The sequence below is a fragment of the Vidua chalybeata genome, chromosome 3, assembly GCF_026979565.1.
Source record: "Vidua chalybeata isolate OUT-0048 chromosome 3, bVidCha1 merged haplotype, whole genome shotgun sequence".
Taxonomy (NCBI): domain Eukaryota; kingdom Metazoa; phylum Chordata; class Aves; order Passeriformes; family Viduidae; genus Vidua; species Vidua chalybeata.
The window spans coordinates 104,513,337-104,585,425 of NC_071532.1; the positions used below are offsets into that span (position 1 = coordinate 104,513,337).

General features: G+C 37.8%; 1 protein-coding gene and 1 long non-coding RNA gene across 3 annotated transcripts; one reads left to right on the forward strand and one right to left on the reverse strand.

The window, feature by feature from the left end:
• Positions 1-22,372: 22,372 nt before the first annotated feature.
• Positions 22,373-24,697, reverse strand: LOC128786090 (uncharacterized). Its single transcript, XR_008430173.1, has 3 exons — positions 24,645-24,697; positions 24,411-24,558; positions 22,373-22,846 (listed from the first exon to the last, which is right to left on the reverse strand). It is a non-coding gene; the product is annotated as an uncharacterized LOC128786090 (long non-coding RNA).
• Positions 24,698-24,902: 205 nt separating this feature from the next.
• Positions 24,903-33,990, forward strand: TDRD15 (tudor domain containing 15). Of its 2 annotated transcripts, XM_053939673.1 has the most exons (4): positions 24,915-24,987; positions 25,350-25,422; positions 26,161-26,230; positions 27,911-33,990. In XM_053939673.1, exon 4 carries the CDS (start codon positions 27,916-27,918, stop codon positions 33,793-33,795), a length of 5,880 nt encoding a protein of 1,959 aa, XP_053795648.1. In that variant the 5' UTR covers positions 24,915-24,987; positions 25,350-25,422; positions 26,161-26,230; positions 27,911-27,915; the 3' UTR covers positions 33,796-33,990. The 2 variants fall into 2 exon arrangements, with proteins under 2 accessions (XP_053795647.1, XP_053795648.1); XM_053939672.1 differs by lacking the exon at positions 25,350-25,422 and having other exon boundaries at positions 24,903-24,987.
• The last annotated feature ends 38,099 nt before the right edge of the window (positions 33,991-72,089 follow it).

Below are 72,089 nucleotides of genomic sequence, written 5' to 3' on the forward strand. Positions count from 1 at the left end.
GGAAGAGTAGGAAGAAAGTAGTTGACAGAAAGCTACTGTTAAGCTTGATCTGAAAATTAAATTGCATTAAACTCAATTCTCTATCAAAGCTTGGGGCACACACAGTGGCAGAACTGTGTGATGCTTTCTATTGATAAAGAGAAGTACTTCACAATGACATTGCCATCAGAGATGGGGAGCAACCCAGCACAAAGAACAAACATAAAACTGAGACTGAATCCTATCACATCTCTCTGTGGGTCTAGGCTATAGTCAACATGGAAGAGATCAGAAAGTGGCCTGGGAAGGAACTCAGTTACTTAGGAATTCGAATATTAGGAATCAGTTTCTGTAGTAAAAAGGGAAAGGTCATTCATTCAGGAGCAGATAGAAGGAAATGAAAGTATTGTACTGGTGGTATATTATGCACTAGAATATAACAGTAATTGCTGTTTATTTTCCTTGGTACTTCTGGGACTTCATGTAAAACACTCTAAGCACTTCTTGTTCTTTGTATTCAGCAAACATGAATTCAAACTAGATGAGAATGGAAGGAATATGCAAATCAATATGGAAGCAAAAAGTCTTTTTTCAAGAAGAGAGAAAGCAGCCTGACACTTCTACCCTGGAAATGACTAAGAGGACAATTACTGATCCCTGTAAATCCACAGAATAAGAGAAAAGCCATATAAGCTTAAGGATGGTGTTGCTACAGGCACAAAATAAAGCAGACAATGGTACATCAAGGCTGAAGACTGGAAATTATGCATTAGTCCATAAGCCTCTGCAGAAACACAGTGGCATTTAAGGAACCAAACCTAAATATTTTTAGAGCCTAGTTTAATACATTTATGACCAGCATAAGAAAACACAGTTGCTTATGACAGGAAGTAGTACTTTGATCCTAAGGATTTTGATAGTCCTTTCCAATTTTTTTTTCTTCAGAAATGCTGCAGAACTTAGCTAAGCGGAAATAATTAAGCTATTGATGAAAATACACATTCTCTGTTTCTTAGACTAAAACTACAGAGTTCTTACAGAAAAGCTTTTCTGTTTGCGCACATTTACACCTTCGGTTAAACATTACCCTGAAAGGTGAAGCCACTCATTGCAACATCAGATGGTATTTTTCCTTGAACACTGATGGGTTTTTAGAAAAACAAAAAGACAAAAGAATCCTACTAACAACCTACACCAAAGATTTCAAGAATGCTTCTAAAATAAAACCTGTGGATGTCTATGGTTGACAACTATGTAGAAAAACACACATTATTAGAGTCTTATGACACTGAAATACTCAAGTCAGTATTGGACTTTTTATGTTTCATTATTAGATGCATGATTATATCAGGGAATGCACAACCACAGGGGAAGACAAAAAAACTTTTTTCAAAGCCACCAAGAACTCCTTATTAATGGAAATCAGGTGCCTAAGGGTTATTACACCTTTGCATACAAATTCCATAACTTCTGTAATTGGTGATGTACATAGGGCTACCAGTTATATACAAAAAATGCACACAATCATAGCAATAAATCTAGGACTTCTGTCAGACCAACTGCTCTACAATTGGATATGTCTTTTCCTTTCCCTTAAATTCTTTAGCCAAATTTTGCCTTGAAGAAAGAAACTGTTTTCATTGCACCTCCAACAAAAAGAAATGCTTTTATAATGCAAAACATTATTAAAACAGACCTGTTCTCCTACAATGACCGAAACTGGTAGAAAACAGCAGTTTTCAATAAGGTATCTAGTTTAATGTGACAATGTTATTCTTCTAAACTATCTAATAAACCAAGTCAGTCTGCCTGCTCCCAAGAACACTGCCTGCATGAAACACTGTGCTTATTAAACATTTCATATTATTAATTAATGCAGAGGAATAATGTTTAAAATAATTTCCTTTGAAATATTTAATAAGGTCTGGAGCAAGGATTTCAAGAGAATCATTCCCATGGATTATCCCAGCTCCCTTCAGCAGGAAGGTTTAGCCACCTCTGCTGACAGTCACCCCTTGCCAGGTCCCATTTTGCCCTTTGCTGTCTTTTCTTCCAAAATGCTCATAATTTTTTTTCCCTTCAGTGGTGATTTTTATAAAGAAATTTTATTAAGAAAAACAACTTTCTGGATCACTGCTTATTAGAATACACTTGACAATCCATACCACTTTGTGGCAAGAAAAGATTTATAAGGAATAGAAAGCATTTCAATGAACTGTTCAATGACAGCAGAATTCACAAAACTCTCACAAAACTTTAATTTATCTTTCTGGTTATAATTTGGGAAACATGATGGCAATGCAAAAAGCTTAATAAAGTACTAAATGTTGTAAATGAATGTTGACACTACTGTAGAAAGTAGTGGCTATTCTCACATTTGCAGGGTTGTGTGTGTGTTACTCTATTATGCTGCCATTACTTATGATAATTCCTATTATTATTTTAAGGATTTATTTTCTATTGGCATCAGCTGGGTACTTACGTCAATCAAGAAATGATAATCAGATGACGTGGGGGGAAAACATACATTGTGCTTCATTAGCGCAGGCATAAATTCAACTGTGAAAAAATCATTATGTCATGAATGCAGTTAAAAGACAGACATTCTTAATTAAAAAGTTAATTGAATGAAAATCAGTTTCCAATACTAATTACAGACTTAGAAGCTTAACTTTTAAAAAAGAAATAATTTTTTTTTAAAATCAACCTTTTTAAAAATGTCTGGCCTTCTTTGGCCAAAAGCTTAATAACTTATGGATGTTCGGTGATACATTTCATTCTTTTTTTTGGGTGCATTTTAAAAGGCACTAGTGAGATGCTTTTTGTTCACTAATGTATTTGAAAAACTGTGGAATAAATTAGTTTTCAGAGTTCTTAGCCACAATGGTGAAAATTTTCTCAAGTATATGAAATTGCTTAGATACAAACTCCTGACGTACAATTTCACTCTACATGTGAAATGTGTGTCTGGTGTTGACTGGGAATTCATGTGAAACCCTGAAAAGAGAGGCACAGGCTTAGAACAATTGTTTCTTGGCCAGAGCAGCTGCTGCTTCCATGGAATATCTCTGAGAAAGCAAGCAGTGTCATCCAAAACACTTTGAATCTGCATTCAATTCAGCTCAACATATTTCTGCAGTTACAGACATTAAAGAAATACACAACATCAATTATTGCAGCATCAGTAAATATGCTAAGATTTTAATTTCCTAGTGTCTTGCTACCATCCAAGTATCAATTGTGGCTTTTAACAGTAAAATAGAAGGAAGGGCAATCTTAGATTTTGGTCAGTCATGACAGCAAAGCAGCAAAGCCCACCTTAGAAGCTGTGTGATTGACTGGCAGCAAAGGTGCTCTGAGCTCTGCCCTGGGCTGGCTCTGCCTGAGAACAGAACCACGATTACTGAGTTCAAGATCACCTCCATGCTCTGCAGCCCTTGCCACACACATATATGCCAAGCTGAGCTCAGTCTGAGGAAGGGCTCAAGGAGCAAAGTACATGGGATAAAATGAAGAAAGATCAAAGTAAAGACAGCATAAACTTGTTAACCTAACAGAAAATGAAGGCATTAAAAAAGAAGAAACTAAATATAGAAGTCACTGTAAAAAACTACGGAGTTCATGTGTGACACTCCCCATGCAACATAAATTACAACTGAGAGGAAGTCAGCATTTGCTTGTGTTTGAGATCTGCAGTATAAAAATGAGCACTGCTTGAAGGCCTGTGTCACAAGAACATGTAAGAATTTCAAGTGCAGTCCTAGTATGATACATTTCATATGACTATACAAGCTGGTAAAAATAGTTTTCCTAAACTAAAAATCATGTAGCAATGAGTGCAAAGAAAATTTTTTTACTGAGTAGCTGCCTGCCTTGCAAATGCTTTCATTACAGGATGGCGGTGGAAATGATTAGACAAAGGGTGATTACTTCACAGGCTTATCAGACCACTGTTAAAGGTTGTTGCTGCAGCCCCCGGTTAGGGTCACCAGTCTCCAAAGATAGGATTGAAAAAAACAGAAAAAACAGCTTATGTAAAAGACTTCTCCCTCTTGCTCCCCCCGCCCTCTCTCTAAGGCATGAAATATCTTTTCTGTGGCCCTTACAGGCAGGAAGAACGATTTCAAGACTCCTCTTTGATAAGAGACTTTGAAAATTAACATGCAAATTCAACTATTGTATAAGACAATTTTCTTATTTGCATCAAGTTAATTAGCAGATGTGCTCCTTTGAAGCAGAGAGAAAATGAACAGACCACTGCCCTCAGCCTCAGTTAACTCCATAAAGGAAAGATGTCCCCGTATGATTGGGTTTTTTTTGTATAAAGCAGTTAACAGTGGGATACTCATCTCTAACTCAAACATAGACATAAATGTCAGCTATTTTGTAGAGATAGCTATACAATGGAAAACATATTAATTAAAATCCTCGTATTCTCTTATATTTTTCAACTGCAATTTTAAAACTTTCTGACATTTTTATATGCACTCTGTTAACTCCAGTTGCTATTTTTCACTTTCTCTTGGAAAATGGTAGAGTAAGGACTGTAGAAAAAGAATCCGGTTCTCACTTACTTAAACATTAGAAAAAAGCTCATAATCACTATAAAGTCCTGTGCCATTAGATATATAGCACCACTCTGCCACTTTTTCTTTATTAATTATTTCCTTTTGAATAGCAATCAGTGAATCCAGATGTTTGAACGTGAGAGATCTTAGCTGTGGCATCTGGATCCTTCACAGATTCCAAAAGTAAGTCTGTTATTGGCATTTATACTGAATCACACTCCGTGTAAGTATTTATACTGCCTTTGGCTTGCTGTGTTATTGTGCATTTATTAATAAGCCAGTGTGCTTACATTTTGTCTTGGGAATTCTCCGTGCACTTTGGAAGAAATCCTATCCCTATTGAAGTCAATGGGAGTTTTGCCATCAACTACAAGAGAGCCAGGATTTCATCCTTTGAGTTTTTGTTCACAGAGAGCAATAGAGCTCGCCTTAGGGAGGGCCTTCAAGAACCTTTCAGGCCTGTAAGATTTCATTACTTATCCATTAAAAAAAAGGGAAGAGATAAGGCCAAAAAATCACAGTTTCTCCGTTTTTGTATTACCAGCACACTCATAGATCTCGGACTTGGACAAGGGTTTGCACAGAACATGCTCAGATTGAGACTCTCAAACCAAAGAGGTGACAGCAGGTAAAGGCTACTGAAATAGAGTTTTTGGCCTAAAGTTACACTCAGGGTCTATTGGGATTACAGCTCTCCTAGAATCCTCTGGCTAAAAGCAGTTATGTGCCATGTTGTCATGGTCCCTTCCCAGTGTTGTTCTGCTTCTTATGCAGAAGCCACAAAAAATGAAACCAAAATAAAAAAACCCACCCAAAAACCCAAAGCAAAACACTGAACTCATATCTTTTAAACTGAAATTCACCATGTTTTTGACGAGTTTTTAAATACTTTCTAAAGACAGAAAACTTTTCCTAGAAAACACTCTACAGATATAAGAAGAATTTCTCATGAAAACATACTAACAGAAAGCAATGTGTTTTGAGACTGGAGCTCCTTTTCTTGAATTTTAAACTATTGTTTTCCATGAAAAGGGAATGAAATGTGCTGGGAAAACTTCTGTGTGTTTTTCAGTGTCCTGGTTATTTTGCCAAAGAAATCTAGGGCAAATTTATTTTAGTTAAACATTTATTTGGTGACCACTGTTTCTACAAAGCTTATTTTGCTATCCTCACCATTAACCATTTGTTTCTATGAGTGCCAGTGAGTACCACTCTACAAAGAGGTGTAAAGGAAGTATCGTCTACTGAGGATAAATTGCAGAACTAGTTTTCATTACTCAAAATCTTGGGGTTTGCAGCTTAATATAGTTTAGGTCATGAACCATTCCTACTGCTCTATAGTGAACCATAAAGCATATAAATCCCTATTACCTTAAAGAAAAGAAATAATATGCAAGGTACGTGACTGTATGTTTTTTTCTCATATGACTGAATGCTTATCCACTAGGAATAGAATGAAGGTTTAGTTGAAAAGCCAAGTTACCAGAGTAATTCTCCATGTGCTCAATCCCAGCTTGCAGCAAACACAACTCAGTATCAGGTTAAATTCACATCTCCATAGGGTTAAGCATATGTCTGTCAACAGTAATAACTTCTAAAGCCAGAATATATTGAGTCTTTATTGGAGCTAAAAGCTGAACACTAATATTTAGTATTTTTATTTTAATAAATACAGTACTTTGGTCAGGGATTTCTTAAGTGGACCACAATTTGATTACAATCCTTATGCTCTATTTGCACTTTACATCTAGTACTCCTAAAAACTGCATAACTGGTAAAAAATTGTCAACACATTCCTACCAGGAAAGGAAATTATGTGAGGGCACAACAAATGCTAAGGATACAAAGAACTTCACATTAATCTTGCAAAATGTTATTTTTTTGGAACTGAACCTTGGCTTTGCCACACATTGACAATAAGGAGGCACAGGCTTATGTGGTGCCTAACACAAAAGTAGAAAAAACTCCTGAGATTAACTGATCCAATTCAGCCTTCTGTTCTTGGACACTGATCTGGCAAATCTTTTGAGATTCAATTATAAACATTAGAAAGATTTACTTTCTTCATGGGCATTTCTCATTCTACTTCTTCACCTTCAAGTGCTGCATACCCAAAGGAGTGACCATGCAGACCAGAACTGCCCATGCTGAGGATTCAGTAGCCATAGCAGGCATGTTTTGCAGACTTTAGACCAGTTTTGATTAGGTCCCACAGACAATGCAAGGACTGGAGTTCTTAAGGTGCACTCCTGCTTTAATCTCATTTCAAAGGAATCCAGTTTGTGCAATCCAAGATAGCTCCAAAATGAATCAAAGCAGAGTAAGGGGGAGGTCTTCTTTAGGAGCACATGCTGCTCCAGATTAAGAAGTGAATGTAGTTGCATCTTCAGATCATCTGAAGTTATTTATTCCCTTTTAGAGTACCTACCTGCACCACAACCCACTTCACATTCTCCTGTCTCTTCCTCATAATAGAGACAGCCAGAATAATAGTCAAAATAAGTGTCTTGTCCTTTTACCCCTGAAACACTGGCAGCTTTCACTGGGGAAGTTTAGCTATTCATGGTTTGGCTATTTTGTTTCCTCTTATTTTCTTTTGTGGTTTTTTTTTTTTTGTTTGTTTGTTTGTTTCCTTTTGTTTAGTTTTGGTTGGTTGGTTGTTTTTTTCTTTCCTTTTTATTTTGGTTGCTTCTTTTTAGTTTCTTTCCTTTTGTTTTGTTCACTTAGGAAAGTAAAAGGGCTACAGTGTCTTCTCCACTAAAGAACAAGTAAGATTAAGTATGAAGTGGTATTTTAAGCTAAGGTTAATTGAAAGAATCAGTATGCTATCACTGTTATTACCACTTCCTTAGAAATGGAAAAGATGGTGTTAGCCTTCTTTTGTCAATGCTACCTACCTTTGTAAGAAACAAAGCTTAGCCTGGTATTCTTTGCTTGCCCAACTGCTTATCTAGGTAAGAATTTTGACACAGAATGCAATGCTGGGCTATGCTACACAGGCCTAATATCTGAATAAAAATAAAAAATAAAATTGTCTTCAGATTCATTTTCTAAATTATTGAGTAAGAGGAGTGGTGACTGTTTTGCATTACATGTTTTCCTAACAGCTAAGGGGCTGAGCAGTCACCTGAAAGCTGAGAAAAGTCAGATAGAACATGTATGGACTGAGGAGAGTCTGGAAATCCTAGCTCCCTTTTCCTGGACAGTTGATTTAACTCTCTAGACTGTTATACACAAGTCTGATGCTTCCTCCAGCTGTACTCTTGGATGAAACTGTCTGTGACTGCTGTACTTTGTGTTGAAATGAATGCTGTCCATGTGTGTTAGAGGTGCCGGGAGACCGCTGGTTGAACTGACCTCCCAGAGAAGCTGAGGTTGAAATGCCTTGTTTGCAAATCATAAACAGCCTGAATGGAGAAGCCAGGACAGTGATGCTTCAGGGAACATAAAGCATTTTGGCACCAAATTAAGTTTTCACTAAAATAATAAGCACTCACAAAACTATAGGTGCCCAGACAAGATTTATATAAACAACTCTAATGAGCTCAGTTGCTTAAAATCCTAACTGCATTCAATATCATGCACACAAAGGTATTTTTTTCCTTGCCCTTTGAGAGCAAATGGATGAAATTCAGGCTTTGGGCTAATCCAATGCACTTCCATAAAAGGTATTCTACACAATCTCCCTGTAAAACATGAATGTTAAAAATAACCAGAGAAGTTTGAACACTGGGAATTAACAATGTGAATATTTCTGAAATTTACACCTGTTTTTTTCTTTTGTTTTGTTTTGTTTTAAAGAATAATGTTTTGCTAATAGCTTGCACTGTTTTTTCTAATCTAAAATAATGAAACCCACAGAAAAGAGAACAATGGCTACAGCCAGTTTACAAAAGCATTTAAGAATCTTGTGATATATAAAGGCACCTAATGGAAACACTAGTTTATGTTTTCCATTTATGCCACTACTTCAAGCAATCCCACTTATGTCACTTATACTATGCTGCCTGGATGCCTTAAGGAATTGTCTTCCCAGGACAGCTCTCTTTAAAATTCCAACTCTTAAAACTATAAAATTAGGTCTGTTTACTTGACTGAAAAATGCCAAGATGACATTTATTGAAATATCATATAAATTTTCTTCGCTCTTCCTGAGGGGGAAGGGGGAGAAAACAGGTGAAAACAAATAAAATACAATTTGAATTACTTATCTGGTTTTAGTTTTCCAAAAAGCGTATCAGTCCAGCATTAGAGTTGGCACATATTAAGTGTTTTTTCTAGGCAAAAGGTTATTTTTTTTTGTTTATTTCCATCTGACTTTCGTGTCTGAGTAAAATTCAAACTTTGCTATAAAGCTGCTATTAATTAACAGTACTGAAAGACACAGACTTTTTTCCTCTATTAATTTCTTTATTCAACAAATTAGACCATACATTTTCTGTAGAGCAGGGCTTCCTTCTGCATTTAAGTGTAATTTTACATTACTAAATTCAAGTAATTTCTTTGTTTTTCTGTTACTAACTCCATGAGCTCAGTGCCACGCAGCAGACATATTTATTGTGCCGTGCAAAGGTTGCAGCCAACAGAGATTTGTTATGTGCAAAGTTCAGGTATCTGGCATCTTAGCAATTAAAGCTAAGCGGTATTTCTTGCTGCTTCTTTATAATCCGAATGAGTTCAGGTAGAACAGCTTCTTTATAACCTCTCTGATAAGGGCTGGGGTAAACAGGAGGTACAGGCAGTCTCTGGTTTCAGGCTCGAGCTCGTACACTCACAGACACCAGTTTTAACCTACATGCGCAATACTGATAAACAGCCCTGGAGTCAGAGTCAGCACTGCTGATAAGGCTCCTGCTCCCTGTACAAATACTTCACAGGCTTTGCAGCTGAGAAAAACCACTAGGCTATTCGTCAAAGTTATTTTCAGCTAAAAGCCTACTACGCTGCACTTGCATCTACAGTGTCAACTCTGCCTGGGCACCTCCACATCCACATAACTGAGAGGAAATACCAGGAGATAGTGCTGGAAATGTTTTCACTAAAACTGAATCTGGACCATTGTATCTAGGGTAATTCAATTGTCTACTATGAACTAGACATCACAAGTACTCATCTCACCTCATTCTCCACTGGATGATAAAACTAAGAAGAGGGTAAAAAAAAAAAAAAACAATCACAGAGGGAATTATAAACTCCAACCAGAAAAGAGAAATAAACATGTGAGCAAGTATACACTCATCAACAGGAGTTTAAATGCACTCCTGACTAAGTACAGAAATCACTTACATTCCACTCCCAGATATTGGTCATAATGTTACCAGGAACCAGTACCAATTTATCCAAATCTCATTATTATCATGCCCATTTTTCAGTTGTCAGAGCTGCCACTGTAAATGTTGCTAATTAACTGCAAGATCATCATACTCTATAAATAACTGAAATCTTTCTACGTCTGAAGAATAGTTTCCCTTTAATTTCTTGTGATGGCTGGTGACACAGTGGTGGCTCTGCCCAGTACAGTTTCATGGCTCAGATATGTGCTGATGTATAAAACCATGACAGACTTAACTGGATTTCAGTTTTGTTTCTTCCCCACTGCCAGTTTCTTAGCATTACACATGGACAGGTTCAGTGCATGTTCATTCCCTTCATCTCAGGTGGGAAGGAAATAAACAGAAAAAAGAGAGTAACAACACCTTGGCTCCCCCCTTCCAAAAGGACAGGCAACTGGAAAGGGCCAAAAGCAAATTATCTCCTCTTCCAGAATCCCTTCCTATGGCAGGCAGTTATTTAACATGACTACATAGAGCTGTCAGTTAAGAACATTTAATCCCTGAAGGATTTAGGATTTTAATAGGTACACTAAAAATACACTACACTAGATATTTTGGTTAAAAATCACTGACATGAATGATAATGCTGTTAGGAATATTGGAGTTATTGCTGTTTAAGGTTAGAAGGTATTTCCATGTCATACCCCTGTGTTCTGAAATGTTTTAAAAATTGTTTCAGAATACAGAGGTATTTCTGTCACATTACAGGGATTGAAAAGCATCCAATTGAGACAGCCAAATAATGTTTTCAAAAGCTGCATCTTTTGAATCTGGACCAGCCAAAATACATTTCTTTCTCATATTTGATATCAACTTAGATGAAATATTATGTAAATTTGTAGCATAAACTTTACTTTTCCTTTATATTTTTTGAGGAATTCTGTGCTATTTATGTAGTTGAATTTTAGTTTTCCTATTTTCTTACACAGAAAGTAAATTAGTTTAACAATTACGGATACATTATGTATATTTTGTCATGATTTGTGGTAGGAACAATTCTATAATCCAAAATTTTTACAGGAAAGGTCAGAAATTATGGGGGGGTAAGCATTGAAAGTTTTAATGGTTTGATCATAGAATTGCACAAGAAATTAGGCTGGCAGAGAAATCAGGTTACTATCTGGTACAACCATTTCTCAAAACACAGCTGAATTCGAAGTCTCATCAGGCTCCTTAGGGCCACATCCAGATGACTTTTGAATAATCTCTAAGGCTGGAGATTTCACAGTCTCTCTGGGAAACTTGGGCTACCATTTGATCATACTGAACTTTCTTTTCTGCATGTAACTGGAATTTCCCTTGTTGCACTTCATCTCCCTCAGTCTTTCACTGTTCACCCCTGGGAAGTGTGCAGCTCCATTTCCCCAAAGATGCATCCATAAGGTGGTCAGAGGCAGCAACAAGAGCACTATGTAATTCTCTTTTCCTAAGGCTGGACAAAACCTGTGTCCCACACCACACATCACATGCTCCACAGTCCCAACCCTGCTATCAGTTTTCCTCCAGACTCTTTTCAGTTTTTCAGTTCCTCTCTTCTACTTCTGAGCCTCAGGACAATGTATCTCAGGTGTACTTTTAAGAATACTACATGAAAAGGAATATAACTCCCCTAGACTTGGTATCATGATTAAATGCAGCTCTCTTCATTCGTCTGACTCCTGGAATAAATATAGTATTTGTAGAATAAACTGCATGAACAAAGAGTGCCCACATAGATAATGTCAGGGTCACGATATCAATGTGCACATTTTTTAGGGCAACATATATGTTTTTAGCTCCATAATATTTAATTGTGACAAACCAGAATTATTGTACTGCAATTAACAGAAATTCTTTAGTAGATATGGACCAATGCTCTGTGTAAGCAAAGAGAATAAAATATCATCAAATCAAAGTAAGATAAAAGATGATACCTCTATGTCTGACTCATAAATAAAGAAAAATGTAAGTTATTGGTTAAAAAGGCCCAGGAAGGTAATGAATGCAATTAACAGCATTGCGTGGTAATAATTTACAATCATTAGCAATATAGCAATCTTCAACACAAATACAGGATTTTAAATTTCTAAATTTCTAGATATGCATTTTAAATTTCTATTTCTATATTTTAAAATTTTAAATTTCTAGATATGTAAAATCTGTTGTGCAGATTGAGCTATCTTCATTTGTTGCTTTATGATTGGATCAATTATATTGTCTATCTTCAGTGATTTACTTCCTGAAAGTACCATAACTGTGACTTATTTTATTGATTCCAAGGAAAGGTTTTGTGAGAAGTCACATGTATTAGCATAATTTCTCTTTAGTGTATTTTCTGTAGTCCTGTTGGTGAAGTTTGTCTGCAAAGGTTTGGGGTTTTTTCCCTTGAAAATTACCAATATATCTTTACCATTCATTTGTTTGCAAGGACCCTTTTCTCAAGTCACTGTTTTATTAGTTTTTAGAAGAGAACTTCTTCTGAAAGAATTCCCTTAAGAGAACTTCTCTTAAGAGAATCATCACAGTGCTGCCCTACCCCTTATTTAGCAAGTCAGATTTCCAATTCAACTCCAAGTACAATTTGAGTTTTTGGCTATGTATTAGAACTGTAAATGAAAATAAATTTTTCAGTACTAGGCTGTCTCCAGCTCTGATTTCAATGGCATAGATGTGAATGTTCTTATTTTAAGGCAAATAACGTGATAAATGTTAAGTTCGATGTGCCTCTGTTAAAGAAATCAAACATTAGTCTGCTTAATAAAAAATGAAAAAAGATATCATAAAGACAAGTGGGCATTTAAGGTGCAAAATAGGCAGGATTAATTTGCTTAAGGGAGAAATATGGAAAGTCTGTGCAACCTCAAAACCCATTAAGTTGCAAAATTTTATGTAATTTCAAAACATGTGTCAGTGTATTACGTACATTATCGTCATTTAGGACCAAAAATTTCTGTGTCTCACTCTAAACATCAAAGCCAAGGAGAAAGGCAGAGCAGGACAGAGTTCTGAAAGAGTGTCAGAACTCCAGAGCTATTAATTATTATTCACTGAAAATTTAAAGCTGGAAAAAAAATCCTAATAATGATAATTTTATTTTATTTAGGAGAAAATACCCCCGGTCTGTTGAGGATCATAGAAAGTTCTAGATTTTAAAGAAAAATTATGTTTATACTTGTGCCTGATTTTCAGCTTTAATAAATGAATTAATTTAATAAATTAATTGCTACCAAATTGCTCCAATTAATGTTTTGTTTTGCGTTTTTTTTTTTTTTTTGAGGGGGGGAGGAGGGGGAAGCCCCCAAAATGTCAAGACTGTTAAGAAAAACATAAATCTTCAAAACAATATTTCTCACTGAAACAATCTGGTTCCAATTTTTTACTTCCATTTTTTTTTTTTTTGTCTTCACACATTTTTTGACTAAAAGGACCTGGTACATAGCTTGACTTTCAGTCTTGCTATTTTTGAGAATTCACAACATCTTTTCTCTGTGTCTGTTGACACTGCAACTGAATGTGCCACTACATGGGAGAATGGTCCAAGGAAGCATGAAATACACTATTTGAAGATGATGTCAGAGTAAGAGAGGAACCAAAGCATGTGCCTCAGGTCCCCCATGCAGTTGCAAAATCCATGGTGAAGTCTGTGCAATCACCTCTTTCCTGTTTACCCATGGTAGCCAGTTCAAAGCTACTGTGCTTATAAACTTGCTTATATTCAATACATATTTATATTCTGATTTCTATTTTGCTGGATATGTGCTCCCAGAGGCATATCCTTATTTGATAGTGCTATATTTTGTCAATTACTAATTTTTCTGCCTTTTGGGATTTGACTATTCTCATTACAAAAAGATACCTGATAAGACCGTTTGGAGGTATTGCACATTGTGCAATTCTTTAAGTGGAGGAGGGTGGAGATGGACAGACATGGAGAATGATAAGAATTAGGCAAAGCAAACACTTCAGGACTCAGATCAACAGATAATGCTCAATTTCAGACCATACTGACCTGTTCATCTGAAAGATCACCCTGACACAGAGCACATGAAAGAAAATGATTCACTTCCATGAACTAGCTATGACCATTTGAATAAATGTGACCCTCAAGCTCCTCCTACTTTTTCCAGTTCTATCATCCCCCTGAACAAAGAAAATTGCAAGGAGAAGGAGTAATTTCCATTTTCAATAACCCTCTTTTTACATTGGAGAAGTGACAATGTAGTTTGTCCAATGAAAAACCACTCTGTGCCATTTCTAGACAAAATGAAGGCAGATTCTTAGAGTTTCACAATAGCATAATTTGAGAAATAAAATATTCGGGATTACTGTTCTGATTAAGATATATGTATGAATAAGATTCTCATTAAATATAAAGTATTTGTAATCTGTGGTCTTAAAAGTATCCATAACAGCTTTGCAGTATTCCATTCATTCTCAAAACCAGAAACGTTTTGACACACAGGCATCAACAATAATTTGATGTAGTGAGATCTGAAAACCTCCACTTGTTATAAATACAGATCTGCTTTTCCTACACAGATTAAGTATCATTAATTTGTGCTAATTTACTAATGCATTGACTAAGAGAACAATAGCTTCTATTAACTGTAAGCTCTTAATAAAGCAGAAAATATATTGCAATCAAACATAGGAAAGGAAAACTTTTCACAAATCTCACCTAAAATCCAGACAGAAAAGGTGTACTAAAATTATAAATATTATTATATTTTGTCTCTGATGGAGGTAGGTTTTGTAATGGTGCTATAAAAGTGTGAATTTCCTTTAATTGATAAGTAATTGAAATTAATTTGGCTTAATTTGCTGTGTTTTAAACAAAATTAAATTTAATTGTTCCATTAATCCAAATATCAAGTAGGGTAAAAATATTTTATCTCACACCAAAAAAAACATTTGTATCTGAACATTTCAAGAAAACCAGCAGAAGGAAAAAAAACCCTTCAAACCAAATAAATTTCATATGATGCCTGTCAAGAAAGAACTGAGTCATGTGTAAGACAGCTAGTGAAAGCAATGGACTGGATTTGATTCATCAGGAGGTCCCTTTCCATGCCAAGCCCTTATTCTCAGAAGCATTCATTATCAGTACTATATTTTCTTCATTCCTGAAGACTGAAAAAACCTCAATAGAGTATAAATGCAGTTTGTAGATGAGGTTTTTTTTTTTGTTTTGTTTCGTTTTTTTGGTTTTTTTTGTTGAGCTCATATTTACCTCCATATGCCATGGATACAGCAATAGCAATCTTAGCAGATCATCACCATTTACTACTTAAGACCACACTGGCTATCTTAAATGCCGGTCTCAGCACACAAAGGATTTCAAACTGATATATTCAGCAGTATGTGGGAATTTAATTTTGTGCACACAGGGGTTGTACATGAGCTGTGGATAACTGCACCTTGGAATTGCACTCATTTTGAAGATGAGCGGCTGCCTCAATACTTGGAATCTGTTTCTTAACCTACAAGTGAAACGCTTTGTTAACAACACCCAGTAATTCCTTAGGACTTCTTAGTTTAGAACATTCCCTGTTACCATAAAAAGAAATTTGTACAGAAAAAAAAGTATTGTTATAAGAATTAACATGGAAATCCATGGGGTTATATTTGGAACCAGGTTTGTTCAGCCTATTTTAGGTAACCCTCACAGCACATCTATGTAGAGCATAAGGGGACTCGGTTTTGCACTGAGGCAGTTGAGCTGGTACCAGAAACTTACTGTGTACAAGGTCTGAATGTGTTCTACATGGCTTAGACTGCAAGGAAAAGTAACGTATTTGAAGCAGAAATCTCCACCTGCCCAGAAATACCACTTGACATGACAGAGAAGGGAAAACTTAAGAGTAGACTGAATGCCGGGAAAAGAGCTTAGCACAAAACCTGGACTGGGAGGTGCAACTTACATAATCTTCTGGATGTGGCCAAGCCCTGGGTCAAACAGAAGTGAGTTTCCAAAGAAAAATTATGCTACTGAATACATTCTGTCTTTCAGCTCTGGCACTATCATCTTTGGGGTGTTGATCCTACAAACAAATTCACAGCTGAAAATTTCAATGAGATGCTGACAGGCACATGCATGCGTTTGTGTAAGTCTGCCTGTGCAAGCAGACACCCAAAGTGAAAACTTTCTTGCTCTGCAGACTTGAGAATCAAAATCAATCTGCAGCACAAACAATGAAGAGACAGACAGACACTGGAAATCTGTCTGCTTTTACTATCCATGCAGTATTAGTAACACATGTAATACTTTTCTCGTTGCTTAAATACATGGAGCGAAATCCTTGCCCCAGTGAATTTAGTGGGAGTTTTGCCATGGACTTCAATAAGGACAAAAATTTCTCCCAGGGCTGGTGTGATTTTCAGCCAGTCTTTTTCCCTTTAATACATGTGATGACAAAATCCTGTACTTCCATTCCAAGGATGGATCAGCACCCTGCAGTAATTAAAATAGCTGTAGTATATCATACTTACCCAGTATATTGTCTGAAAGACCATAATGAAGATATATTTTTTACTTTATGTGCTATAAATAACTAAAATTTACCAGAAAAAATACCCAAACCCAAACAGTTTTAAGATATTTTAACTTAAAATCTACTTCTAAAGGAATCTCTAAATGGATGAAAATATGTATGCAGGTATTTCAGTATGCAGCATGCTTCCTCTGTCTATCTGAAGGTAGGATTTGATCATTAAAAAGAGAACTAGTGCTCAAGTCCAGACATACACAAATATGAACATCTTGCATGCTAATATGAAAGAAGAGGTTGTGCTGGAAGCATGAAAAGCAAGTGTATGTTGTCATGAACATTGCTGAGATTTGCTGGGAAAGGGGAACCTCAATCCATTCCATTCTTATCAGTCAATTACAGTGCCAACAAGAGATGCCAAGAGGCTGGAGAGCAATCACAGGTCAGCAGAAGAGCAGCTGAAGATCAGCACAAAGGAATTCCTGCAACTCCAGCCAGTAAATCTGCTTCACCAGGGTCTCATTTTTAAAGGCCTCTATGAAAATGCACATAAGGATAGGAGGAGTAAGTAAAGAGAAGGAGTTAGAGATGTACATACAACTGCAGGCTGTGACCTCACTGGCATCATGGAGACTTGGTGGGATGGGTCCTGGGACTGGAGTGGTGGAATGGAAAGATACAGGCTCTTCAGGAAGGACAGGCAGGGGACATGAGGAGGGACTGTCACCCTCTACGCCAATGACCAGCTGGAGAGCACAGAGCTCAGCCATGAGCTTCAGATGAGGAGCCACCCAATACTTCAGGGGTCAGGATCAAAGGGAAGGAAGGGACAGGTAACATTATAGTGGGGTTTTGCTACAGGCCACCTGGCCAGGAAGAGTGAGTGGATAAGGTACTCTACAGACAGGAGCAGCTTCACATTCACAAACCTTGGTCCTTGTGGAGGACTTCAACCACCCCATTATCTGTTGGAAGGACAGCCAGCGGGGCTTAAGCAATCCAGGGGGTTCCTGAAATTCATTGATGACAAATTCCTTCTCCATGTGACAGAGGAGCTAACAAGGAGAGGTGCTGTTCTGGACTTCATTCTCACCAGCAAGGAGAGACTGGTGAGAAATGTGAAGCTCAAGGACAACTGGACTGCAGTGATGAAGAAATGGTGGAATTTGAGCCTCTTAGGGCAGTGAAGAGAGCGCTCAGCAAACTCAGTACCCTGGATTTCAGGAAAGCAGACTTTTTCAGGGAAGCAATCAACTCTCATGAAACCCAGCCTGGAGTCCTGCATTCAGTGTTGAGGCCCTCAGCATAAGAAGGACATGGAATTGTTGAGTGAGTATAGAGATGATCACAGGGGTGGAGCACCTCTGCTATGGAGACAGGCTGGGAGAGCTGAGGTTATTCAGTTTGGAGAAGAAAGCATTGGGGAAACCTTATTGTGGCCTTCCTTATTGTATACTTGAACAGGGCCTATGAGAATGAGGAGGACAAACTTCTCAGCAGGGCTTGTTGTGACAGAACAAGGGTTAACAGCTTTGAACTGAAAGACAGAAGGTTTAGATTAGATATAAGGAAGGAACTCATTACTGTGAGGGTGGTGAGGCACTGGAACAGGTTGCCCAGATAAGCTGTGGATGCCCTACCCCTGTAAACAATCAAGGTCATAATGGACAGGGCTCTGAGCAACCTGATCTAGCTGAAGATGTCCTTGTTCATTACAGGGTTGGACTAGTTGACCTCTAAAGGTCCCTTCCAACCCAACCTATCCTATGATTTTGTGATCTTTAAGGTCCATTCTAACACAAACCATTCCATGATTTATTGTTTTCACTATGATTTCAGATTTCATACAAATGGCCCATGATAAATATCAGAAAGAGTTTTAGAGAACTCATTCTGTTTGTAAACAGAGACAAGATGTAAAATATTTAACAAGCTGGATATAATGATTAACGTTGCAGTCTAACATTGCAAGGCTTTTGAGAAAAAACTAATACTGGACTAGCTTAAGCCATGGTTCTAAATTGAAAAGATTTTGACCCCTGCTACAGTAGGAAATGGAGACATTCAACATTCCTGAACAGAAAGGCCTTTTACAGATTATAGACCTGCAGATGGAAAAACTTAAAAATACCAGAGTCGTCTTCTTTTCTGACCTATGCTTTTACATTTAAATGAAAACTGTGCATAGAGATTCCAGGTAAGACTACATTCCTTAAACATTATGTGTCCAGTGCACAGATGCATGGACAGTGTCCTGAGCAAAAAAAATATTCTTTTCTTGAGAGGGTGGTAAGTTTGATTTTCCTTGATTGTCTAAAATTCATAAATAGATTTAGTAAGATTTTAAGGGAGTATGAATTAGGACCACTCACATGCTGTCAGATCTGCATAATCCAAAATGTGTACCTGCACAGACACCCAGTGTTCATTAAAGTCTGCAAGAGGCTGTGGCTTTTTCTTCACATAATAGCCTGCAGGTTTGGGGCCAGAAGTTAATTAACTGATATGAAACATAGAAATGAATAACGTTAAAAACCTGTAAGATTGTTGAGTTTATCTCTTCAGAGACAACTAGATGATTTAGCAGATTTTGTTTCCATCTCTCAGCTCCTACTAAACAACCAAACTTTTTGATCTATATATCTTCACAAATAAAGTATTTGCAATACAAAATGGAACTATATGAACCTGAATAACTGAAATTACTATAGTTCTGTTCTGAAGATGGCTACTACTTTTTCCTGTATGATCATTCTATTGTTCTATTAGCCCTACTCCTGCACTGCCATGCTGAAGAAAGGGGAATTTACCCATGGAGTGCCTAAGTCTAAGCTTCCCTCTGAGGTGCTTTTACATTAGTGTTACTTTAGAACAGGAGGTGAATCTCCCTACCATTCCCACTTAGTCTGCTTTGGTTAGCACTGCAGCACAGAAATTCTTTGCAATGAAACTATCTCAAATGCTAGCAGACATGCAGGGCATGTGACTACACTAGAGTTAGTCTTAAATAATCCTCCCTCCCTTAAAACCTGTTGACTTGGATATTGGGTCACCAGCACCACCCATTTAACTTTGCAGATGTGCTCTGTACAGATTGTGCCAGGAACTGTTGATGTGGAGGAGTCTCTTGCTCTGCACAGCAGACACAGGTACCAGGGAAAAATTGTAGTGCAGGGTTTTCTTAAGCACCACTCTGCACTATGGGCCTAAATGATGTTTTGGATGATAGAGTGATGTGAACTTACCCCACAGCCCCATCTGTACAAACTGCACAGCAGAGGAACTCAATCTCACCACTAATGTGGGTCTGTATCTGCACAGCAGCACTGGTGTGGTATAATCTGTATGGCAAAACTCATCTACTTTGGAAGGCCCCTACTAACAGGATTTCTACCTTTTACTTTGTCCCACTACTTAACAACTCTCACTTTGTTCTTTCATCTGTAAAATGGACAGATCTTCTGATGTAAAGGGCAAACCTCTCTGCTCTGACACTTACTGTCACTGAAATGTGCAATGTCTATTTTAAGAAGCAACAGTAAGTACCTGAAGGTGTCCCTGCCCATGACCAGAGGGTGAAACTTGATGATCCCTCTGGTGGCTTTCTTCCAACCCAAACTATTCTATGTTCAATCATCTGCTGCTGAAAGTATTTTGTAAAAGTTGTTTCTACCCTCTTCTTTCTGATATGTAAGCTGCTGAATTACTGGCCAATTTCATATAAGTGATGATATTAGCATAGTTTAAAAGATGTGAAGGTGGTAAAACTGACTTGTGATTTAGTAAACCATCTGAAATGAAATTTTGACTCTGTATTGAGTAAATAGGTGCTGTAAATAGATTGAAAAAATTTCAAGAGTTACTTTAGGTTGCCTGAAAACACTGAAAGTGGCTTCAGACCGTGTAATAAATGTGATGACCCCTCTAGTGAAACTCTCCATCACATGCAACCTCTTATCTCATGGTGGGTCACCCTGAATTGATCATTCCTGTGCTTCTTCCTTCTACCCAAGGAACCCAAGTGTATTTCCAAGCATCCTGCTGAACTTGTGGCTGCTCCTGCCACCTCGTGGCAACTGCTCAGCTTAACAAAAACACAAACTAAGAACATATCAAGGACACGCTTTCAAAGACAAATTAGGAAAATGGGCGCAAACTTTTGTTTTGAGATTACTGTTTTGAGTCCCCTGTTTTTTTTTTCAAGTTTGTTGAACTTTTCAAATTTGTTGACTACTACAAAGAAACAGCAAAACTTTCAGACTGACTTCAGGAAAAATAAAAGTGTTATATAGGTCTTGTTATAAGTTTCAGAAGAGACACTGATTTTCCCAGGAAAACATAACAGAACAATATGATTCTTTTTATATCCCTAATTTCTAACTGTAAATGATACTGTTTAAACAATTAAACTGGGGTGATCTGGATAAACAACCCATTTATTGTGAGATTTATCTTAGGCAGAGGTGCCTTCACTCTTCATTTTCAGAACACTGAAATGTCATTAATTTCTGCTGTCACCACTCACTCAGAACTCTGTTACCTACATCTTCCCTTTCAAAGCAATTTATTTAAAAGACAAACATAAATACTATGACAAGGAATGCTGCAGTGCCTTTTAGAAAAGCAAATGGTTATATACAATAAAAAATATTTCTGGCAATCAGGAATCATTGATGTATTTGTAGGTTTGCACAAGAATTAGGCTGAGAGGGATGGAACTGAGGCATGGAGTGTTTCCTCTTCTCATACACTTTAGTATGTCATGAACTAACACAATCCCACAGGAAACAATTTCAAAGTACTTTATAATGACAGACAGTCCTTCCTAAAAATGAGGAAGTGTAAGTAATGTATTTTAGAAACTATTTTGATATCAATATTCAGAAACAACCTTAGTAAAACTAAGGACATATCCCAGAATAGTTGTTGGTTTTTAAAAGTGGGATATTGGTGCCGCTTAATTCTTCTCTCCCTGTGGGGAATGAAAGCAGTTATGATCACTACATAATTATTTGTGAAGGTCAGGTGCTGTAAATGGGATTCATTTCAGTCAGCACACAGAACCAGTTCCAGCTCAGCTATTTAGTCACCCCAGAAGGAATCATTAAGGAGAAGATTAAGACCTAAACCCTTTCCTATTTCTACACTGGGGAGATATTCTCATCCTCTTGTAGTTTGTGCCTCCTGCCTTCCTTGGAAACAGGTGGTTACCTGATTTTGGGTTCCCCCCCCCCCCCCCCCCAAGAATTCAGTAAGACTCACTTTTAAAACAAAACTCTAACAGAAGAGAAGATGCTGATAGTTCCTCTCCTCCTTTTTATATAGTATCCTACAGATTGCAACTTTTATCTGCCATTTTTCTACTGCTCAAATCAAAGCAAACTCATATTTACCACCTACCAAGAACAATTTAAGAAGTCTGCAGACTACTTTTGGTGTTTAGACTGGGTGATGAATGTCCACATTATCCAAAACCCACCCTTTGGGTACTATTTTTCAGTATGCCCCTAAGTCTTCACAATAAATAATAACTTTGCTGTATGTTCCCTGCCCTCAAAACCAGTTTTCCTAGATGTTGGAAGTTAGCTAGAATGGTGATCAGGTATTATCTGAGTTCAACAACGTGCTCACTCACACAGTCCTATGTTCTAGGTCCTGGCAGGCAGCTGGCAGTAGAGCTTCATTTATGATATTCTGAAGAAAATTTTTACTTTCTTAATATTATACTTCGTCCTCGCATGAGCACAGAAGGCTTTTTTAATTTTAGGTTTTCATTAGCTATTTTAAAGCATATACATAGTCACAGCAGAATCTTCCTGGTAAGAAAGCATTTCTGAGTGGACACAGATATATTTTGGAAGAAATCCTGTTCAGTAGTTTGATATAGAGAAAGAACAACCTGAGGTTCACTTTTGGGGTTTTATCTTAGTCAAGATTTGTTAAGAGAGTAAAGCTTCACACAGCAGAATTACTTTTCAATTGTATTTTATTTTTATCAATGAAATATAAAAATGACTTACTAGAGTTTGTTAACCTTCCATACTGGATAAAACAGCAAAAATATTTAATTAGTTCCTCACAATAATGACAAGGAAGGAAAACATTGGGAATAACAACAACACAAAATTTTCTAAGTTCAATAAAGTGAAAAATATGAAAACTCAGAGTTAGCCACGTTATTTTCATAGTACACAACAGTGGAAAACCCCCCCGAGATCTAGTATTAATCAATGTGGATTGTGTAGTTGCAGCAGCATTTTAAAACATCTGCAATTCAAATGTAAACACTGAGTAGGTTTTGCAAGTTTGCTAAAGTTTTCGATAAGGATGTTCTGGGATATTGCAACACTGATTTCTGCTTTGGGCTATTGCATGCTTCCTGATTGCTGCCAGTGACCTATAGCCACTCTTCGTGGCTCAAATGTTATTGAAGGACCTCACTTCTGACATCTGGCAGTGTTTTATGCCTACTTGACACTTTCCAATGTGGTTATCAAGCCTGTGAGAAAAAAAAAATAAAAATCATACTACTCCTGAGCAAAGTGTATCAAACACCACCCCCACTGCAGTGTCAGAAAAGACATGTTCTCTCACTGTCTGTAATTACGTAAATTTCAAATAAATTTTGGAACAAACTCATAACTAGCAAAAAAGTTCTTTTTTTCCTTCCAGAAAATGCAAGAAAGCTCCAGCATCCTATCGTACCTGTCAGATTGTCTGGTTCTGACTTCTGTTTTTCCTTCCCCCACATCCCCATCCTACATCCCAGCACAACCTGAGGCAAGCTGGTCACGCTGTGTTCCACCATGAGTAACTGCCCATGGTTAAGGCACTCTGAAGGGAAATGGCACACATTTTTAAAAGCAGATCAAGCTGCAAGATTACATTTCTGAGTGCTCTAACCAGAAGGTCACTATTACAGCTGCCATCACCACTGTAATTTTAGTAGGAAAAAATGTAGGTGCCCTTAAAAAAGCAGTGGTAGCATTTAGGACTAACTTCAACCTGAATTACCAGGAAAAACATAACCACACCCCACAGCCTGTTGTAGCATTTTGTACTCAGAAATTCTAGATTGTTCCTTATCTAGTACCAGAGGCTTCTGAACTGCCCAGTCTTAAGTAACACTTTCCCTTCACAGTGTACAGAATGCTAACACAATACAGAACCTTGGGTTCCAGATTTCCAATCTTGCAAGAATCTAACTTCTTCAAAAGATCTAGTTTTATCTTCCCTCTCTTAATATGGTACAAATGAAGCCTATTCTTACATAACTCTGACTAACTAGGCTACGCATGTAAAGTCTGATCATCTGACACTAAGCAAAACTACATTGATAAACTAGACATCCAGAAACGTGAAATTGAAGTTCCATCAATGATAGCCTTCTATAACCTTTGTTCTGAGCAGCTCTTACAAATTCTTGACCCTGATAAACATGATGGTTTACCCACAAAAACAAATTAGGAGCTCCTGTAATTGTCAGGGTTAGTGCAAGTAGCTACATACCACTTTAACCATATATTATACCAATTTTAATATAATAGCTGTCTTTGGGACACATGGTCAGAGGACTGGCCACAAAAACAGACAAATTATACTATTATTTAAAAGTAAAAGTAATTATAAACTGTTATTAATAATAATTTGCAAAAGTTAACACATAACAGTGAAAACCAATAATTCTACAGCTATTTATAGGATTGGGGATTTCTACATCTTCAAGTACTGCAAACCCAACTTTTTCTCTCTTAACTTTGCAAAGTGCAACTATGGTGCAGCAATGCTGACATTTTGAGAAAACAAAGCACAAAAACTGAAGATAAACCCTTCCAAATTATTATATACACCTGAACTCTTTCTAGAGTGCAGTCAGTTATGGACATACCATCATGTGGATATTTACAGGATTATACTCCACATCAAGCTTTCTTGTTGCAACCACCTCAGCTTATACTCTTAGTAAAATAACCCCAAATAAAACAAAATAACACTGCCTCTAACCCCCTAAGAAAAAAATAAAATTTGACATACATGCAAAAACAAGTGAGGCAGCACTTTACCCTCTGTTAAGATGTACTTTTCTAAGCCTAGGGAATTACTTTCTGCTAATGGGGAAGAATAAGAGCTCTCAAATCCTCTTCAGGCAGCTCCAGTGTCTTCTGTGACCCACGGGCACTGTTCTCAGGCGACATTCTAAAAGTAGGACACCTGCAACGTGCATACACAAAGGAAAAACAATGAGAAGCAAGCAGGCGAACAAACAAGTAAAGCACAACTCGAGAAGGAAAGCGAACCAGGCCACAGTGCCCGCGGGAAGGCGGGACCGGGACTCGAACCGGGGATCCCGGGACTCACCCCGGGCCCTCCCGAGCGCCACGTCCGAGGCGCGAAAGTGCCGGGCGGTGCCGCTGCGCACGCGCGTTCCCGGACAGCACGTTCCGGCCGCGCTTCGCGCCGCCATTTTGGGCGTGCAGCGCTGCCGGGTCTGGCTCGGCGCTGCCGCCCGCGGGCGGTGAGGCGGCTGCGGCGGCTGCTGGAGGGTGCTGGAGGGTGCTCCAGGGTGCTCCGCTCCCCGATCGCCCTGGGCGGCCGTAGCCTCTGCCCGTGACCGGCCTGCCCGTGTCCGGCTCCTCTTAGGTGAGTGCGGTGCCAGACACCGCCGGTCAGAGTGTCTGCTTTGGAGCACCGGCAACTCAGCGTGAATTTTGTGTCTTGCATTTGGTTGCATTTAAAAATCCTTTTGTTTTGGCATGAGTTATCTTTAAGTTAGTGGTGCATGATAGAAGTATGCATTTTGGTGGCTGAAGAGTTGCAAGCAAGTACAAATGTGTGACCACTCCTGCTTAGGAAGAAGGTGGTAGGTGCTTGTGTGGTGTTCTTCTGATTGGTTTGGTTTTTTGAGCTTCAGTGATGGAAGTATAGCCAGAGCGTGATTTTAGGAGGGTAGATTCAGTTTTTTCAGTTTTGTAATTTTGTTTTTTGTAATCTTTACATTGTAGTTCAACTGAGTATGATGAACTTTTCCAATGTGCGTTTATCAGGCAGGAGGAGGATTTGGAGAATTGCAGAATGGTTTGTGTTGGAAGGAACTTCTGAAGTTCATCCAGTTTAACTTCCCCCCCCCCCCCCCTCCGCCATGGGCAGAGACACCTTGTATTGCACCAGGTTCCTCAGAGTGCCATCCAATCTGGGCTTGAACACTTCCAGGGATGGGACATCCACAGCTTCTCTGCATAACCCATTCCAGTGCTTCACCACCTTCACCATAAAATATTTCTTTGTAGTATCTAATCTAAACCTACCCCCTTTCAGTTAAAAGACATTCTCCCTTTTCCTATTTTCTCATGCCCTTGTAAAAAGTCTCTTTCCATCTCCTTTAGATATTGTAAGGTCCCTAAGGAGCTGTCACTTTTTCAGGATGAACAGCCCAGCTCCTTTAGCCTATCTCCATAGGAAAGATGCTCCAGCCCTCATTTCTGTGGCCCCTTCTGAGCTCGCTCCAACAGGTCCATGTTCTTCCTGTGCTGGGGATCCCAGAGCTGGGTGCAGCACTGCAGGTGGGGTCTTGGTAGGGCAGGGCAGAGGGGCAGAATCGCCTCCCTGGACCTGCTGCCCACGCTGCCTTTGGTGCAGCCCAGGTTGTGTTTGGTTTCCTGGACTGTGAGTGGGCAGTGCTGGCTCATGTTGAGCTTCTTGTCAAGAAACACCACAAAGACTTTATCTTCAGGGGTGCTCTCAGTAAGAGAAGTAGTACAAGAATTTAGCTGATGTGTATTTTTCTAATTATTTTTCTACCATTCTTTCTCGTAGAGAGGTACATAGTTGTCAATTATTGGGCTGTGTTTCCTTTAGAAGACGTGTTTCTAATGAAGGTGGAAAGGTGAGTAAACAGGAAAAGGCCATTTTGTCAACTGTAGAAATGTGGCTGTGTCAGTGTGATGCTGTTACTCAGGCTAAGATAACAGACAAGCATTAATGCACAAATAGTTTTATTTTGTTATGTGTTAGTGCAAATAGGGCATAGTTTCAGTGAAGGGGGGAAAAAAGGGATCAGTGTCAGGCCCCTTCTAAAGTTTAAGTCTTTGTAGTGATCAAATGTTTCTTCCAGGCAGACAGAACCAATTCCTTAAGACTGTTTTCTTTCATTAAAAGCACCCAGATTTTCACTTTCTGTTACAGGGGAAGGTGGAAGAAAGGGGCCTTGTTCCCAAGGAGCAGCAAGCAGGAATTTGTCAGATCTGGGTTTGATACTGCTTTTACTGGGAGGGTTTTTTTGTTTGTTTGTTTGTTTTTTTTTTTTTTTTTTGTCCAGCGGTTTTGTTATTTTTGGGGTTGTTTTTTTTTTTGTTGGTTTTAGAAGTTATGCATCCTTCATCCTTCTGCCCTACTGCTTTACAGTAGGGATGCTCATTTATTTATTAGAGGGTTGTTTTTTTTGTTTTTTTTTTTCTTTGTTTTGGTTTTTGGGTTTTTTTTTGTGTTTTTTTGGGGGAGGTTAATTTTTTTGTGAACTACAATGATAGGGATCAATATTTTTTCTGAAGACAGGTTGTGTATTCACTAACTACTTCATGTATGGTTATGATGAAAACTATCATGACAGTTTCACTGGAGATTTTTTGCAGGCTAAGGGGATCTTGCCCTAAAACCTTGTAGTTGAAACTGAGAGTTTAAGTTCCAGCTTTACATAAAAATTAATAAATCAAAGTTATCTTTGTCCAGACTATCCTTGAGTATTTATCCACTGTCTTTGCATTTGATGTTGTCTACCTCAAATTGCTTTGTTTGAACAGCAGTTCATTTAATGGAATTGCTTGATTCAGTTATGGTCATACACAGCCTTTGTACACAGTGTGAAGTCACAGATTCACTGAATTCTTGACATATGAATTAAACTGGAAGTTGAGCTTCAAGACTGAATTATAGATCAGAAAAGTATCTGAATGTTTTGAAGATATTTAAACTGTCAAAATCGGTGTGTTGAGACCATACAAAACACACCTGGCAGAGTTGTTACTTGATGAGCAGTGCAGAAATGTTGCACATAGATGATAATATCAGTATGTCCTTGCAGTTATGAGAACCTTAAATATGGTATTGGTACAGACAGCCAGAGTAAACAGTAGAGCGTGGAGCTATAAATTGTCAGTGATTTGAAGAAGTGATTTAGACAGAAAAATGCAGGGTGAGTAGGGGATGAGTCCTTGGTCTTTTACATACTAAAAGCAAAGAGAAACACACCAGAATACCTAGGTGTTATTGTGGGAGCAACATTTTGGTTAAAAATTAATCTCAAGTGATAGAACCAGTCTGTTGCCATGTGAGTGAATCCAGAGGTACTTTTTTTCATGTTATCTGAGCGTGTCTTTGCTAAGAGAATTGCGTGGAGTGTATCCCAGTTGCCTAAAACATGACATTCTTGAATGCTTAGTATATGTTCTAGCCAGAATTTTAATAATACGCTGTTAAACTATTTTGAAAAGAAACATCATGTAAGGAATTAGTTGCAAAGAAAAAATACAGAAAATTATCAAGATGATGATACTCTTTTTCTTTGCAGACAAGATGGAATCTCTGACTCCTTCACCAGACTCAGTAGATAAGAAATTGAAGATAACTCATGTAGAATGCCATCCTGAGTGCTTGGTTATAATGTTCCAGGCTCAATACAACGTAGGATGTGAGCTTGACTATTTCATACTACAAAATGAAATACAGCGTGTGTTCAAAGTAAAAGATGATATCTGTATTGGTGGATCTTGCTTGGTGGAAGACACAGAAGGAGAATGGCATAGAGGAAGAGTTCTGAGAAAGAAAGGGAATATCTGTGAGACTTTTCTTATAGACACTGGGCTTGTGTTGGCTGTTGAGGAAACGCATCTTGCTGCTGCTAGTGATAAATTGTTTCAGCTGCCTCCAAAGGTGGTTTTGGGTGTTTTTGCAAGCATACTTCCTCTTGGAGAAAAATGGAGTCCAAAAGCCGTTAACTATTTTTCATCTCTGGTAGGATTACAGATCACTGGTCGTGTGAAGGCTGTTACACCATATCAGCTGTTTATTCTAGAAGTGCCTAAGATTATTGCTGATGTTCTTGAACTGCAGCTAGGTAAATTTATTGATGGAGATTCATTTTGTCTTGTTGTAGAGACTTTAAGAGCATTGCCCCAAGGAATACTTTGTAAGAGAATGCCACAACTGTTAACACAGGAGTATCCATTCAGGGAGTTACTTACCTTAAATAATTCTGAGAAACCAACAGATTTTTGGCACATTCCAGATCAACTCTTTCCATGTCTACCCGTTGGTAGTAAAGAAAATGTAAAAATAACTGGTGCAGGAAGCCCAAATAAATTTTATTGTCAGATACAGAAATGGCAGAAAGAGCTGGAATGTTTGACAGGAGCTATGCATTTGTACTATGAAGCTCTTGTTGGAGGAAATACTACGTCTTGTGATAGTTTTGGGCTGCTCTGTGCTGCCAAGAGGCAAAACGGACAGTGGCATAGAGGAGTGATAAAACAACTTCTCTCTGACCACGTGGAGGTCTGGTTTATGGATTTTGGCATTATTGAAGCTGTGCCACCTAGTTGTGTTTGGAAACTGAAAGCTGAGTTCATGACATTACCAATGATTTCATTTCCATGTACGCTGTCTTGTTTTGGTAGTCAGGATGAAACAGTAATAGAATTTCAGCTCAAGGAACTTACACAAGCCTTAATAGGACAAACTTCTGTGTGTGTCCAAATTGATTTATACAATAACACGGAACGCTTGTATTATATAACTCTGCAGAAACAAAATCTTGGAATTAATGCTGAGCATCCAGAAAACCAGAATGAGACAGCTGCACCATGTGTCTCACTTTTGGAAACAAAAACCAGAAGTATTGCACTAAACCACAAACTAAGTCCTGAGAGAAACAATTCATTTAAGAATTACTCTGGAAACAAAGATAAAAAAACCTGCTTACCTGAATGGGACATTTCTTTCTTCAGCCACTGCAAGAGAGTAGAAATGCAAATGAACTCTTTTTATGGAGCTTTTGTAGTATATGTCATAAATCCATCCGACTTTTGGATTCAAATGGGTAGATACCAGAATGAGTTTCATGCCTTGATGAAAAACATTGCCTGCACATACAGTCAGTATAGAGATGATGAGATGATCCTTAAAAAGCCAGAACCTGGGTTGCTGTGCTGTGCCCGGTACAGCAAGGATGGGTGTTATTACCGGGGTGTTGTCACAAAAGTGTTTCGTGTTAGCATTATGGTTTACTTTTTGGATTTTGGAAATACAGATACTATACCTTGTCAGTATGTGAAAACATTGCTTCCCGAGTTTTCTGATTTACCAGCTTTAGCTATGTGTTGTTCCCTTGCTTGTACATTTCCTGTTGATGGTGTGTGGGTTAAAAAAGAAACTGATTTCTTTAAAAATGTGGTGTTGAACAAACCACTGCTACTTCATGTAGTTGGAAAGCAAAACAACAAGTACGTTGTTAATGTGCAGTGTCATACTGGTTTCCTGCAAGGAAACGTTGCCACATGTATGGTTCAAGCTGGTTATGCTGAATATCGGCTAAAGCCACCAGATTCTGTTCTAAAGGCAGCAAAAAAGCGGCACAACGGGAATCACCTCAAATGTAAAAAAGAAAAAATCAATGCAGAGAACACCAGTAATACTTGCAAAAATAAGGTGTCTGGAAATGGAGACATACTTCAGAAGGAAAAATCACTAAACATGCCGCCAGTGCCTAGAGAATCTGTTGTGCCATCCTGTTTAGGAGAAGGTGCTGTCTCTAAAATGCATAAATCACTATGTGAAGAAAAATTAGTTTATAAGGACCTTGTGTTTAAACCAGGAGCTGTTAATGAAGTGGTGTGTTCTTGCATTTTTTCCCCAGCAGATTTTTCATGTCAACTGCAAAGCAAACTGCCTGAGCTAAATAATTTGATGGGACAAATTCAGACATACTATAAAGATCATACCAGTCCTTACAAAACTGGACAGGCTGCCTGTGTTGTTAAGTATCCCAAAGATGGGAAGTGGTATAGAGCAACTGTTGTGCAGGAGGTATCCACAAATGAAGTTGATGTGGTTTTTGTAGACTATGGTTACCAGGAAAGAGTTTCACTTAAAGATGTACAGGGTGTTCTTCCAGATTTCCTAACTCTAGAGAGTCAAGCATTTAGATGTGGCCTTAAAAATGTGGTCTTACAGACTGACTCAATTAATTGGTCTGAAGAAGTGCATAGACAATTTGAAGCCTTCATTTCTTCTTCTAGAGGACCACTGACCTGCACCGTTTATGCTGTTGTTCTTGTGAACCCCAACTATTTATGCAATGTAGTTGACTTACAGACTCCACTTAATAGTGTAGAGGAATTCCTCAGTGAATGTGGTCTCACCCAGCCTGAACATGTTGGACTGAGAAACCTTTCATCTTTGGGTTCTCTGTACAGTTTTTGCTATTCATCTTTTAATATAAAAATTGGAAGTGAGGAGGATGTTTATATAACTCACATAAACAGTCCTTCAGAATTCTATTGTCAGCTTAACCGCAACTCTGAAACTCTTGAGGCATTGATGAAGAAGGTTAGTGACATAAGTAAAATGTCAAGTAATGCAAATTATCATGGCAATACGCGACTCTGTATAGCCAAATATGTGGAAGATGGTCTCTTTTACAGAGCTTTGGCTTTTCCTGTGGAATCAACGTCCTTTCTGTTGGTTGACTATGTGGATTTTGGAAATAGGAGTATGGTGGAGAAAGACCAGTTGATGCCTATTCCAGATTCTGCCACTGACCTACTATTCACACCCATGCAAGCTATTAAATTCTGTCTGTCAGATCTTAGGGGGGCAGAATTTCCAGCAAAAATTACTACATGGTTTGTGAAAACATTCCTTGGTAAACTGCTGAAGGCTGTAATTTTATCCAGAGAACCAGATGGAAAGATTGTTGTGGAGTTGTATGATGGACAGCTCAAAGTAAGTCAGAAAATTAAAGAAAAGGTATTGGAAGAGTTGGCACAGGAGAGCAGTACGGAACAATTTAGAAGTAATGAAGGAGGGATATGTTGCATGAAAGATGACAAAGAAATTAGTGAAGTCAGTGTTAAAGATCCTGAAATACTTAAATTGAAAACTGAAGTGAAATGCCAAGCCTATTATGAGTATTACCAGGCAGATACTGGTGAGAATTTTGGAGATGAAGAGCAAACTGCATGTAGCACACCAAAGTTGTGTAGTGGATTCTCAAAACAGCAAACTTTACAGGCCAGCAAAGAGCAACGTTTTAGAAATACTTTCAGTGCTCTTCTGGAGAATGGAGAGGAACCTTGGATTGGACAACCTGCTTCTCACTCCCTCTCTTATTCTGCTTTACGTTCAAAGGAAATAACTGTAAATGCTCTATCCGAATCTCAGAATGAAAGACCAAATTGTACAAGTCAACAGGAAAGGAGTAATAAAAATATACCTACATTAATCAGTCTTCCTCAACGTGATATCCAGGTGAATACCGAAGTAGCGGGTTATATTTCTCACATGAATAGTCCATCAAGTTTCTATGTTCACTTTGCAGAGGATGAAAACTTAATAATAAAACTAGCAGACGATCTAAATGAAAGCTTGGAGAATAGAGGTCAGGAAAATTGCTTAAATGAACTCATGGTAGGGGATCTCATTGTTGCAGAGCACGATGCTGATTGTTTTTACTATAGAGCAGTTATTAAAACTCTGAAATCAGGAAACTCCTATGAGGTAGAATTTATTGACTATGGTAATGCTGCAGTTGTAAGTTCATCAAAAATCTGCAGGATTCCAGAAAAGTTCTTAACTCTGCCAAGGTTTAGTGTTCATTGTTTCCTTAGCAGTGTAAAAAGTGTTCCTGGTGAAAGCTGGACTAAAGAAAATGCTGCATATTTTGCAAGAACAGTAAGTGACAAGCCAGTAGCTTGCAAGTTCTTACAGCAACATGGAGAAAAATGGGAAATAGATGTAATTTGTGATGGAGAGTCTTTGTCTAACAGCCTTTTGCATAAAATAAACAGCATAAGGTGGAATAGCACATGGGTATTTTCTTTGGAAAATAAGCCTAAACAAAATGGTAATCCTCGAAAGTCTAAGAACAGTTTAGGTGGTCAAAATAAAACCAAGGCTGCTGGGATGAAAAATACTTCTGTAAAACCCTTAAGTCTCCTTCATCAGGTTTTAAATTCTGGACAAGTAGAAGCAGCGGAAGTAGTTAATATTTCAAAGAATGGAGAATTTTATGTACAGTTACTTAAAAATCTGCAAATACTACATGAGTTAAACGTAATGCTTGACAAAGAAGCACAAAGAAGTGATTTGCTTAGAGTGGATGACATTGAACAGGGACTGGAATGCATTACACAGTCTGAAAGGAACTTAAAATGGAATCGATCAAAAGTAGTAAAGAAATTTGTCAGGGAAAAGTTAATGCTAGTTTTTTTCGTGGATTATGGCATGTGTGAGATGGTGTCCTTAAATAATGCAAAGATGCTCAGTGATGAGATTAAAAGTATTCCTAAACAAGCTGTTTATTGTAGGTGGATTTGTTCTAAAAACCTGAAGAAAATACACTTAGACCATGTAGTAAATGCACTTCTAGATTGTGAAATAAGGATCTTGTTTTTGAGATACTTGAAATCATCTGATATCTGGGAGGTAGATATTTTAGTAGGGGAAGTTACACTTCAGGAGTATTTGAACCAGCTCTTAAGTCATTGTTGGACAATTGCTGGACCAGAAAAATACAGTAATGCAAACTGTAAGGAGTTTGATATGTCATTCAAGATAAATTCAGTCATGTGGATGCTGCTGCGTAGTGGCAGAACATATCCTGGGTGTGCAACTGCAGTTACTGATCCTTCAAACTTCAGCATCCAGTTTGAAATCTTCTTTGACTGCATGCGAAACTTGTCCTTGCTGCTCTCTGACCTTCCTGACAACTTGCCAGCTCTGCCAGAAGAACTTGTGATTCCTGGTGCTAGCTGCTTGATCGAGTTTGGGCAGGAAGCAGAGTGGTACAGGGCAGAAATTAGTGAAGTAACAGGTCAGTCTGTTGTTCTTACATTTATTGATTATGGCTTTCTGAGGACCATACCTTATTCTGATATCCATAAACTTAAAGTTGTTCCAGAAAGTCTGTTATACTTGCCACGCTTGGCACACTCTTGCTCTTTGCATGATACAATTCCTGGCAAGGGGGAACACTGGAGTGAGGAAGCTATACTTTTGTTTCAGCAGCTTCTTCATAAACCAGGTCTGATATTTCATTTTATCCACTATGGCTCTGAAATGAAGTTAGAGGTGGATGTTTTGTGTGAGGATAGCAATCTATCTGATGCCTTAATTGCTGCAGGCCATGCAGTCTGCTCTCACAGTAGGTGCTGTCCCATTGTAGTTGACAGACTCTAATCAGAAAAAGGAATTGCAAGTGAAGTGGCCAGATTCTAGTTACTGTGCTTCCCTTTGTGAACCAGAATATAATTATGATAACAATTCTGATTTTGCTGACAGAAGTCGGGCAAAGAAGAGAAAGAAAAAAGCCTTTTGAAGCACAGCATTAGATATAAAAAAGTTTCAAAGAAGAGAGTGTAAGTGGCTGGTGGAATATCATTAACAAAGGATCTGAGTTTACAACTCCGTATCACTGAAAGGAAGGAAAACCTACAAAAGATGGACAGTACTGTGAAGATGGGATTTTTTCAGCATTATGACGACAAGAAAAGTAGAGTTGTCATAACACAAAGTAAATCTGCTAGCAGAAACACTGGCTGAGGCTTGTGATTCTGATGTTCTACAGTCTGGAAAGACAGTGTGTGAAATTGCTGTCAAAGAATTAGTTGAATGATCAGTAGATTGCAGTTAGAAAAGCACTACTTCAAAGCAGAATAAACCAAACAGCCTTTTTGTTGGAATGCTCTTGAAGTTTTTGTATGTATATATATATAATATTTATTTGCAGTAACATCTGGTTTACAGGGTGATGTCTCCATGTTTTGGATGTTCAGAAAACAAAGATGCCAGACATATTATTTTCTTTGGTTCTGATTCCAGAGTTTCTATGTGAGAAAAGTTTCAGTGTTTACTACGATGAAGCCAAAAATCTGGATCTCCATTTATGGGAGAGACATGCATTAGGTTATTTTCAATTAGTTCTTGATGTACAGATGTTATTGCCCCTTTTGAAGGTTCTCTTAGTATCTGAGTTGCATCATTTTGGGATTTTTCACTGCCTAACGTGTGTTCCACTGATACTTCTTCATCTTCCTCCCCATCTGCCACAATGAAGAGAGGGAGTTTTCTCCAGGTGCTTAGTCCACACACTGTAAAGTTTACACAAAATATTGTTTATATCTTAAAGGGAAGCATTCAGAACCTTTTCTTTTTTTCTCCTTTATGGGAGAAGGAAATTTCAAAATTGAAAAGTGATGGTAATACTTAGAAGGGTAGTTTTCTTAGAAAGGTAGTTTTTTTCAGGATCTAATCTGAAATGGTAAGAATTTGTCAGCTGTTTTTTTGATATATTTGTTTATTTTATTTTGTGCCTTCACCTCCTTCCTCCCTTGTTTGGACAAAGTATGAAGAGTCCTGAAGCAATGAGGGGTTTCCTTTGTATGCTCTGTGATTGTTTGAATTTCAGTGAGAAAATGAATACAACCCTAATGGTAGAAAACATATCTTATGGATCTCTAGAAGTAAACAAGGTTTAACAACACACATGCCCTTTGAGCCCCTGTCCCCCCCTCTCACCCCCTCCATGTCACAATGTATTTATGTGAAAACCTGAAAGCTTTATCTGGAAAACAGATTTTTTTTTTTCCAGTAAGAGAGATATGTCTGGGAGAGTCAAATAAATAAGAGGTGAGACAATGCCAGCTGATCTTTACAAGGTTCACTCTGCTGGTGAATTATTCTTGAAGCTTTTAATATTTTCATTGTACAAGTAAAAAATGCCCATTACTAACAAATCACAAAATGTGTAAGATAAAATTCCTCAAGTAAATACTATTTAAAATATCAGTAATGTTATGTTAATATAGTGATTAGAAAAAAGGGGTGGGTGTTGTAACCATTTGTGATTGTTTTCTTTCTATTGCATTGTTTCTTTATATTTCAGAATTTCAAGGTTGTCCTGCTAAAATTGTAAGCTTACCTGGCACATTCTTTGTCACTAGTTAGACATATTCCTGGCTGTTAGTATAAAACACAAAGATTGTATTGTGCAACATTACTCATGTTGAGTGATGACTTTGCACTTGCTGTGCTGGTTCATTGTAGTACCACGTAGAGGCACTGACACTAATACTGATTCTAACTTCTGGCTGTCTTTCAGTTGGAAAAGTAGGATCTTGGGCATATGTTCTTTTTAAAAATCATTTGGATACCCTAAATGCAGACGTGTTGTGTACAGTAGTACACAACTTACATGTTTTAAGTAGATGGTTTTTTTGCTTATGTATATTGTGCTTTAACTTGTATGTAGTTGTAGAGTATTGCTTCTCTAATGTTACAAAATGGAGCCTAGAAATGATGTATGAATAAGAAAAAAATAAATGGCTGTGTGTACTATTTTTATGTTTTGCAAATTGCAAATGTTAAAATTTATTTGCAAGAACGTATGTTTTGTTTTCAACTTGTAATGAGACTAGCTCATGATAGTAATTCTTTTACTGAAGGTCTGATGCTCAAAAATCTTCAAGTAAAAATCAGATAATTGAAAGTATTTCAGGATTATACTGCATCTGTAAATATAAAGAATGTCTTGTTGCCACTGTTGATGCAGATTCTCAAAAGTGCATTACAAGGATGTGTTACGATCATTAGATTAAGTTGCTGGGAGGCCTGGCTGTGTATTTTATGCCCAGTCTTCTTTCTCTGGTGTGTACCTCTGCTGTTAAAACATTTTTCTTTTAAGGAGGAGAATCTATACTCAGAACCTAGTTGGAAGAAGTTGTCAGTTATTTAGGATGTAGAAGTTTAGATGTTCTCCTATTTGTTCTAGCATGAGCATAATGCTGAACAAATGCAGTACTTTCTTTAGGAATAATTTTTTTTGCTGAAATTCAATTTGAAAGTAATGTTTATCTTTTTTATATTATTGTATTTATACTGTATCATTGATGACTGTGATTATTTTTAATTCACAAAAGTTATAGAGAACCAGTTTCATGTGTTTGGAATTCAGAATGTTCATGTGTATACTGCCTTTTTGTCATAAATAAGATGAATACTACAAATAATAAATAAATAATAACTCCTCTGTGTTAACTTGCCCTGCCTAAAACATTCTGAAGTTTTCTGTGACCTTTGCTGTTGGTGAATGCATTGGAAAATATCTGAAGCTACATAAGTATGTGTTGTGTGGGACTTCTAAGGGGAAGTACCTCTTGCTGATTTTGCTGAACATTTTTGGTTGATTTAGGAGTAACTTTGCACTACCTCCAGAGGAAATGTGCTCAGACTTGAGCCACTAGAAATTGTGGGCCTGAGACTTGGAGACAAGATCCTTGAGGATTTATGTAGGAAGAGAGGCAAAGAAGGAAAAAGCTTCAATGGGGGTAGGAGATGGGTGGTTCAGGTGCTTTGAAAGGGCTGACTTAGTTATTGAAGGTTTGTATGGGTCAGGCAGCATAGAAGTGTAAGTTTTCAGGCAGAAATTGAGGCTTCAGTGCTAGACTAGTGTGTTGAGATTAGTTTTCAGTAAAAAGTTAGGAAATTGAATGGGAGTGTAGTTTTTGAAGAAGAGCTCCTAGAAACTAACAAATTATCATCGGTTTCATAAAGGCAAATTCAAGGATGGAAAAGAGCCTTTGACCGTGCTTTTAATTACATGTAATGTCTACAGAGGACTGTGTGTCTGTGCTTGAGGGTGTTGTGTTAGCTGCAGACCGAGCTCTGGGGACACATTTCACTCTCCACAGACAACTGCACTTCCTGCCCTTGCTTCTTTGCTACCCCTGTGCCTTTTCTTTGCCCACATTCCTCCCAAATAAACAGCCTGTCCCAAATGTAATGGAGGCATCTGGCCATGATGGCTGCGTCTGAAATAGTGGACTTGGGTCCACAGAGAGCACAATAGCCAAGGGCTAATCTGAGCCGTAGTGCAGGTCAAGGCTGGACTCAAACCTGGTTTGGAAAAAACTAACTGCTGTCATTGCTATGCAGGCAAGACCATGAGTCAGTTATCTCACTCCATAAGTAGTGGAAAGCCCAGGGCCTGTTGAGGCTGTGTGCCAGGATCTCCTTGTGAGTAGGGACATCTCTCACGGTTACTCCTTGAGGCTGAGAGATTGCTTCCTGCAGCAGCTTCTCAGTAAGTGAATAATGGCATGTTAAACTTCGGAATCTTAGCTATGTGATACAAAGGGTTGATTGTGCACATGCAAGCCTTTAGACATAAACCATTGACCAAGGCTGAGATTAAGGCTGGATCCAGCTACAGCTAAACTCCCTTCTGAGAGGGAGTTGGAAAGCTGGGGGGTCCTTTCTGAGGCTCATGACTCAACAGTAGGCTCTCCTGTCAATTTTGTCTGACTCTGATCTCTATGCAGTAAATAATCAAGTGTATCTTTCCATCAGATTTTGTTAAACCACTCTTAAATTATCAAATGTTTTTTATCTGTAAACATTTTATTTCTGCTTTCTTACAAGTGAAGTGCATCACTCTATCTGCAATAAGGAAGCAATGGAGTATTTGCCCATGAAGTTTGCACATTATACAAAGTTGTAAGAACTAGCTGATTCTCCTTAAGTACCACAGGCAGCAATCCAGAGGGAGAGGCTGGAGAAACAGGTCAGTAGAAACACAATGAAATGTAACAGGAACAAATGGCCATTAATTAAAATGAAAGGTTTGGGCTGGAAAGCATGATCTTTTCAGAATGAGGACAGTCACATGTTGCAGAAGGTTGCCCGGAGAGATAACACAGTCTCCATCCTTGGTACTTACCATCACCCAACTGGATAAAGTTCTGAGAAACCTGGTCTGACCACACAGATGACCCAGGTCAGGGCAGGAGGTTAAGGGAACTCTAGAGGTACCTCTCTTCACTCGAATTTCCGTGTTACTGCTGCAACTACTCTTTGTACCTTAGGAATATCCAAAGCCTTGCTTTGACTCTCAGATGGGATCAGGGTACTTCCTCCCTGGCAGATTGTGCTTACAGACAGCTCCTGTGTAGACACTGCAAAATGTATGTGCTACATGGAGGTAGAAGAAGAGGGAGAAAAGACTTCTTCATCGGAAAGCCAAGGAGTTGTCTCCTGATCCCTTCTGAGTAATCCTGGGGAGCAGGGATTCCCAAAATAACCTAGCTCTGTTAATGTAAAAAGCTTTACTTGGCTGATTTGAGAGTGGGAATAGCAGAGACTGGGAAATCCACTCCAGTTACAACTGGGAATAATTTTTAGCATCCAGGGCAGCAGGAAACACTTGACATGAGAGAAGTTTGTGATATCAGCTTGACTGCTCTCCTGATTGCCCCGGGAGGTGTATGTATGGTGGCAGTGTGCTTAAAGGCACACAGAGATGTTCTCCTGCTCTTGCCTGTGTGTGGGAGGCGGATTGTTCTGATGGATCCTGGGAGCTGCACTGGCACCTGCTGGCTCTGTGCATTCAGGGGTTGCTCCTGGTGTACCTGCAGGGGTCACTCCAGCCTTAAATGTCCTGTAACTGGGGCTCTCTCTGCTCATGTTCTGAGAAAAGGTGAAACCTGGAGCAAGTTCTAAACTAAAAGAAGGTAGACTTAGAGTAGATAAAAGGAAAAAGTTTATTGCAATAGGGGTGGTGAAACATTGGCACAGTTTACACAGAGAGGTGGTAGATGCCCTGCCCCTGGAAACATTTAAGAGCAGTTTGGACATGGCTCTGAGCAACCTAATATAGTTGGAGATGTTCCTGCAGGAGGATCGGACTAGATGAGCCTTGAAGATCTCATGATGATTAGGCAGAGTAGGAGAAAAAGGTTGGAGATGCTATTTTAGGGGACACCTGATATAAAAAGCTGTTTGGTCGTGAATTCCTGTTATCTGCAGAGAAATAGATGCTGAATATGCAGGCTGGTTATTCAAAAGCACCTAAAAATGCACATTTCTATTAATGCCCTCTAAATTTCTATTTCTCAGCTGTTTACACACAGTTTAAAGGCTCGTTCTTTTTTTTATTTTCTTCAAGAATCAATTTTGCCATCATAATAAACATCATAAAACAAAATCATGGAAATATTTAGTCAGCTCTGAACTGACTTTAGGGACAGCTATCTTGATTCCTGCAGTTTTAATAAGAAAGTTTCTAGGGCTACTATGTCTAGATCTGCATAATGAAGGAATTAAAATGGTGATTGCAGCATAATTTTTAGTGAGCAGTAAACATTAGGAATCCTACTGGGTGACCCTGAAATATAATTAGGCCTAGTTCTGTGAAATTATTTTCCTGCAAATATAAAGAAATAGAATAAAAGTGGGGTTTAAATGGGTTTAATATTCTTTTTTATTTTTATACTTTAAAGGAATACCAAGGTGTTAAGAGGGAAAACACTATTTGACAGACTTTGATTCTGATTAATTCTTTAGTGTTTAATCACCTTGATTTCATAGGAGTTTGAACTTAACACATAATATATGATCAAGCCCTTTAATTATGTTCATTTTCTTTTAAGCCATGGAGCCATTGATCTCTAATCTGACATTCCATATAACATGGAATTTCACTTACTTTTGTATTAAGCCAGTATTCCCCCTTCTGCTTCCAAGGGTTCAAGCCTTCATCTCTAATTTCCCACCTTCAAGCTAAAAGCTTCTTGGTACTCACCCCCTTGAAGCTGTTTTACTGTACTAAAAAGTATTAAAGAGCTGTGATATGTCTCTCTAGCCACAGGAGTCAAGCCTAGTAACTAGACAATTTCTTGAGCGGGGGAAAACCTATGCTCCGCTTTCTCCTCAAAGGAATTCTTAAGCATTTTTATATGAAAAACTCATTGATGAAACAACTGTAGGAGCAGATATTAGGAGTTTCATAATCCTGTCATGTTCACCACATTTTGCATCCTTTATTTCCCCTAATTAATCTTGAATTCTTTTCAGCAAAGCAGGACACCTTGAGCAAGAGAGAGGAAATGGCTGATAGCTCTTGGATTAAACCACACACCTGAAAGAAATTAAAAACAAAAGTAAGAAAAGGGAAAGACCAACTTTGGTCTGAAATAGAGAATTAACTTTGCATTTTCTTCACTTGGATTGACTGTACCAGCCTACTTCATGGTAGAATATATCCTCATTTTCTGTTTTAAAGGATAAAGCATATAAGAGTATGAGGAAAACTAAGCTTTAGTTTTATGAGGATCTACAGGACTGTGAATGAGTGGATGGAAGAACCTCTCTGCAGCATAAGTTGGCTAAAGAAGGGTGGCCTCTCAGGTGCCTCTAGGCAGTGTTTCTGTTTGACCGATTTAAGCATTTCTCCCTTTGGACTCATGAGTCATTAAGAGAGTATCCCAAAACATCTGTCCTGTGCCATGGGCTGTGGAATCTGCTCTGATAGCCAGGTGGAAAAGTTAAGTGAAACTTAGTAGGCCTTATTTTGTGCCTAATGAGATGTATTGCCTTTAAAAGTTTAAGGCACTGGATCAGCAAAGGGCTCACATTGGGGTTTTGTGTCCCAGGCACAGAAACCATTTGGGAATATGAAGGCTTCCTGTAAGTCTGTATGGGGGAAAGTCTGATCTCTCAATGTGGGATTTAAAACAGTCTACATATTGGTCATAGAAAAACATGAGGATGAAAATGTATTTTAAGTTTTGCACCCTTCCAGAACAAGGTGCTTTGTGTGGGATATAAGTAGGGACACCTGTCTATGCAGTCTTTCCCTGATCTGCACATCTAAAAATAGCTCATGTAACACAGTTAACAGTTGTTCATAAAACACATCCACCAGTTAAGAAGATAATGCTCATTTTTCATACAGTGTGTGCTGTTTGCATCACTTCCTCAGCTGTTGTGAGTTCCAAGTTTCTACTTGGAAGTTTCTACTAAACTCATGGCCACAATCCAGAGCCCCTATAGACTAACAGAACAGTTTCCCCTTCTTTCTGAAGCTGTGCAGCAAGGCATTTGGAATTCCTTGTGCAAAAGACGAAAGGGTATGATTTGGTAGCCTAGCTGCTAGGGTAAAGGATTCGAGAGATTAAGGTATGTGCTCTAAATGCTTGCTTCTCTCACCTGTTCATTACTTCATCTACAGTACAGCAGTTTCAAGAGGAGTGAATGAAAAGGTTACTTATGCCTTTCTGGCTTGGTGATGGAAGGTATGTTTTTGGACACTGTCAAGCTGAAAACATCCATTGTTTTCTAGGTGAATGATTTAACTGGTAAACTGCTGATTAGTATTTGTTACCCTCTTCTCTGTCAACTCTTAAAAAAATAGGTTAGGAGCTCTAGCCCATATTCTATGCAAAGTGGTCTCTCAGAGAAGCCTTTTCATAACCAGGAAGCCCCGAGGAGCAGAAAGAACATCTGCTTTTTGGTGCCTGTCCCCTAAAGGATGTCCAGTGAAAAAAGCCCATGCTTGGATTCCAACTGGGTGTACATGGGAGCACTGAGTTGGTGACACTGAAGTAGTTCAGGGCATGCTTGGGAGTATAGTTCCTAATGCCTGGGGAATTGGAAAATCAGATAGAGAGGCAGCTTGTAATTGCAGGTGCCTGTAGGTGCAGCAGCTGTTGAACAAGTTGTTTTAAATAACAAGTTTGAATCTGGATGATACAATTCTGCTTAATGCTTGCTATAAGATTTCATTACATTTAGTCCATGCAACCTATTTCATGCAGTTAGTTTTCTTAAAAAATATTTTAGTATATTTTTAAAATAAAACTGACTGGTGGTGGGATTTTTTTCAATTGATACTTTCTCATATCTGAGGATGGATTAGGAAGATTGAGCTAGGGACCACTTTTGAGCAATGTGGACACACACAGGGACAAGGGAGGGACACTTACAATGTATAAAAAGCAAAAATCCTTTTGGCATCATAGCAATCCCATACAATAGTACAAGCTGGGAGCTGGCTGGCTGGAATCAGCTTTGCAGCAAAAAGGGAGGTGTATCCAAAATCAGATGTTTGTGCTTCTGATGGATGATAGGTTGAATGTGTGTGAGCATTGTGCCTGTGTGATGAGGACATCTGCCCATAGACTGGGCTGGGTTTAATCAGTCTTTAGCTGCCTAAACTGAAGGTACAGAGAAAACAACCGGACTCTTCTCAGGAGTGTGCAGTGGAAGAACAATGGGCACAACTTGGAGCAAGGAAAATTTCAGACAGATGCAAGAAAAACAATTCCCAGTGAGAGCAGATAAGCACTGACACAGTTTGCCTGGAGAGGCTGTGGCTTTTCCATATCTTGGAGATACAAACCTGTGAGTTTGCTGGCCCCAAGTTGGACAACTCCCTGGGGGCTCCCCTGGCAGGGGAGACCCTCCTGGAGCAGTTCTGTGTCAGGAACGAGAGATGCATTGGACTTTTTTGGTCTTCAGCTTCTGTTTATTGTTATCATCAAAACTTCAGCACACTGTCTGCACCAGACTCTGTGTGCAGGAAAAACAGCACAAAAATGGCTAACAATCTCCTGTTACAAGGCCTTTTAAGTCTAATCAAAAACTAAGCTACCCAATTAAGAAGTGACACATAAATTATTTTCCTTTCTGACCCCTAAAGACCCGCAATGCGGATTTTTCTACCCAATTACAAGACACCACCTAAACCCAAGAAGAAAGAGGAAGAAGAAGAAAGAAGAAAGGAACTCAAGACAACATGCTATATCCTCCATCTTGAACCCATCTATAACATACTAAAAATCCTAAAACCTAAATTTCTCACCCATGTGACATACTATACTACTATCTACAATCTGTTTCACACTTTTGTGGTTTCTAGTTTACTTTGAGGCTTAGGAAGTTTTCTCCATGAATGAAGGTCAAAGTCAGTGCTCCCCTGGGGGTCAGGACACCCCAGAGCAGACAGAGAAATATTCCCGGTGCCCTGGGTTTCCACACAAACCCTTGACTGAACATGGCCCTGGACAGCCTGTCCTGGCTTTGGAGTTGCCCCTGCTTTGAGCACAAGTTGCTGTCACAGATTAGCCTGGCACTTTGAGCAGGAGTCACACCAAATGGCCTTAAGAGGTCCAGTCCAATCTTGCTCACTATTTGATAACTATTACTTTCTTGCATTAGGCACAGTGTCTTGTACACAGACCTGAACTACTTTTAGATGATTCAGTTTGGGAACAGATGGTTTCTCTGTGGTAACTAAGCTTGGTCGCATTTGGACAACTGGATTAGTGCTTAGTACCAGACTTTATATTCTTTTTAGGCCAGCTGCTTCACATGGTGATATAACACACAGGTAGTACAGACAAACCCAGTTACCTTCCATGCCACTCTTCAGGTACAGGCATCCTTTACCAGAACTATCAATAACAAGGAACCATCATTATGTGGTTGAACAATATACTACAGTATGAAAAAGCCCTTTTCCTAGCTTATTTCTTTCAAATTTACACATCTTTGGTGTAATGGCTTTTTCTCAGCACGTGCCTTCTATAGATCTGTATGATTAAGAGAGTAAATAAGGCTGAGCTAGAACGGTTTATTAATAAACAAGTAGCTTATTTTGACAATGACTGTTCCATCTAGACTGTAAGAATTTGCACTGAGATTTTTTCCCTTCTCTGCTATTCTTACACTCCAAGTATTTTTCAGCAAGGAGGTTTTCAATTTAAGGAAATGGACACTCACCTAATGTATCTTCTTGATACTAATAACCCTAATTTTTGAGTGGGTCATATTTATAGGATACCTTTCAACATTATTATGCTTTATATATATCTGTACCTATAAACAATGAAATATTTTTAGTCAGTTTTCACTTTGTAACTTTTCAAGAGAATTAAGTTAGTTTGAAAAAGAAAACCTTGTTGAAGTTAGTAAGCTTATTAATGATTATAAGGGTTAGATTTTTACAAAGAAAAAGTACTGTTTACTGTATTTCAAAAAGGTTTTACTGTATGAAGAATAATATGATATATATAACTAGAAGTAATAGGAGGAAATTAAAAATAATTTAAACTTCCTGAAAACGAGTTCTATTAGACTGTAGAATAAGTTCCCAGGGGAAGCTGTAGAAGGCTCATTATATGGCTTATTTAAAACTAGATTAGATGAAATGCCTGAAGGGAGCAAGCTTGGGCTGTTTCCTGTAAGGCTGAAGGAGATTACCTCAGAGGTATTTTTTCCTTCTGAAATATTTTATTCTGTGATGTGGTTTTGGTAAGTCTTGTACATTTGTATGTGGGAATGTTCTGTAGGTACTCCTATTTCTATAATACTTCTGTGTGATTTTAAAAATTAACTTTTTTTTTTCCTGTTGTAGGAGTTCATAGGTATTTGTACTGATATGTATCACACTGACTGTGAGTAAAAATAATACATTTTTTAAATACAAGATCAGGAATAACTTGGCAAAGTAGAAGTGTGTGGATACTTCATTAATTTTTCTTTTAGTGTTAGAAATTTGCTGTTAAGGTGGTTGTCTTTATAACCTTGACTCTGCATATCCATGAGTGGTCTGAAAGTTGTTGTGATTATGATGCTTTCTCCTGTTCACAGGGATGCAGCCCCTGATGAGCCCAGTGTGTGTTTTGTGTGCTGGGGGTGACCTCAGGCCATGGCCAGGGCTGAGACACAGTTCCCACGGGTACATGAGGGAGGTGACAGTGCAGCTGCTCTGTAGAAGCCCAGATCTATCTGTTTGATCATTCTCTCTGTCAGTGCTGTATGGATGTTCCATACCGAGTGGAACAGCCCCAGCGTGAAAGGATGTGGAAGAACGGATGCATAGACATTGCTGAGTGGCTGTCTGGTTTTCTCACCTGCTGTTCTGGGAAGAGCAGGACTGTACAGTTTCAAAGACATTCTCTGTCTATTTTCCATGTGTATACATGAAAACTCTTCAACATTTTTTTTTTAAATTCCTAACTTGGTCTCCATTATAAACTTATGTCACATGTGATCTGAACTTTCCTTATTTGTATTTTTTCCTTACATAGAAGGAGAAAGTTTCTTATGCAGTGGCTTTAGGAAAGATTTTGTATTAAAGAAAAGAATTTGCTGGTCTTTATAGTACTGTATTTGAATTTTTTGGCAAGTACTCTATCAGGGTGGAAACTTAAATAACTAAAGAATCAGTGGCCTATAAATTTACAATTCTACAGTGTGAATCCACAGTATCTCTTCCAACAAGTTATGATTTGATAGCTGACGCCAAAGGGAGTGTAGACATTAATTTAATTTTGGATCATTAGATCCAAAGCTGTCCTGGTGGTTATGGCACGCTATTATTTTTGTCCCTGTCAAAACCAATGAACAGTTGTACTAGTGATTGGCTTAGCTGACCAGAGATGCTCAAAACAGAAGATTAATGATGAAGAGCTGGACCATGCACAGAATGTTTCAAGGGGAAATTAAGTTTTAGTTTGAAATATATTAATGTAGAATTTGCATTAAATTACAATATAATTTCCATACTTTCATAAAGAAAAACACCTGTCTAGCACATGTGTATAGCACATCTAAACAATTCATAGATTATTTGTTATTTTTTACTTGGAATGATTTTCTTTGCCCAATAGTTATGTAAGTTCAGTTCCTGTAATACAAAAATACCTTCATCACCAGAGACTATATTGTCATCTACTGCATCATGCACGGCACATGCACAAACAGGTTTCCTTAAAATTGTGATTTAATCTCACCACTTCCAGTCATACTGCTAGGTGAACTTTCTGATTATACTGGGTTTCCACGGCAGGGTTTTGGTAGTGGGTGGACTACACAGGTGGCTTCTGTGAGAAACTTCCAGAAATTCCCCCATGTCCAGCAGAGCCAATGTCAGCCAGCTCCGAACAGGACTCGCTGCTGCCAAGGCTGGGCCACTCAGGGATTGTGGCAGCGCCTCTGACAGAGTTAACAGAAGTTACTGCACTCTCTCCTGAGCCAGGAGAGAGGAGTGAGAATACATGAGAGCAACAACCCTGAGGACTCCAAGTTCAGTGCAGGAGGAAGGGCAGGAGATGCTCCAGTCCCAGGAACTGAGATTCCCCTGCAGCCCCTGGTGCAGCCCCTGATAAAGCAGCACCCCTGCAGCCCACGGACGCCCATGGGGAAGCAGAGATCCACCTGCAGCCTGTGGAGGATCCCACCACAGAGCAGGGGGATGCCCAAAGGAGGCTGTGCAGGATCTGTGACTCCGAGGGGAACCCATGCTGGAACAGCCTGTCCCTAAAGGATTGCATCCTATGGGAGGGACAGACCCTGGAACAGTTTGGGTCTATCTGTAGTCCATGGGAAGGACTCATGTTGGAGAGGTCCCTAGAGGGCTCTCTCCTATGGCAGGGACCTCACACTGGAGCAGAGGAACATTGAGGAGTCCTCCCCCAGAGAAGAAGGAGCAGAGACAGCATGTGATGAACCAACCACAGCCCCCATTCCTCACCCTCCTGTGAAAGAAGTTGAGGGTGGAGTAGAGGTGTTTAAAAGCTTGGTTTCATTTCTGATTATCCTCCTCTGATTTGATTTGTAATAAATTCAATAAATTTCCCAAGTCAAGTCTGTTTTGACCATGATGGTCACTGCTGAGGGATCTCTCCCTGTCCTTGTCCCAGCCCATGAGTCTGTCAGTATAATTTCTCTCTCCTGCCCAGCTGAGGAGGGCAGTGACAGAGGGGCTTTGGTGGGAATGTGGCACCCCACCAGAGTCAACCCCCCACACTGAGCTTTATTTGAGCAGCTCTCTTCTTCTTTTAATTGCCATTTTATTTTTCTTTTAGGTCAGAGGTTGTCCCATTCCTTTTATCAAAATCTGCTATGATTTCTTTTTGTTTCTGACAGAAGATACTTGCAGAGGTTTTCAGTTTAAATTGCACACTACCCTGTTAAACACTTCTCCACATTTTTATTTACCTGCTCGGGCTACTTTGGGATTGTGTGTATTAAAACTGTGTGATCATAACAAGACACTGGCAAAAATTAGGATAATCTGTGCAAAATGACAAACCTGGGAGGTACAGATGAATAGCGTTGTATATTCACTATATTAGGGATATTGTTTCTACAACCTGTTTTTGCCCTCTCTTTAATGGTAACAACCAAATTTGAAGCAATGGCTTGAATGAGTAGGAAAGAGATCAAAATATTATGTTGACCAGGCAGCAAAATGTTTTTATTTCATTAAGATACATCTGGCCACCAGGTGGAGACTTTGCTTTAACTTTTCCTAAACCAAAGCTTCAAAAGAAGATATCAGCCTAAGAAGCCATTTGCACAAAAAATAAAATAATCCCATTTATTTTCCAGGTCTTCTTGTAGATAATTCTTGAAATGAAAAGTTTCCCAAGCTGATCTGAGGAGGCTAAGCCTTAATTCTTTGAAAGAAAGAGAGAAGCATAGAATATAAGATCTAGCAATATATTGCTGAATTGTTTCATGAAATAATGGAATTTGGTAAAGTTAAATATGTTCTATCTGCTTGATTCTTCTTTTTAAGTGGCAGGGAATTGACCAGTCTCGAATTATTGTCATTAAAAATGACCTAGTTATAAAAACTCTTTGGCCTTTAGAATTTGCAGTAGGTTTAAATAACATTTATCTTTGTGTAGCATAGTTAATAGCAAAGACATAATTGCATGCTTTTCTGTAAGTGGAAGTCCCTAAATGCAAATAATAGACGGTGTCATCTATAACAATCTGCAAATTTATGGAGGAAATTGGTTTTCCAGGCTATCTATTTATTAATATGGAGGAGAGTAATTTTAAATTGGAGCTCCACCATATTTCTTTATATTTTTATACAATGAAGAGGCTTCAGAAAGAGGTGAGGACCCATTGCCCTGTAACTAATCTGTCTGCAGAGTTTCAGTAATGGGGCAGGAAAAGAAAGCATTTTTCCTTTCTGATCAGCAATAATAACATTTTTCAGTTACAGACTAGTTGGAAAAGGGAGATATGTGAGTAAATCTGGGGGCTGAGTTGCAAGTGAATAAAGGAAATAAAAGGCTGGTATCATGAATCAGATTATTTTGTGCAGGAGTGTGTCCAAAAAAAAAAACAAAACAAAACAAAAAAAAAAAAAAAAAAAAAAAAAACAACAAAACAAAACAAAAAAACAAAAGGTGAGTTGATCTGGGAATCTTGGATAGGTAAAATACCATATAGATGTGGTTTAAAAGGGTGCACGTGACAGCATTTAGTGACAGAGCAATGAAAGCTGCAGTCAGGTGAGGAATGCGGCTGGTGGCAGGTAGAGGGGTCTCAGGGGTTCCAGCACTATTCTGCACTTTAGTGTGCTTAGTTTATTCCCTGGTTTTCATCTTGGAGACCTTTGGGCAAAAGAAGGGATGCCAATTCTATTGCTGCTTTTGGCACATTCCATCAGCTGATACATCTGAAAAATGTTTATTTGAAAGAAAGAACAAGTGGAATTGAAGCCTAATCCAGGGCTGGTGGCATCTGCTTTGGGCCTGGGGATAAACACAGTATTTGTCTGTAACAGTGAGAGGGAGTTGTGGAATGGAAAGAGATGCTCTTGTAGAAAAATGGTTACTGCTTTAAAAGAAAGGAAAATTATATTTAAATAAATAAGTACTAGAAAAACAGTTTTAAAGATCCCAAAGGAATTTTAGGATCAAGTAGTCCATGGGAGTTGGACAGTTGAGGAATTTTTTACAGGTTTTGATTTGGTATGAAACCTGCAGGTACTTATAAAGCTGTGAGGGTACCCAGTGAGTTCTGCTGTGGTTACTGCTGCACCTAAATGTGCCTCTAGGCCACACTCATCCCTTACGTGCTGTGGAAAAGATTCAGGGTGACTTAGGCAAGCTGGTCTGGATGGACTTTCAGTTTTCAGTACAGAACTACTTTTTTTTCCCCATTATCCACATCTGCCTTCTGTTTTTTTTTTTTTTTTTTTTTTTTTTTTTTTTTTTTTTTTTGTTGTTGTTTTTTTTTTTTTTTCGAGATAGAGAACAAATTTTGAAAAGGTGTTTCATCTTAATTTGAAGTCATCACATTAGTTCATTCATCATAGATAATTGACCATGTGTCATTAGAAATGTGGATATTTATTTTTATTATGAATTTGCCTTTTTTCTCTTCCAGACATTGGTGGTATTTGGTGCTCCTGTTTGGCTTTCTAGGGAGTTCATTATGAATCATTAGAAAAATGATTCACAAAGACTAAAAAAAAGAGCCCCTTAATTAATTATAAAACTGTACTTTAGTGCTGTTTGTAGATGAGGGATATGTGGCACTCTGAGGGCAGGTTCTCCTGCAGTGGACCATTTGTTTCATATGGACTCATAGTTCCATGTGGTTAGAAGGAAGAGAATCTAGCACTCAAAATAATATCTGGAAACTGCCTATGTCCCTCATTTGTGAAAGGCAGTTCTTTGGGTGCCACTGTTAGTATGAAATACTAAGTGGGGGAAAGCTTCTGCTCACATCTGTAAGGTTCATCCTTAGATCTTCTACAATGGTGCAATCCACAGTTCTTCAGAGTGAAATTTTGATTATACAATTGAGATTTGATTTATAAAAGAGGACTGTTACATAACCTGCAGGTTTAAATGTGTGCCTTAATATTTTCCTTTCTTTTTGAATTTATATTATTTTCTTCTATGTATTTCAGAGCAAAAGAGTTTTAGCCAGTTCTTTAAAGGGCAGTGAGCTTGCTAGAGCTTATGTAGTGATTGGCCATTATGCATAAGCCAAAGAATAGCATTAATTGCAGCAAAATAATAAGCCCCTTATTGAGATTTTTTTTTTTTAATACAGCTTTGAGATTTGTTAAAATAAATCAGACTAACATAGACTGTCATGGACATTATTTGCATTTGATCAATTCATGTGCTGGCCTAAGCTGCTGAACTATTCAGGCTGAAGGTTTTCACTATTGTCCTTGTTCCTGTAGATATCACAGAGAAGATTAAGAGCATTATAACTTTAACATAAAACTCAGAAGTAATATAATAGGAAAAGATAGTCTACATGCAACAAAAGGAAAATTTGCACGGGCTTACTTTTATCCAAACATTTGACCTCCAGCTTAGATGGCTTAAAAATGAGGAAGAACAACTTGTACCCATTTGTCCTGGTGGAGTAATCTGAAAGTTAACACACTGGGAAATATTTCTCCCTAACTCTGAACTGGATGTGCAAATTTTTTAAAAAATTAAAATCTACGTTTCTCATTCTAACCCTGTGATGGCCAGTCTACTGTCCTGTTGGAAAATAATAACATTCTGCATTTATTCAGCATTCCTCATCAAAATATCTAGAAATCTGCCTTTCTGATATATCAGTTGTTTCATTGTTCAGATCTTCCACTGGCTCTTTCTGTAAGCAGCACTGAGTTTGAACTGTCTTCAGAGCACTTGACAGCTCTGTCTCTGGTTGTATCTTGGATCCTGTGTTCTGTCAAGTCCCCTTGACCTGGCTTTTTAAACCTCCCTGAGGTTCAAACACTCATTTTGCTGGTAACATCCTCACAGTAGTTTATGATTTTATCACGCTGTCCTTCAGGAGAAGAACATTTAGAATTTCAGCTCTTGACATATATACTACAGCTGAGTCTATAGCAATATAAAGTAAACTACAGGAATTCTTAAATCTGAATCCCTCTAAAAGTCTCAAAGCATACATATATGCCATTTCAAGTTGATAGAATTTAGCTTTATCTGGTTGTGATGAATTGCCCAGTGCTGAATACAGAATTGATGGTTGTGGAAATCACTTTCGGCTGGGCAGATCTTGCCACTGGAAGGTTAGAGGCACCTAAGGAGAAAGGGGGATTGAAGGCATCATTTTTTTGTACATTTATTGTCTTCAGTGTTTTTAATTTAAAGAAAAGTTTCAGTTCCAAAAGTTTGGCTCACAATTTTATGTAAATTCTTATATTCAAATAATGGTACTGCTCGATTCAATAATTATTGTATTAAGTAAAGAAAGTTCTGCAGGAGTCTAGCAAAAAGTACCAGGTAGCAACTTTCCAGTCATCCTCCCTACCCACAAAATTGGATCTTCAGGGATTTTAATGCGTTCACCTCATTTCAATCTCTGTTTGAATCCATTATGTATTTTATATTTCTTATTCTGACAAAGCAATCAGACAGAATGGGAATGACATATTTAAGGCTGGGTATAGTAGCATTTAAGGCAGTATAAAAAAGTGAGTTGGTCTGGCTACTAAATCATTCTAATAAAGAACAGTATTGCTTATTTTTTATTTCATAGTCTCCTGAACAATAACAACAGTAGCTTCTCCACTATTTTCATTTTTAGTGAAAGCAAATGTTCTGGAGAATATGAGAAAAACATCAGAAATATTGAAATAATTATGCTAATACTCAAACCAATGACTTGCATGTCACCACTATATAAAAATGCTTCCTTCTTTTTGTGGTTTTTTTTTTTTTTTTTGGTTATAAAATATCTATCAAGTAAACAGGAAAGGAAAACTGTCTTTTTCTGAGTGGTTTCATTTCCAGTGTTTCTTCAGCTTCCCCTCAAGGGTCAGACTCAATAAACAGCTGTGCACTATGTGTGAATAAAATCAATGTTGCAGAACCGCATAGCACACCAACAGAAAAGGGGTTTAATTCTTTTCTTTTTGAGTGTAACAGAGACAATTATGAGTTTAACGTTTCCCATTCCAGTATTTACTCTTGGTGCTTGCACCAAGGAAGAATTCAAAACAAGAAACAGCTGGAGCCTTTCTTTACACTTCACCTGCTATTCACATCAATAACCCTTCAAAACACAAATGTGCTGGCAAGTGACAGACAATTTTCACTGCACCCACTTTTGTATAGAGAACAAAAGTAGCTTCATCATCTCACTCAGGATAATAAGTATTAGAAATCTGCATGACACCATTTTCTGGAAAAAACTCTTATCTCCTGTTATGGGACAAAACCTGATTCAAACAGAAAGGATATTCTGATTTATATTTTAAAAAAGATACATGTATATTCTTTATTTGTGTGCATGGTTTTTTTTTCTTCTTGGATCGTGAAGAACAAGATACACCTTTCAATAGGCAGGAGACACAAACAACAGCATTTATATATGCAGAGGGTGTATTTTTTATGAGCCTCTTCTTCCTCAGTGGTTGTAAAACCTGGAGAGATGCTTGACTGTACCACCCTTGGCTGACATGGTCTGCAGTGAACAGTCATGGAGGAGAGCTTGGGTCTGTGGCAAGTTTTGCCAGCAGATGTAATAAAAATATTGGCTGTATAACTGTCTATATAAGCTCCAACATTGCTTCCCAGGTAGTTGCCTGAGGAGGCCCTGCTGATGGGGGCAGGGACACAGAGGTGGACGGGCAATGGAGTGTTACAAATCCTCACAGATTTACTCTGGGAGACGTAGGAGTTTCAGAGGAGATTCTGTATTTCATTCTGTGCCAGGCTAGCCTGCAAACATGGACTGAATGAGTCTTCTTGGGTTATCAAATTAATCTTCCAGCTCTTCTGAGTCATCCAGAGAAATGGGAACAGTTTTGCACTGATCTTGCTGATGTACTCACAATAGCACAAGAAAAGTCTTCTCTTCTTCCTGTTCTATAGGATCTAATGTAACTGAAAGCAAGACTTTTTAAAGTCCTTGGAAGCTTTTCAGGGTTTTTCTGCAAGTAAAACAATAGTATTTTCTTTACACACAAAAGAAAATTTTTTATATTTTATCTTTTATTTTATAGAATAAAGTTTTCTCAATTGCCTCTCTCAGAAATGAAAACTGGGGTAATGGTGGTTTCATTTTTCATGGTTAGGATTTGTAAATAGAACATATTCATGCTTTCATACATGTAATGATGTGTGGTATAATATTACTTGTCATATACACATGAGGTGTCGTTCTGACATAAGACAATTTTGAAAACTAAGCTGCAAGACAGTGTTCTGACTTTCAGTAGAGATCTCGATTTGGCTGTGATAGAGGGTACAAAGGGAACAGAACCACAGCATAGCCATTCAGGTGTTGATTGAAACTGGCCACTGCAACAAAGTAATGTGATTCATGTAGAAAAATACTTACTTGTTGCCTGTCCATGTCAGAAAACTCTCATGAGTTGTAATCTCAGGAATGCCAGCATTTCTCTTAGGGCAACATACTTTGAGAAATACAGAAGAACTTAACTGACAACTGAGAAAACACAGGCTGTTTCTTTTGGTTCACATTAAAAAAAAATAACCAGACACAGACAAATTAATAGGCAAATAGGAACTTTAGTAATACTCATAATGGTCCAGTCAGTGCAAAAAAGTGTCATCTTTCTTACAGTACTATGCTTCTGTATTAACTTATATAGCTTGATACATGAAATTGGGAAATGGGAAATGGGCTAAGCCAGCTATGATGACTTTCACGTCCCTGAAACAGGCTCATTCAGAAGTTATCTTCTCAGCCAGTGGAGACAAACAAACACATCTAGGGAAGTACTTCATCTCATGGAATAGGTGTCCTGGGACATGCTTTAACTGTTTTGCTTTTGTGTGTGGACCATAGAGGTAGTTCAGAGACAGAAAAACTCCTTAGATGCCTTAAGTTAGGGTGGTTGTATCCTATCTTTAGCATACAGCCCTGAGCTGGGCAGGACAATTACTCAGTTGCTGCCCTGCTCCATAGGGCTCCACAGTGGGAGTACAGGCTGCGAGGGCTCCCTTGGAAGCAGCTCTACATTAAGAGCCCAAGATGATTAACTCAGATTTTCTGAACCATAACACTAAATCTTGGTGTGTCATTTTTGGGTGTTAGTCTGTTTGAGTCTGACCTCCAGCCTCTAAAGTGAAAAAAACTATATCCAATTTTATTAATTTATCTATTTAGTTCAAACTGGAAATTAGTTTCCTTGTAGTTTGAGCCTTGAAGGAGGCAGGCACCTTAGTGTGAATTGTCAGTGGGTCACGATAAAGTAGCAGGACTCTCACTGCCAGATCTGTCTGTGCACTTACAGAGTATGCTCAGGGACAATTTCTTCTGCACATTTGATGGTTTGATAGACATGATTTTTTTTTCCTGATCCTTAGAAGAAACAAAAAGATTTTTTACACTTCCTGAAGATGCTGATTCCCAAAGCTCCGTGTCGTGAGTTTTTTATTAAAGCATTCCAGTGTCACAGCATCCTGACTCATGCTGTCCTAGTTGATAGTCAAGGGGAATGTTTGCAGGACTGACTGCACACTGACCTCAGGTTTCCAGCAGCAGCAAAAATGCCGCAGGGAAACTCAAGAGATTTATCATAATTCTGTTTGTTTATAGGAACTTTCAGGTACAACAGAGACTAACAAGTGCCATACCACACAGCTTAAAAAGTAAAGAACTTAGCAATAACAATATAGAAAGACAGGCAGTCCAATATTTACATCATATACAAAATTTTTCTCTGCTCGATGATGTTAAGAATTCCCAAGAGCTGTTTTCCTTGATATGCTGACGTTGCTGGGCCTACAGTTCAACACACTACTGCGTATAAATACACAGGGCTTTTTTTCTCCCTCTCTTACTCCTTAAGACCAGTCAAACTTTCCATAAAGTTAAATGTTTTAAGGAGGATTTGGCTTCATAGACCCATGTGATTTTTCAGAGGCACTACCTTGGTGTTGTGATACAGAGGTAGAATAAGATCATGAAAATTTGCTGGCCACAGTTTGGCTTTTCTGTTTAGGTTGTGAAAGGGAAGGGTAAAGCCCTCACTGGTGAACTGAAGAGTTCATTAGCTGTAAGGCAGATTCCAATTAGAGACTCTCAGTTTTTCTTTGATGTAAAGACTTTGCTTAGGTACCTACATTGCCCATTGCTGTGAAATCTGAATAAGTCACAGAAATATATTTTTCTCCTAAACTTGCCATGTGAAAGAAAGAGAAATATTTGTATCCTTGCTGCTCAGATAGGTTCTGAGACTAATGTCCCAGGCTATAGACCTTTGTGCAAAAGTTGAATTTTAGGAGATTGAAATGAAACACTGAATTTCAAGTACAGAGTAATTAAAATTTTTAATACCCCAGGCCTTGCAACAGGGTGCCCAGGGAAGTGTTGGAATCACCATCCCTGGAAGTGTTCTAAAGGCCTGTGGATGTGACACCTGGAGACATGGTTTAGTAGTGAACACAGTGGTGCTGTGTTGAAGGTTGAACTCAAAGGTCTTGAAAGGCTTTTCCAACCTTAAAATTCTGTGATCTAAATATACAGTTTTTTTAACTTGAATGGTTGTCCAGGTCTTAGGGTGGGATGAATCTCTCCCTGCATATTCTCCACTGGCCACAAATGGAGCATCAGCTTCCAGATTAGAACAGGCACTGCCTTGCATGGCTCTGAAGATGCACAAGATTAATTTAGATCTAAACAACTATGCCCCCTGAAGGCACCTGCTCAGGCAGCAGTCCCACCTCGGTGTTTGCTGTTGGGTGCTCGGGTAGCTCTGGGCTCAGCACACATCCTTGGCACAGCTACTGATGCTCCCTGGGCTGTAAGAGCCTAGAAGTCTGGCAAGTAATTGAATGTAGGTCACATACTGGAAGGTTTCTGAATTCAAGATAGGAAATTATTGGAATAATTTTCTTTCCAGTAATTTCCACATATGTTTGGAGAACTTTTTTCAAAATATTATGCAATCATCAGGTAATTTTTTTCCTTTTTTTACTTTTAACACTCAGGGCAACTCAGATTTCAGATCAGATTTCATCTTCACAAATATTTCCCTCAGGTTTACTTACTTTTTTTTTTTTTTAATGTTTATTTACTGCTTTTACATTTGTTTTTACAGGGTTTTTTTTGTTGTTGTTGAAACAGTTATTATGTCTTTACCTGCAGGTGATACCACCTTTTTTAATTCTGTGAGTTGAATAATGCTACACCTATGTAAGTTACTACTGTTCATGAAAAATAAAATAGAACCGTACATGAACAGAACACTTACGAGTTTATACTCTTCCAAGCAAAGAAGATAATTTAATTTACAGGGTGGATTATAGGAGCATAAAGAATAATAAATTAAATAAATAATAAAAACCCCAAAAAACAAAACCAAAAACAAACAACAAAAAAACCCAAACCACAAACCAAACACAAAACCTGTAATTCAAGAGTCAAAATTTTCAGGATTTTTTATATATATAAATATATATATGCACACATGAGTATGAGAAACTAATGCATAGTCTTCTGATCAACCACCCTTGAAATAAACCATAAGTAAAAAGGACACAGAAATGACACTTATGGCAGCTTATAATACTCTCCAAAGTCACTCCCCCACTATTGGTCTTACAAATTGGTGATTGATTGAAGTCTAGACTGCAAACCACATTGGATTGTGCAGCTCTCAAACCACACAAGAATGGAAAGTATTATAGCAGCTGTTACCATGGACGTTGACAGAAGTCTGAAAAGTGCAAAGGATAAACATAACAAAAAATAAAACCATTCCATATGGCTGTACAGCTCCCTAAAATTATACACTGCCACTGAAGGCTGGCTGGATTGAAAAGATATGTTGTCTAAAATAAAAAAGCAGTAGAAGCTGCTGTATGTTTAAAAAAAAAAAGTAGGAAAAGATGTTGGTAAGTAAATTTTTTTCTTCAGTCTCTGTAGAACTTAACTATGCAATATAAAGCTGCATATGGGGAGATATAACTAATATTAGTACATAGATAATAATGTAAGAACCATTGTAAGGAGCATGGATGGATAGTTAAATAATAAATGCTATTTGTCTACATTTTGATAAAACAATATTATTGGAGTAGGAAAAGCAACTAATCCCAGTGTTGGCAAGTCTGTCTGCTTCTTCTCTGTCCAAGTCTCACCACGCATGTCCATGGCAGTGTCACCTCAAGATTAGACTAACGTGACTGATTTATAAGAGTGTGGTTTTGGTATGTGGTCCCCAGCAAGTAAAAGAAATGAAGCTGGAACTCATGCATGAGAGCTTGTCAGTGTCTGCAAATTGTACTTCCCCTGAATAACTGCCTGCTGTTTAAGATGAATGGCAATTCCATATATCATGACACATAGTGAACACCATTAGCAGATTTATATTTGGGTGTCAAAGTGCGCCTGATTACCTTCTACTTTCAGAAACTTTTACCAGTTTGGCTGAAAGTTCCTTCACCCATTTTTCTGCAGGAAAAAGATAAAAAGGAGATAATCATCACAACACCTCCCTTTTCAAGACTTAAAGGACATAGGGCTGCATTTCATGTGATTTAAAATGCAAAGCCAGTCAGTGTTTTGCAGTGTTTCAGCATCAAATTATTTGTGACAGATTTCTACTATGATGATCTCATACCAAGATTATTCTTCAGATATAAATAGTTATTCCTTTCTTTTTGTTGATATATTTCTAATCAGCCTCTACTCACATTTCATTTGACCAAACCAACCAGCCTTCCTTTACTTACCTCTCATGGAAATCTGTTCTCCCTTCCTTCATCAGCCTTCAGCCAGAGGTGTGGGTGTGACATTCTGGTGTTTGTCGTGCACTGGGAAACAAAGAAAGGAGTAAAACAACATCCTGATGCCTTAACTTAAGAATTGTAATTTTTGAGCATTTAACTGTGATGTCTTAATGTTATCTAAACATTTTTAGTAGCATAGAGGCACATGTAGGGCATAGAGTGTTATTTCTGAAACAACTGTCTTAATTTCCACTGACTGTCAGTATAATTCCACACTCTATTGCTAATTTTAATCTAAATTGCTTCCTTTCAGGCCTAAACCCATGCAATCTAAATAATATATTAAACATGAAGGATCCAAATGAAGCCTGGCAGTCAGTCAAGGTGAGATTACAGGCTGTTTAAAATGAGCATGTGCTATTTTAGAGGCAGGTGTCTCAAAGGTAATTGTCATCATCTTCTCCTTTGGATTATTCCAGAAATCATCAGGAAGATTGTGTACTTCCATTAGCCTCGACAGCTGGTTCTGCTGACGCCAGGGTTTCATAAAAAGTGTGGTTAGAGTGATGCATTTCTCATGGAGAGCACATGGGTACACGTAAGAAATGCTGCTCTGAACCAGGTATTTGTCTGAGAGACTCCTTCCTCCTGCAGTATAGAACAATCACAAATTATTAAACTTGAAAGAAAAGATGCCATTTGAGATTCTGTCCCAGCTTTTATAAAGTGCCTTGAATGCAACATCCAGATACAATTTCTTACTGTACAGTCCCTCAGAGGAAAATGGTACAACAGACATCTCTGTTCAGATTATGGGCTCTGCTTTCCTAATCACATTTCCTAGCCAATCAACAGAGTAATAATTTAAAAAAAAAATATTTAAAACATGCCTATGATTTTATGAACCGATGGACATTTCTTCATTCTGCACTCTCTATATCATTCCACAGCTAAATTAGGAAGTTACATCCTGGCTTGGTAAAGTACTCACATAAAGAACAATTATTTGCACTATTTATCATGGTTCCTTAGGTGTTCCCTAGCTGTTTTGATTAATTAAGCCTCCAGAAAGCCTCTCTCCCCAACTTTAGCAATTCTTGTTTATTAAAACCATTACAATCCTTTCTCAGGATCTTCCTGTTGAGCTGTAATTTCATTATCCAAGTGTCTGGCTCCACTGGGGTGTTTCTGTTTGAATGCAAGAAGATTAGAATGTTAACCCTTTGTTTTGTGCATTGTACACGGTCTCTGATATAAATCAGTCATTGTAACTGCTCTACACTCAGTAGTTCTAAGCAAAGCAGGAGCAACAGAACAGAGCTCTAAGAAGCAAAGATTAGATTGCTAAGTGTGACAAAATCCAGATCATCTCCATTCTAGACTGCTAAAGGAATCTAGTGCAGGAAATGCCAAGTCCAGCGGCAAGGTTTTTTAATGGACTTTAAGACTGTATGATTAGAGAGTATCAAAACAGTAACATTAAAAAAAATAACCCTACCTCCTCTCCCATAACCTCTGCTCTCTTGCTTCTCATCAGGACCAGCTCAGGGCTTCTTAGATGAAATTTAGCCACTGCATGCATGAGCATCAGGGACATTTATTTATTTCTTATTCTTCTGGGGTGACAGTTTTGTCATAGAGCAAAGAAAGATTTCGGGAGGACAGAGTAGGCAATAACAGGCTTGAAGGAACTTTTAAAAGTTCTAGTGAAGTTATGGCAAATGGGAGAGACTGGTCTGAGGAGCTTTTCCCTTGTCCCTACCCTGCCAGCCAAATCTCTGGTGTCTCCCAGAGAGAGCCTTCACCCCATAGAAAGGATGCTGGCCCAGGCTCAGCACAGGCCACACACTCAGGGCATAGATCCCACTTTGCTGGATGTGGGAAGTGATGACTACAGTTCCCAGGCTTGTCAGCTCCCCAGAGCTGCTTCTTTTGTTCCCACAGAGGCCATTAAAAAATTATATCTGTATCTCTACCATGTCCAAAAAAGATCATTCATTAGATGGAAGATGACTATGAGCTGCCAAGGAATTTACTTGGCATCAGGTGTTTTTCATTGTAAAAAGCATTATTTAAACCTTAGTTGACAGAATAAAAGATTTTGCCTTTTTAACCTTACCAAGTGAATGTCAAAAGGGATAACTTTTTGCAGATACTTTTGGAGAACAAATATCAAACAGGAAAAAGTTTCTGAAATTTAAAAAATTAAATTTGATCTTCATGAAGTGTAGGGTAAAAAAAAAAAAAAAAAAAAGGGTGAATTACTGGAATGATGTTCCAAACAGCCAACTGGAGAAGGAATCAAAATTGTTTTAAGATGATGTTTGGTAAGATACTGAGAGGGATTGCATATTAAAATAAGAGAGTTTAAGGTTGCTATGGATGAACAAGTCCTTGGACGTTTGATGCCTCTGACACGAGATTAAATCTTGATCATTTTATATATTATTGACCTCCTTCTGGAGGTTGCTTGCTGGTATGGAGGATTTTTCCCTGCTGATCCAGAGAGGACTAGTGGGGATTGTGTGGGGAGATTTGCCTTCCCCTGACTGTTGTGCAAAACCAGAAATATCCACCTCCAGTTTTTCTGGGGCCATTGCATATTCAAGAGACTGCAACAGCTCAGGCTGGCAGATACTAATTTTAACCTACTCTTCCCCACTGTGGGACGTGCTTGGCATTCTCAGTTCATGTGCTTTATCTGAGTTTACACAAAATGAGTTAATCTGAGGGCAGCTAGACAGAGAAGGTTGAACCTGAGTCATGGTAAATCTTTATTTAATAAATGCTACATAACAATAGTGCTGTAGGGCTTTGATAGCAACATTCCATTACATCAGCTGCATTCAGTAGCTCAGGTGATCCCTTCCAGTGCCATGTTCCTGTTTAAAATTGTTTGAAACATGAAATCTTTATTCAGGCAAAACTTTTCTTAGAACTGTACTGAAATTTTATTTTCCTTTAATATTTCTTCCTCTGCAAAGATTCCCTGCTCTCTTAAACATTTATTTTCCCTAAATAGCAATCCATTCCCATTAAAAAAAACACAGGGTGCCAATAATGTACAAAGTCTCTAAAAATTTACCAAGTAGGACACATCTCAAATAATTGTAAAGAAACCTAAGGATAAAGGAAGGCACTAAGAGATAGGAATAGATAATTTTCCATTCCTGTTATCAAATAGCAATAAATATTTTTTTCCCTCCCAAGTATGCACCAAAACTTATTTTGTTAATATCTGTGTTTTACTTTAAAAAGAATGAATAATAAATAAAAACCCAGACATGATAGTAAGGACAGAATGAAATATTACTATTCAAAATAAAGGAAAACATTTTTGTTTTGGTTAAAAGCAATACTTTTAAATATCTAGAAAATATAAATGTACTCAAATACATTTCTAGAGAAATATTTTTCACTGGGATGTGGTGTTTTTTGGGGGTTTTGTGTGTTTGTTTTTCTTGTTTTGTTTTTTTTATTATTTATTTTTTTCTTAAACCTGTAATTATCTTTATTTAGTTTTATAAAACTCCTAAAATTAAGCTTGATTCAGACACAGACTGGACAGAGAAATGGATAATGAGAGCATTCAGTACACCAGTGATTAAAATGATCCAGAAGATGCATTTCCAAGCATAGCCCAAGGAGGTTACACTATTTCAAAAGAGAAAGTATGTCATGATTGCCTTGTTTCGTGTATTCTTATATATTTTTAAAACTAGGTTTTGCTGGCATCTGTGTATTGAACCACAGAGACCATTGCCTTCCCCTAATATAGCAACTCTTTTGATCATAACTGAGTGATTTTGAAAGACATTTTTTAAGAATAGATAGACTTGAGTTCACCATGGTTTGAGGAACACATGTGATTTAAATAGTTTCCTTTTAAACAGGAGTTGGGGAATTATGTGCATTGCAAAAGTTTTCTAAAAAAAATCTTCTTTCCAGGCCCTAGTCTGGTAATGTGATTCTAAATATGACCTTCTCTAATTTTGTGAAGAAAACTAATGCCTGCTAACTCTGATTCCCATGAGCCCTATTCCTTGTTCAGATACATCTCGTGTGAATAAACATTTCCTAATAAACTTTTTTCTTTGTGAAAGCCTGTAATTTTTGAGACCTCTGAAAGCAGAAATGAGGATACACCTTTTCACTCTGAAGAAATAATTTTGAACTCTGGGATTTATGGCTTGTCTGTCCAAATGCTTGAACAATTCAAGGTCCAGGGAGCAGGTATTGTAATTTGGCTGTCTGTGCTGTGCAGTGGGACAAGGATTCTTGCATGCCTCTGGCCTGAGCTAACCAGTGCTGTTCCAGGCTACTCCTAGGCATGGTCTAGGAGTGAACTTGTGCCATGGAGCATTCCTTGTTGGCAGTTTAAATGTGTTGGAGAGCAAGGGAGCATTTTTATTGTAGGCATGGAGAGGATTATTGTGGGTTGGTTCATTAATATTGCAGAACAATATTATCCTGTGCTAGAAAGGTAGGAGACAGTGTTTCTCTTAAATAAATCACAGAGTGCCTACCCATGGAAACATGTAGGTGTAAAATGACTGGGTAGCTGAGAGTGCTGTAGAAAACATGACCAGGTCAGATGTAATGACAAGTTCATATTCACCAAGAATATCAAAGTAGAAAATGTTTCTGTCAAAAGAAACAAAATAGTTGTAGGGCCACAGGAAGTGTGATTGCAGATAAAAGTGCCAACTACATAAAATTTAGGTTATGTGGGAGTAGAGGTGATAGACTGAATCTTGGAAAGACATTCAGAATTTAAAGAATCTTTTTTTCAAAAGGCAATAGAATTACTGGTGGACGAGTACAGCTACATCCTTGCAATGAGTTTGAAAAGACCATTAAATAGTTTTTCAGGGAAAATAGAGAAAGCCATGCCAACCACAGATTGTACCACTGTACTGGTTTTAGCTGATTGACTTAATTTTCCTCATTGTGGCTTGTATGGTGCTATGTTTTCTATATCTGATGAAAACAGCACTGATAACACAGTTTTAGTTATTAGTGAACAGCATCAAGGTATTTTTTGCTTCTGATTCTGCTCTCCCAGTGAGGAAGCTGAGGGTGCACAAGAAGATGGGAGGGGACACAGTCAGGAAAACTGACCCCAGCTGACCAAGCACCATAGGACAGTGTGCTCAGCAGTAAAGGCAGAGTGGGGGGATTTTGTCAGGGCTGCTATTATGTGGGAACTGGCTGGCACTGGTCTGCTGGAGGAGGGAGATTGGGGTTTTAGCACAGCTTTTTTTTTTTTTTTCCTTGGTTTTGTTTTTCTTTGCTTCTTTTTGCCTTTATTTTTAACTTTTCCCATTGAACTGTGTTTATCTCAACCCACAAGTTTTCTCACTTTTACCCTTGTGATTCTCTCCCACATCCTGCTGTGGGGGAATGAGCATGTGGCTGTGGGTGCTCAGCTGCTGGCCAGTTAGCTTGCAACCACAGCTAAGCTGAAAAAGAAGTAAAAACTACACTGCCTGGAAAATTCTGCCCTGAGAAGCTGCCAAAACAGTTAGCATGGTACATTCATAACATGTGAGAAACACAGAGGTGAATTAGCTGAACCTCAGAAAGTTACAAAAACTGCAAGATTACTTACTACTCCCAGGCGTGTTGTCTGGATCACAAGAAAAAAAAGTTATTAATTTCGTTAGGCTGTATGTTGAGAGTCATTTGATACTGAGGGATAAACTACTGCAGATTGCATAGAAAGAGAAGAGAGTGTGTTAAAAGAAAAATTATAACATTATGAAAAAATAGTTACATTCATTTTACAGATATTCTTACCTGGTGTAAATCAGCAGACTTCTTTTGCAGTGACTGTTTTGGTGATTTATAAACAGAGGAGAACTTAGTTCTCTGTGCTGCCTTGTTGTCCTTGTAACATTGTTTGGACCAGAAACATTCACGGTCATGTTTTTCAGAAGTTTTAGATTCTAGGGTTTGTGAAATCCTTGGCAGCTTGCGGAAGTGCCATCTAATCACTCTTGTTAACTTAATGGAAAAGCTGTTTGACCACACCAAATACTTTACAAAAACAACAAAATAGAAAGTGATTTAAAATTCCAATGAACAGGAAGATGAGCTCAATCTTGAAAGGTGCAAAAAATGCATTCCTTTCTTTGGAAGAGAATAGGGCAGATCTTGCATGAAAGAAAGAAGCAATTTCTCTAGGGCTTATGCCTAAACGGAGCTGAAAATCTCCTAGGAAGTGTTGAGTGCTTCAGATTGCCACTGAATTCTTATGATTTTTGTCCTTCCTTCTCTTAAGGGCTTAAAACAAGCATACAGCATTATGTTTCTAAATCTGGAGACTGGGTTGGTTTGGGGTTTTTTGTTGTCATAATGATGTATAGTTTTATTTTAATTTCAAAATACTTGCTTTTAAAAACTGTAAAAACTTGTGCTTTATCTGACAAAATGAAACTAATAATTTTGTTTGCTGTTAGTATCCTCCAAGCAGTAATGTGAACTGAGGTATCAAATATTTAGTACTATGCAACACTAATATGGATATGGTGATTTCTCATTAATACTAACAACTTTAAAGCTAATTCTCATTAGCTTGAAATAATTGTTTAGCTGCTTAGCAAGTGATTGAATTTAAACAGAAGTATATAATAGTTTGCAAAAAAAAAAAAAAGAATTGGTTGACATTACAAAATATTAATGGCTTTATTCCTTAAAACTTAATATTGGATTGGTCTATGCATTTAAGGAATATTCTTAAAACTGTACGCTGCCTTTTTATTTAGTGCACAAATTGCATCCAATTTGGAAAAGCATTTTGGATCTACCAGCTACAAATTAAGCAACAATCACAAAAATAATAAGGCCCCAAATAAACCTTAGAATAATGTAATTCAGATTTTAATGGAAAAATAAAATTACTTGCCCATAATTGTTTGACTAAGCCTGTTCCTATTTTCCCTCCATATTTATAATGTTGTCATTTAAAGGTTGGAAGTAGAGTAGCATAAAGAAATAATTTCACACATGCAGAGCCCAGAAACTCAACAGTAGGAAAGGCTAAGCCTCCTAATGCAGACATGAATTTTGGGTGGGACAGTGTCTGGTATCTGAGCTTCATCTCACTGTTTGAAAGCTTGGGCCTTTTTGTTGATGGAGAAGCCTTTTGTGCATCTTCACTTAACTGTCAGGATTTTTAGAACTATGCGATCAGCAGTAAGGAAAAGGATTGAGAAGGAAGTGTGAAAATGGAGTGGTGAGAAATGTTCCCTCTGTGTTATAGCTTCCATCTTGGACGGTACACAGGGAGCTTACGTGAGGAGCTCAGGAGCAGATGCATGGATGCTATTAAAGCTCATGTGCCAAAGCATTAAAACTAGAACTGTTCCTCTCCATAAAGGACAGAAAAAAGAGAGGGCCCTCTAGCCATAAATTCGCCAGTAAAATGCATGTGCACTGTATCATTTGGCTCAATAAAAAATGCAGCATGTGGCAAAATTTTAGACAGATAAATGTAATTAACACTGAAAGGCAGATGGCAAGGAAAAGGGACAAAGAAAGAAAAAAACCCATAAGGGTGGGATGCAGTGACACACTCTAACATTATAAGTGCATTAGGAATTCCATTCTCATAGAGGACAACATTTAAATGCTTTCTTAAACAGAAGAATATGATGCAGATTTTGTTCCTGAATTAGAGCCTAAATTTTCAAGTGAGGATCAGTGCATATTGATTTATGCATTCACTGTAGTACATTGTTGTTATTCAAAGTATAAATTTCAAGCATCCTGGTGTTAAGAAATGTGTTTAAGAGCAGCAGTTATACCATTTCTTAGAGGTATGATAAGAAGTGTCAGTGCCCTGCATAACAAATCATGTTTATGTTACAGTAGAAAGTAAACATTTGCATTTCAAACCCACACAAAACATGGGTAATATGTTAAGGTTGCTCTAAGTCAGCCCTGCAAAAAGTTCTGGAGCTTGAGTTCTGAGCAAGACTGTGAATAACTATCATGTATTCATATCAACCTGAGCAACCCCTGGTTGAAAGTGTCACACAGTGGGGGGTTTCCAGCACTTGGACTTAATGGAGAGATAATGGCAAGGAGACCATTGGGGAAAAAGAAAAAAAAAAAAGAAAAAAAGAAAAAGAAAAAAAAAAAAAAAAAAAAGGAGTGAGGTGGAATTAAAATGGAATTTTAAAAAATGGAAAATCAAACCATGAGGTTTCAGGCCTGTCAAAATGTTTAATTCTTCTTGTTCAAGCTGCAGATGGTTTGAGTCATCTTGTGCCAGAATTAACTTGGTAACACAGTAAAATAACCTTTCAGAAATACGTTTCCCATATTTTATTCATTGTTGCACTTCAGCTGAACCTATTCTTTGCATGAATAAGGTATTTGAGATCAGATGCCCTCTTCATACTTGCTTGGTGGGAATTAGAATGTGACTTGTTAAGAGCTAAGCCTAATTATGGAATGAAAGCATGAAATGTTGCTTTTGCTTACATTGTGTTGTGCATCTTCGTCTGTCTATGCAAAATACTTATGAAGTGTGCTAAAAACGAAACCTTTGTGTCTACATCCTGCAAACAATCTGGAATGCCACCTTCTGTTATATAATAAATGCAGACTTGTCTATAGAGAAGAAAAATAAGCCACATGTAAAACTTGTATGGTCAAACTGCCTGTTTGATTTATGACAAAGGGGTCATTTCTACCATTCGGATGGTTCTTCAGATCCCAAAGCAGCAGACAAGAATAAAGTAAAAATTAAGGCGTGGCCATTGGAACACTCCTGGAGGTTTAGCAGGCGAAGGAACCAACTGAAAAGCTGGGAGTGAAGATCAAAAATTGCCTGTTTCAGAGATGGCATGCTTTGTCCCTTCTCCAAGGCAGGCAGTTTACAGTTCTGCCAGGGGCAGTGTAGAGCAGAGAGCATTAGAGCAGAACTCTGTGCAAGGTCTGAAAGCTGCCCTCAATATCTCAGAGACACATTTTGAGCATGTTTTTCACATTGCTTGAATCAATTTTGCATAGTGTAATGCTTCTCTTTGCAATGGAATCTAGTTTTTTCATGAGCATGCACTCGAAGAATGGCATCTGCTTTGAACCCTGAGTATTACAGGCTCAAATGACAACTAATGGAATAGTATGAGCATATATGTTTTTACAATGCACATATCTCATTATAAAATTGATTCAAATATGTGCATATTTAGTCAATGCAAACTGTGTACATATTTAAGTGATCTCAATAAAAGAAATATTCTGAATTTTAAATTAATTTTTGAATTTTTTTCTATATACAAAAATATTTTCTGTGCTTCAAATGAAGGATTTTATTCACGCAGATGACATCTTTCAAATCAGAAGCAGCATTTTAAGTTCAAGTGCTACATTTTGGTCTGAGGCAGGTGATTACTTTTATAAATCAGCTGTAAAAGGTAATCCTGAAAGCTCTCCATAAATAATAACCAAGACTGAAAATTTCTGTGTAGGGTGTGTATATAATGGGACAAAAATAGAGATGAGGAAAATGGAGTTGAGTTTAAATGACTTTCTTCATGTAGCTAAATGGGCATTTCTTCCACAGAAATCAAATGAGGGGTATACATATGAAAGAGGGCAAGATCTCGTACCAGCTTTGCAAATGCTTCAAAAAATTATGCTGAGCAGCCCAGCCTGTTACAGCTTTTGAACAAAATCTGGAGGAGCGTTCATAACAAGTATAGAGCAATTTACATTTTTTTTCAGTTGTCAGACACTGTGTGCCACAAACTTACAGGGATGACTGGGTAGTATGGAAATCTGCTGCTGAAAAATTGTCCAGATAGATTTCAGTTCAGCATGTTCTCCCATTATTGTCTGGGCACATTTGTTCAAGTAAAACTTTCTTTAGAGCTGGTGAAATGTAAACCTTCACAAAAGGTTTATTTAATTTAAGCTGTTATTTTTGCTAATGTGGGAAATAATTTAGCACAATTAGGTCACATAGTCAGGAAGCAGTAATGGTATTTATTGCATGATATGGATAACTATTCATGAAGCTGCAGTAGTGATGTCTTAGTTTTCAAGCTGGTCAGCCGACCATTGCAATTACATACAGATCAAATAGCCTTTCGAAGAAATGTCTCTAAATTTTTAGGTGATCTACTTCTGGAATTCTGAAGAATGTTTTCTATTTTTCTTGTACTAAAATATTATCAAATTGTTAATAAAATAATTGAAATAGAGTTATTAGGGCTTGGTGTTATTCAACTGTTTTATTGAGTAAGTATGAATATGGCCATCTTTAGTCTTTCTGACCACTTCATTCATGAGCATAGAGGCAGAACTTATTAAATTAATAATTTTCTGAGCAAATATTTCAGTTATTGCTTCTTCACCATGAATGTAATATTTCTCTTTAAAATTTAAAGAGAAATATGGAAGTGTTGTGTTACCTGTCATGTATATATGGATGCAGTTCAGAATAAATATACGTGAAATCTTGACCTAGCTGTATAAGTATAGCCTTGCAAAGGACCCTCAGCAAAACCATGGAGAAACTCCTACCACTATTATATAAAATGTTATTTTCATACCAAACACAGTGCTTTCTCCTTCAGTTAAGGTATCAGCATTTTCAGTTTCCCCCTGTCTCCATCTGGACTTTTATTAGTAGAAAGATCCAAGAATGATACAGAATGCACATTTTCATGTTGTAGAGACTAATGAGAAATGAAGTGCTTTTTTTTTAAGCCACAGGATGTTCCTTATTAGGACTGATGAGAAAATGAAAATTATTTCCCTTGAAAAAAATGTGTTAAGAAAATAACCCCTAATCAAAACAAAATATCAACTCCACAAAGTTTTTGTGGCTAAAAAATGATGGAAAATTCCATTTCAGAAAACTCCAGTGGAATTTTTCAGCTTTCCAACTGGTGCCATGGAAACATTTTATCAACTCGGAGAAAGGGAAATGGCCAGGAACTTTCCAGAGTGGAATCTGGGGAGTCATCATTTTGGTTTTTCTTGAAGGAAAACTATTAGAATTTTTTTTCCAATTGCAAGTTTCAAAAGTGCTTTATTTATTATTGTGGCAGTCACAGCTCAGAATTCCTCAACCACTCTCAGAATTCCACAGTCACTCTAAGGGATGGACATGGATGCAGGTTCATTTTTCAAATCGCAATTAGATTTTCTTGGTGTGTTACATTCCTTATTGTGCAAGCCTCCAACAACATGCAGTTTTCCTTGTGTTCTCCCCCTTTTTAACTCTTTAACTATCTGTTTTTCATTGTTTTGGTCAACACATTTGTGTAGCTCACACTTTGTAGATATTTCAGTTGTAGTTTTTTTACTTTGCAAAGGTAACAGCAGCTCAAAAATATGGAAAAAGACCATAAAGAATTTTCACTGTGGTGAATCATGAGCAGTTTCACAGCATTTAAAATAGTGGCCAATCTTAAAACTCTTTGTCATCATAATACAAGTCATTAACTCCCTTGCAAAATGTAAAAATATTTTTGTCAAATTCCAAAATTATCAACAAAGGTTAGTTATATCTATGGCCCCCAAAAGGTGGTGTTAGCAGTTTTTAAAACCTCAGAGACAAACTACTTGAAAGTTATAAAAGGTTTAAGGTAAATCCACATTAACAGATTTAAACATGAGTTAAGAAAGACAAAGTAACATAGAGGTGTCTTAGTAAAATTTATTTTAAATTATTTTTCTCTCTGGAAGATCATCTTTTTGGTACATATTGATCAGAGGATTTATTCTGTCCCCATAACAATGTTATTTTCTTGTTTTAATGTCAGAAATGAAGTTCTAATGGTCTGATTTCATAGTTTCACTGTCAAATCAATGCCCTTAACTATCAGATGTCAAAATGATGACTAAAAGTATGGCATATTCTCTAATGCAATTATTTTGGCCAGCATCTTACTTTTGCACTTTTAATAGAAGCCACTGGTCATAGATGTAGTAATTGAGTGCCTAAAAAAATTGGATGTCTTTCTGAAAAACTCATTTAGGAGCTTGCCATTTTTCATACTGGTATGTATCAGAGAAAATAGTGTATTTGAGCAGCAGATAGGATTCTTAAAATGCAATTCCTTCAGCTGTTTTTGCCTTATAGGTTTTTGACTTATGGGAAAGAACACTTTTCCCATTGTTTAAATGTATATATAACTACATTTAAAAAAAATTTTGAACAGAACGGCAACAAAATGTTCAAAGCTTGAAACTCAGATCTTCACACATAAATTCTTTTATAGAAAGAATCGGCAGTTTTCTTAGTTTGAGGGAAAAATAAAAATAGTCATACATGACTGAAAGGCATTTTTTGCTTGCCTATTTTAACACAAAGTTCACAGAAAATGTAAATTTACTCACTAACATTCAACTCATTGAAAGAAGAACTTCAAAGTTGAACTGGAACATTTAAAAATCAAATTGCTATGCAAGGGCTCTTCCCCTTGCTTTTCTTTTTCTTAGCAGGGGAACAAAATACTTGGTAATCTGCTGCCATTAACTTTTAAATTCCCTGCCACTGAAATGTTAAAATACAATACAAAATAAAATTTCTAAAACTGTCCCAGCTTGCTTTTTTTCCACTCAAGTATGGTAGATTTTTACTGCTTTTAGTGACAAAACACAGCAAGTAGATTTGGGAATCAAATTAAATTTTGATTAATCGGAAAATGGCTTCTTAGGCTCAGAAGGGAGTCTCTCATCAAAAGCAGACACTGACTGACAGAGCCAATAGGTCAGAAACTGAAGAACATGCACTTTCAAGTCTTCAGTGTGGTTGGTTCAAGCTCCTGGTGTGGACAGGAGCAGGTTCATCTAAGTTAAAGCTCCAATCACTCTTACTGTCTTGCTTGAGTGTGTGTCTGCCAGTCTGTTCTCTCTCCCCTCCCTTCCTCACATAATTTTATCTTGTCCTCATATGGAGATGGAATATTTAAACTTGTGGAAATATTCTGTGGCACAGGAAAACAGTTTCCAGCCCAGCACTTAAAATGAAAATTAAACAATATACATGCTATCTGCATTAATATTGCTTTTAACACCTTAATATCATGTTAAGAGCACCTTTTATTTTTTGTTTTTGTTTTACTCTCCACGGTCATGTAGAATAGTAAAGATTAAAGCAAAAAAGTATTATAAATCAGATAGATTTTCCATAGAAGTTAATAATCACTGGAAGAATTGTGGTTACAGTGTACAATTTCATTGTCCACAAATAGAAAATTCTCTTTTCTTCACTCATGGTCCTTCACCTCAGGAGACTGGGCAGCCCGAGATCTGTCAGTATTATTAAAGACTGAGGGAAAAAACCCTTTGAATGCCTCCACTTTTTCTTCATCCATATTTTTCAGATGGCCATCTTGACAGGAATCAGTTCAATGTTTTCCTTTCACTATTAAAAAAGGATTGAAACTTTCTGCTGGTATGGAGCAGGACTGATTCTGTGAGGGGACACATGATAAAATTCTTAGTAGTCATGGTGCATCCTGGACAAAAGGCCCTAAAATTGTTTATGGTGCTTGTGTAAACCTTAAAGGACTATGAAACTCCTGAACTTTTCCATGGCATGTGCTGGAAAAATGCAACACATTAAGGAAGAGTATTTGAATATATGAGTGCAGACTTCATAATTTATCTTTCTGTGGAGTTAGTTCTACTGAAATTGTGCATGTGAAGTGAATTCTTTATGTACAGCTTCACATCTGATACACTGAGTATAGGTTGAACAAACGTAGTCAGAGTCAAATGTCTACAAAACCTTGACATTGTCCAAAAGCCATTCTTGGGTCTTGCCTCACGTGTGCTGTGGCAAGTCACCCTCCCTTGGTATTCATACAAGGAATCTGCTGCCTTTGGTGCTGGTAGCCCAAAGATAGACACACAAGCTACTGAAGTGAATGTGAGGCACTTGGCCTTTTCTCAGACTGTATCTACTTATTGCTGTGAGGATAGATACCCTCTGGAAAATAATGAGAAACAATTAATCTATTGCAGTAAGGACTCAGGGCAGGAGACAGCCAACTGTTGCATATCCGCAGAATCACCCAGCCCTAAGAAAATATGTCTTAATGATTTAATTACTTTTCTCATCTGAGTGGATATTGTAATTCTGATTACAGAAGCTGAGGATGAACACGCTTAAAACTAATAAATACAAAGTGCATTCATCTGAAATGAACATCATCAGCACTCACAATGAAA

Coding starts and splice junctions, on each gene's coding strand:
- TDRD15 (XM_053939672.1), top strand. CDS start 27,916: ATGGAATCTCTGACTCCTTCACCAGACTCAGTAGATAAGAAATTGAAG.